This window comes from Xenopus laevis, chromosome 8L (assembly GCF_017654675.1).
Source record: "Xenopus laevis strain J_2021 chromosome 8L, Xenopus_laevis_v10.1, whole genome shotgun sequence".
In the NCBI taxonomy this organism is placed as follows: Eukaryota; Metazoa; Chordata; class Amphibia; order Anura; family Pipidae; genus Xenopus; species Xenopus laevis.
In genome coordinates this window covers 86,141,350-86,202,297 of record NC_054385.1, presented here as the reverse complement: position 1 = coordinate 86,202,297, position 60,948 = coordinate 86,141,350, and the positions used below count along the sequence as shown (strand labels likewise).

Here is a 60,948-nt window from a genome sequence, read left to right as displayed (position 1 = left end):
GCAAAATTGTGTCTTTTTCTTTAAGACATTTTATCACATCCATTGTGCACTGGTAAAGACAAACAATGGGCCAGTTTTTTTTCTACATTGACAATGACTATGTGTTTGCAAAACATTTATGAACTATGCGCAAATAAAAAAATTGGTTGCACAGAGGAAATACCTCCTCATCTGGCCTTCTGCAAAAGGTGCATCATTTCTAGACATTTCTTATTTGTCAGGCTGTAGTAATGTAGTTTATAGGTTCAGGTTCTGATATTAGAGAATTCTAGCAACTTAGTCGCAATAAGGGTAAGAATTTTTAAATTACGTATTGGCACCAGGCCACTCGATTACTATTAAATGTGGAACGTTACCATTAAAGTTGCTTAAACGAATACTATGTAAGTTACCCTAATTTTTGCTATATGAAAGTATTTTGTTTGTTTCGTGAACCTAGGTAGGCACTTTGATGTGCAGTACCCAGGCGCTATATCAGTGAATTTTATTTTATCCACAGGTGGAAAGGGAGATATGGCAATGGACTGAATATGCCATGGATCAAAGTCTAGCAAAAAAATTTCTTTGTATTGGACTATATGTTGAATTATATTTTGCTTGCTATATAGCTTAAACATCAAAATTATATATACACTTTCACAAATGCTTTGCAAAAAGAATATGTCTTTGGAGAGAGTTTATTAACAAAAAATCCTTTTTAAAAAAATTCTTTTTTAAAAAATTACTGTATTGTATATGATTGATAATTTATTCCACATGTCGTTGTATTTATATATTTATATTTTTAACACTGTTAATTGGCACTAGATCACGAAGTATGGAAGGGATGAACTTTAACCCTGAGATCAAGGGGTGGGATTTCAACAGGATATTGTCTTAAAAGGTCACTATGTTTCCATTTTTTGTTACACTTGATAAAGGGCGTTTGAGGCCCGAAACATGTTATGTGTTTGTAGCAGCTAATAAATCACATTGTTGCAGATCTTCTGCCCTGGGTCGCTCTCCTCACTATTCTACTTGGATTTATGTCGTAGACTTGCGGTAATGTCTATGAGGAAAGAAGCACCGCTGCATATACTACTGGGCTGTGCGCTGAAGTAATCCTGGTTGAGCGAGTAGTTTATAGGAAGCAGCTGTCACTTTAAATAAATGCTTTAGGGCAGGGGTGTCCAAACTTTTTGCAACGAGGGCCGGATTTGGTCCCCAAATTTGAAAATGGCCGTAATTGGCCCCCAGGCCTGACTTTGGACATGACTGCTTTAGCGTTTAATTCTATTCACTTGTGACTGGTTGTGTTAAATTCATTCTGTTTTTACTTACAACAAAACCACAAGTTCAGCCACCATAGACTGACAAAGGTCAAGGAAAAAACTCTGTTGTGTTCAAGAAACATCCAAATGTTTTATTCAACAATGCTATTTAGGCTCTGTAGGAGTGCTTCATTTATGGGCACTTCCTTATGTACACAGGGGTATGTATCCTGTGCACCCATTATCTCAGATGTATTTAGAGCAGTGATATGACAGGCACAAAGATGCTTCAAAGATAAACTTTGCAGCCCACTTATTTTTTACTTTTTATTTCCTAAGAATTGAAATAGCTGGTTGATTGAGTTAACCAATGGACTGCCAGTGGGTACCAGGGCCCAAGCCTTGTGTGCCAGCCTTGCCTAGAGTACTCATTAAATATGAATATGATACCTTGGTCCAGCTTTGGAAGCAACCCTTGATTCAGTTTAGTAGGTTTAACTTTTTCACTTTTTAAGACGAGAGTGCAGACATTGTTGTTTGATTATTCTATATTTTATGACTGCACCCAGGCACTTTGATTTTTTTGTAACATGAGTGCCGGCTATTCACTAGAGAAATAAGACATTGGAGTCTATGGAGAGAAGAGCACAGTGCTTCTGGATTCTCTAACTGGCCAGGGCTATGGAGAGACTAACAGCTGCCTGTCTGGCTGGCACCTCAGGCTACAAATCCAGAGCCTTATAAAAGCCAGGGATATTTTACATGTGTTTTATTACAGCAATGTGTTATTTAATGGAAGAATTATTTTTAAGCATTCTTGCTTCTTTGAACAAAATTGTGTATGAGGATTGTGTCTCCTATGCTGGCACGACCTTTCAGTTCCCTTTACTGGGCACTTGGCATCACAGACCCTTCAGTGACTGGCAGGGCAGCCATCGGCGGGTACGAGTGGCACAATGTTACGGAGCTCTGACATGGCTTGGGCCTGAAACAATTGTATTTCCTATGTTACTAGGGTCCCCTTATATGAGGCCACAGAACAAAAGTGGGGTTCTGATTTTGACCCTGACTGACCACCATAATAAGCATATATGGATATTTCCAAATGACCGAGCAATTGCTACCATCACTGTTACTCATAGCTCCATGTCTGAAAATAGCCCGCATAACACTTTGTAATTTGGGTACAGAAAAAACAGAAACATCTGATGGAAAAATATTTGTAATAAACTACATTTCGGTTAAAGGTATGTCCTCTCTCCAGATCCAAAACACTAGACTGACAGATCTTGTGGTGTACAAATGACTAATGGGGAAGTCATTAAATAAAGACAAAATGGATTTTGTGGCTTTGGAGACAATGTAACAAGAGCAGATGGGAGGATGATTTAAGGCCTTTTCATACCCCATTTATGATTCAGAAAACGTGTGTCATGGCAAGAAAAATGATATTCATCTGTATTCGGTGCTTAGGCTGCCCTTTTAAAGGATGGATGAGAATTCCCCAAACCAAAGTGCAGAGGAATTCCAGTTACACCAATAGATATGTTAACATTTAATATAAGTGATGGTCGAATCTATCATGTTTCGCTGAAAAATTAGTGAAAAAGCAGAAAAGTCCACAAAACAGTGGAAAATTTGTGAAACGCATTGAAGTCAATGGGTGTCAAAATCATTTTGATGCACAACAATTTTGACGCACGCAATAATTTTTTTTGTCACACCGAATATTCCTGCTGCAAATTTTAGCTACAGTTTTGCAAAAACATTTGCGGGCGGTGAAACACAGAAATTTGCCGCAAATTCATGCCTGCCAAATTTATTCACCCATCTATTTACTAATTAATATATTATTAATTAATTAATCAATCCTTTGCTTACATTTATCTCATGCACCACTGGTGATTTACCAGCAAGGGTGAATCTCACATATGCGGGTGAGTGCACAGCCCCTCATAGACTTATAATTACTAATTAATATATATATGATTAAAGAGCACCCTTTAATGCCTTTACAAATGATGAAAATGGCTTTCTACTAAGAGTATTGTACTTTCACCAAACCAGAAGCAGCTTGTGTATAATAAACAATAAGTAAGTCCCAAAGTTGCAACAAAACACAGAGGTGAAAGCAAAAAAAAGTTTATTGTATATATACAGTATGTATATATATATATATATATATATATACACACACACTAAATTGGTAAAATGACTGGGTGTCACAAATGTGATGTAAATGAATGCTGGTATTGGTACTTACAAAGGAAATAGAAAGCTGCATTTTGTCTATTTCCGCATTACAGAAAATAAAACATTTGTAGGACAGAAACAACACAAATAGATACAAAAATATTATTGTGCCCATAGCTGTTTGAAGGGGTTGAAATAGGGGTCACTGCCCAACAGAGCACCAGTTGTAGGTACAGCTATGGGACCTATTATCCAGAATCCTTGGGACCTTGGGTTTTCCGGATAACGTATCTTTCTGTAATTTGGATCCTTATACCTTAAGTCTACTAGAAAATCATGTAAACATGAAATAAGCTGATTTTGCTTCCAATAAGAATGACTTATAACTTAGCTGGGATCAAATACAAGCTATTGTTTTATTACTACAGCGAAAAAGGAAATCATTTTTAAAAATTTGGATTAAATGGAGTCTATGGGAGATGGCCTTTTCGTAATTCGGAGCTTTTTGGATAATGGGTTTCCTGATAACAGATCCCATATCTGTAGAAAGAACTAAAGGTTAGCCGGCAACTAAAGGATAGTAGGCAAAATAGAGACAAAAACACTTTATATGTGTTGCCCATCCTATAACCCTTATATTGTTACTGAATTACAACAGCCATAGGCTGGATTTATAGCTCAACAACAGCTGAAGTGCTATCAGTCAGATAATACTAATTTTATATAGATAGTCCCACAACTATATTTTGCCACTTCTACAGCCATTGCTGTTAAAAGAAGGGAGGCTCAGAGCAGTGCAATTGTGAGTTTCTACAGATTTTCTATATTCTTTAGAAATATTTATCATGATTTTAAATACCCAGGCTTTTGAATACCCAGTTTTCTTATCCTTGTCAGACTGGCCTGAGAGAGGTGCTGCTGACCATACCGGCAAATAAATAGTTACTCGCCACAGGCAGCAGGAATGCATTTTGTGTAATATGAATCCAGGCCTTCAGCTGGGAAAACTTCCTTTCAAACCTTCCTTCTCTCTTCGCATTTATTTTCTGCGATGAATGAAGGCCTTTATGTAAAGTGCATTTACTGGTTTAACCAATTACAGAGTAATATATATATATATATATATATATATATATATATATATATATATATATATATATATATATATATATATATATATATATTATATACACACACACACATATATTTATATTTTAGTAGTCAGAGGTGTTTTACAGTTGTAAACAGCAGCATAAGCAGATGATAAAAAATAAACATTTTTACTTCTACACAGCAGAAAATAGCTGAAAAACACCATTTATCTCTTTCAACCAGTTGTTGCTGCTGCCATAAAATCAAATGAGTTGTGCAACATCGATTTCCCCATGATTTTATCATCGCTTATTTAGTAGCGCCTTGTCATTATATCCTATTATGTCCCATTAACCTGGAATACTGTAGTAGACTGTACCTGCACAGTACAGATTATGTAGGTATTAAAAAGACACGCAGGATTGATCTGAAAATGGGCTTCCCTTAGAATGGCACCTTGCTTCTATGATCTCTTATCGGAAGTACCTCTCAGAACCCAAACCACTGAGACGCAGAAATATATATTCATATATATGTGTAAGAAAGCAATAGGCCTTCAGTGAAATAATCTGCTCTCTAGCAGGTACACAAGGGAAAGCCCTGTCAGGATGTGAGAGAATGTGTGGGAGGATTCAGTATGGTTGTGGGAAATCTCAGTTTCAGGTTCTCCAAAAAAAAAAAATGAAAGAAAGGAAGGAAGAAAAAAGGAGCTTAGTATTTGGAAGAAGGATAGGCATTCCAGCTGTTGCAGAACACTCAACATCCCCCCACCCAGCAGCATGGCTAGGAGAAGGACACTACAAAATATATTCTGCAGCAGCTGAAGTACTGCAGGTTGACAGTTCCCAAATGAGGCATCCTATCAAACTGCATTAATAAATGGTGTGGGGGGGGTATAAACTATTTTCCAAAAAGAACAAACCATATGCCAGAATTTCAGAGGTTCCCTAACAGTGGTTCAGAACACCCAGGGGGAGTTATGGAGAAATGTATGGGGGTGGAGGAATCACACATTTCTTGGCTACCAAGTTGCTGCAGTCATCAAACCTTTAGGAGAGGATGTGTTTTTCCGGTTAACTACCACATAGATAATATTATAGGCATTATAGATGGTCACACAGCTGAACCCCACCATAATGAAAAAACGGCTGCGGCATAGCACTCGCAGAGCTTCGTTTTCTGAAGTCGCCCGAAGTTGCCTCACGAGGAAACTTCGGGCCTTGCTAAGACACTACATGTGTTTTAGCAGAGGCCATTCTCAGTATTGTCTATTGCAGGGCATTTTGTAGCCACAACAATTAGCTGCTACTAGTAGCTCCGGAGCTACTAGTAGCAGCTGATTGTTGTAGCTACGAAATGCCAAAAAATACCCTGCCATAGACAATTTTTAGATTGCCTCTGATAAAACACGTAGTTTCTTAGCAAAGCCAATTATCACTATTGTTAATTTTGTAGCCATGACCAGTAGCTGCTACTGGTCACAGCATCTTCATCCTAAGGGTAAGGGCAAACCTGGAGATTCGGGGCGACTAATCTCCCGAACGGCTTCTCCATGTCTTCCGTCTGCTTCAATGAAAAAACGCCTGCGCCAATGCACTCGTGTTGCTTCGATTTCCCGAAGTCGCTCAAAGTTTACTAGTTTTCTGAAGTCCCCCGAAGTTTCCTCGTCAGGCTTGTGTGCCCTGACCCTAAGGGTGGTGGCAGAAGGGGAAATTAGTCGCCCTTCGACAAATCTTCTACTTTGCGGGCAACTAATCTCCCCGAAATGCCTTTCCACCAGCAAAAATACGAAGTTGCCTCACGAGGAAACTTCGGAAGTCCAAAGCAATTTGTATGCCATCCCGCCTGCGATTCGTATTCTTGCCAACAGAAAGGCATTTCTGGGAGATTAGTCGCCCGCAGTAGAGAAGATTTGTTGCTAGGCAACTAATCTCCCCATCTGCCACCACCCTTGAAAGCTATACTGTCCAGGCAGACAGTTTATCATCATAATCATCATGTATTGTATTTACGGTATTTATATAGCACTAGCAAGTTACGTGGTGCTTTACAACAAGGATCTAACAATACATTAACAAAGCAGTTTTACAGAATAAAAATTCTGATAGATGGCCCTGCTCACAAGAGCTTACAATCTAATGAGAATTTAACAATCTAAACTGGAGGAAATGCATATTATATTAGTAGTCAACCGATGCAGTGACAAGGGCTTTAAGCATATTATACCTGGCACAGTAGTACTACTGGGCAATGAATTTTATGCATGTATCAGCTGAAACCTCTGAAATATACATCTTTTGTTATAATAAAACAGTAATACTTTATACTAATAGCATTGAGAATACTTCATATTCATTCAGCTCTTGATCTTTAACATTATGTTTTTTTCGAGCTTTTCCTGTTCAATATATAGAACAAATAAGTACCTTGGATTCCTGCATGCATTTTCTAGCCATATAACTAAACATGAATGCAAAATCTTTCCTTGGTCAAATGCAGAGAATACTAGGATGTAGGGTGCGTCCAGAAGAAAACTGATTTCTCGCTAATAATTTATTATCCTTCAACTTTTAAGCTGGGCACAGACAGGCAGCTTGGCAATAACTTCAACAAAGAGCTGTTCAACCATTGGGACAGTGATCATACATGAGAACTGACAAGATGGTCATCCAAATGGATTGGAGTATAAACATTTGAATCAATTATTGGATGCAAGTGATCCAACGTAATTGCTGTTTTCTGGATCAATTGTATAAACCAATAATTCTTGGTAGAAAGGACTCCCACCAATTTTTGAAGCCCACCAATGAATTTCTCATTACCAGTTCCTTTAGTGAAAAATTCTATAACGTGTCAGCCCTAATTATATGGAAATCCTTCTGCTGCTGATTCTATATCTCCCTTTACTCAAATCTCAGGGCATGTTTATGAGCAAGCTGAGTTATCCTATGTAGAAGTTTAATTGGGCAAATGATGCTATTGACCTTTTGTATAATGTTGATCACATTTACCCTGAGGTACTTTTGTTAGAAGAACAATGTCATTTTGTTTGGCCTTTCTCTCTTAATTCATGCCCCATACTAAACCAAAGATTTATACTTAGGCAATTACTTTTCTACTGTTATTTCTAATTCCTTTTACACTACTGTAGTGTCTAAAGTAATAGGTCACTGTTTCAAACTATAACAAACACACAAACCTTCTCTCCTATTATAAGTTCCGTTATTGTATGAACAAATCTGACATACTGAGCTCTATCTAATGCTTACAAAAACATCAGGCTTTTACTGCTCCAGTTTGCTATTTATGTTTTCAGAGAAATTAGTATATATTTTTTTATTTTCGAATCCTTTCTTTATGTAGTGCTCACATGGTGTGTTACAGAGACTGGTCAGTCATTGCTGCAGTGGAGCTTACAATCTAAGGTCCCATCCAGCTCCATGACATTGTGTGGTTCTTACCAAAGTCAGGCTTATTGAAGAAAATGAGTTGATGAAACCACACCAAGCATGTTCTGACATTTATTGCCCTTTTGTAAATACTGAAGAAAATGTATATTAAAAATGCCATCTTTTAGTGTGTCCCCATTTATCATTCTGGCTAAGTGACCTTTCAGCGGCTCCATTCTTTCTTTTTTTAAATTTTAATCTTCTATGTGTGTGTTTAGGGTCAGCTTCTAGTTATGAGAACAATAGCATTGGTATTTTTCTTACCAAAATGCTGCATAGTGTCTTAATTTGCTTCCCACCACAGTTAATGGGAATTTCTGGGTTTATTGCACGCCATCGTTTGAAAAAAAAAAAAAGAAAATCACAACTACAAAACAGTGCTGGTATGTTTGATGGCTTCAGCTCCACTTCCTTGATTGGTTTTACATGTCATCTTTTGCACTCAGATTCTAAAACTTTCACACAACCCAGTATTCCAAACCAGTCAATTTCCAAAAGTTGGGTGTCAGGGCATAATTTAAGTTTAAATACTACTACAGTCAAGTACCAGGGACAATGATCAAATCATATATGGGGGCTTATGGATATCCACGGAGAGAGGACTGTTTTCCCATAATCAAACTACTGCAGAAAAGAACCAGGGACAATAATTAAATCATATAGAGGGGCCTATGGAGACCCATGGGGAGAGGACTGTTTTCTCATAATCAATGTTGTCATTCAACAGCAGGACTTTCCACTCTTACCGCCCGATATTTGACCAAGGACAATTGCATATGGATCAGTAATTATGTAATTTTGGCCCAACAGAGAGTTGGTGTACCAACACTGCAGCTGCGGATGGAATAAAGGAGAGTATGCCCAGTGTAGACCTGGAAAGAACAAATATTACAACACAATGTTTCATTGCACTCCAGGCCTGTGTCCAGAGATTAACTATGTCTGAAGTTGGAGTTATTCCCCTGGCCCCATATACAGGTGCATGCACTTGAGCGTTAGTCAAAAGTAGCCAGTTTACAAGCCAATATCTGACTGTGTATGGTCAACTGAAAGTTTAGAATAAAAATGCCCAAGTTATATACATTGGGATGCTTCTTGACATTTACAAACGCAGCTGCAAGTGTGAGTGCTTAAATGGACATGGTATGTTTGTGTGCACTGTGAATCTTACGATCCCAGGGGCGGCCCTTATTTTTTAAAATGGCAGTTTTCTATTTAGGATGATGATTTATTTACATGAAGCAGGGTTTTACATATGAGCTGTTTTACGCAATATCTTTTTATAGAGACCTACAAGATTCGGGGGTATAGTTTTCCTTTAACGGCAAGTGCCAGAAATCATGCAATCCCAATGATGAAAATGCTAGTCGTGACTTGTACTCTATTTGTAAAGCTGCGCCTGTGACTTAATATAGCAGGAAATGTTTTATAGAGAAGCAGATATTATGTTTGGTATATAGTACACGTAGACAATAAAGAGATAAATAGACTAGACGGGCCAGTGGGTTTCAATGATTAATTGCCCTTTATAGCTTCAGTTGGCTGGCTATAGATAATTTTTCTATACTGCCATGGCCTATTTTTTTTTTTTTTTTTAACTTGGAGCATAGAACATGCACCATGACAAATACTTGTGTTTGCGCAGCATTTTGTTTATATGCTGCTTGATGCTGATAATTAATAACTGAAGGATGTGAACTGCCAGGAAATTACTACTTTGCAATTGGTTTACTTTTTAATTTGCATAATAATACAGGCTGGTAAATGGAAGGCTTTAATGGCACATGCTGCAGCTAGATGAAATTTTATATTACTTGCTCTTGACTCCATCTAGTGGTCATTGTCAAGTATAATTAATTGTTGCAGTGTGAGGGTTTATCTCTAGAGGACCAATTTTAGCAGAGGGGATATCTATCATTTTATGGGCTATAACACATATTTATATTGTATGGGATCCCATTTTCCAGCAAAACTGTGAATTAGGGGAAGGCCCATAAACTCAATTTTAATCAAATAAGTAAAATTTTTCTCTGTAATAATAAAACAGCACCTTGTATTTGATCTAAGCCAATATATAATTAATCCTTATTTATTAACAATCTGTTTATGTCTCTATCACAAATATATATGAACATTATGGCTTGGGGAAAGAAACACAATAGAAGCAGTATAATAAAAGTAATTAAAGTACTAAAAATAGTTCTGCTTCTGAATTGATCTTTGTATGTTCTCAATACTCATATTCTTTATCACTTTCTAACAGACAGGCTTCAGCTATACAATAGGTAGGGCATGGACAGCACTTGCACAAATGTGTTGGCTAAGTTGGGGTTGAGTCCATTAATGGCATCTTTGCCTTTGGTCATTTCCCTGTGTTGCTCCCATATTTCTCGATATTTGAACAATTAGAATATTTTAGCAGACTGGCTTTATTTGACAACATGGCTGAATCATCGTAAAGGAAAGTTGGATGACAAACTGATGATTAAAGGAAAACTAGACCAGGACAAGAAAAAATCAGCGCAAGCAGTTGGGGAGATCAAGCAAGTGAAAGGAGAAGTGAAGGACATGGGGGGGGGGTATGAGGAGAATTACAAGTTTGTGAGATAAAGATATAAAGAAGAATCTTTATAAAGATGTGAAATTAGCATGAGTCAAAATAAAGGCAAGGGGAAAGCAGAAGAGAAAATGGTGGGATGAGTAAAATGCAAAATAGAAATAAATGGAGCTTATAATAAAAATTGGAGAGAAACTAGAGTGTTAAAACGTGTTTTTTTTTATTAAAGTGTTCATAGCTGTTGAAAGCTCGTTTAAAAATATCAGCTGTCAATCAAATATTGCCTGCCCCTCCTCTATGCCTTAGGCATAGCGGCGGTGCAAGTAATTAATTTTACTTTCCATTCAGCACTTCCTAGTTGTCAGTGCTCTCCACACATTCCCCCGTCCTCTTCACCATTTAATTGTGTAACCAGGGCATGGGGATGGACATCAGGTCCCCATTTTGGTGCACAAACAAGATTCTGAGATGATGGAAGGCTTGTCTTAATAACAGTGTCCACAAAATGGCATTTATACAGTGTAAGTAAAGTTCATTTTGCTTGACTAATATGATAAAAATAGGATTTGGAATATTTGGAAGAAAATGAAGAGAGAAAAAGAGGAAGAAAGATGACAGAATAGGGATGGAAGGGGGAAAAAGTTAAGAAGCTGGAAGGACAGTACTTGAAAAGGGAAAAAAACTGGGTGCTAATGAATAGAATTTTAGACGAGGGGTTAAAATAGGAGAAAGACTAATAAAGAGAAAATTACAGTGATGCTGCCAATTCTAAGCAACTTTTCAATTGGTCCTCATTTATTTTTTTTATAGTTTTTTTTTAATTATTTGCCTTTTTCTTATGACTCTTTCCAGATTTCAAATGGGGGGGGGGGGGGTCACTGACCCAATCCAAAAATGAATGCTCTGTAAGGTTACACATTTATTGTTATTGCTACTTTTGATTACTCATCTTTCTATTCAGGCCTCTCTTATTCGTTTTCCAGTCTCTTATTCAAATCAGTGCATGGTTGTTAGGGTAATTTGGACCCTAGCAACCAGATTGCTGAAATTACAAACTCGAGAGCTGCTGAATAAAAAAAGCAAAAAAAACACAAAAAATAGAAAATGAAAACCAGTTGAATATTGTCTCATAATATTACTCTCTCTGTCATAATAAAAATGAACACTAAGGATCTTATTTCACATGGTCAAACTATGGCCCTCCATTGACAGCACAGAGCTTCGGCATTACACAGTCAGGTGGGGAGTCTTGTGTTATCATTAAATTTAAACATTCTGCAGTGAAGTGAGGAGCTATTTTAATGTCCATCTAATTTATATCCCCCTTTCGTCCCAAAGTTTCAGGTTTCACCTCATAAATCCCCTCAAGAATAAGCAGAGGTGGCAGGAGTCTGCTAACTCCAATTTGGATAAAACCACAAGCAGCCTCTACTCATCTCTTTACTTCAAAGTTACGTCATATGAATTCTCATGGAGGAAAGAAAGAGGGACAGGTCGATGTTCAATGAAGACAAACACTGGTCTATATGGGGTCTATATGTTATAATAGCTATTGCAAGACCACCACAAGCAATAATATAATGCCATTTCCTATTTAAATAACTGACAAGATGGCCCTTTTTGTCTCATTCTTTTTTTTCTGCATTGCCTGTACTAGGGTTCGCCTATATTAAATAGCTAAAAAATTAAAAGAGAGAAGCTTTCAAAATAGTTATCAAGTCTAAGAAAAGACTGTATTTTTCCCCCCAAATATATGTCATGAAAAAGGATTCCGCTGTTGCAAACACACAGCTGTTCAGTTTCTGGAGGTGGCACAAGTGTGAACATTTGCCACAGGCACGTGCTAACACGGCAGAATAAAGGTCTCTATTCATGGATGTGGTTCATTCCGGGATTAGGAAGTCAAATAAGTCCTAAACGCAACACAGCTTTTATCCAAACTGCTCTCTGTGATCTGCACAGTTTATAAGAAATCGTCAGACCTTTTTTCTCCTGGGCAGGAAAAGTAAAAGCCCAACCCCAAAACCTGTGACCATGTCAAAAATAATAAACTGGGATAGTTTATCAAAGGAGTCTCCACGTCTTATGGCTATTATAACATATAGGGGCATAACATTAGGTGCAGGAGACCCAGATGGGGGTAAAAAGAGTACAGAGTACAGCCCCATGGTGCTCCTGATTCCCAACGTTTGGGGGGTGAGTGTGCCCTAAATAGAATTGACTATGGGTAACAGTAACCTCTACTAACGGCAATGAGCTGATTGCTGGGAATCTGTACCAGCTATGGAAAATCTGAATAATTGCCTACTGCCTGCCGTATTGCCAGGCATTCCGATAGATACACAGTACTAATAAAGCACATTTTCTCCCAGTGTGACTATTTGCAACAATGATTTTGTTTGTTTACCACAAAGGCAGTGACATTTTTAGGAAGAAATCATAACATTAATTTATTGAAGCTTTGTACTCCTAATTGTTGCTCCAAGCTCACTATCCACAGTAAATGGTGCAATGATCCTGCAGAAAACCATAATCACTAGCAACATAAAAATCCTCTCCACAACAGTAGTATCGTGGTTTTTTGTTTTTAAAGTAGGTCATTGGCGGGAAATACTCAGAAAATCTAAGGAAATGTTCTGTACATTAGTTTCAACACTTCAGTCCAACATAACATGTGACATAACAGGGACCAAAAGTTGACAATAAGGGGCAGATTTATCAAAGATCGAGGTGAATTTTCAAATGAAAAAAACTTGAATTTCAAGCTATTTTTTGTGTACTTCAACTAGGGAATAGTCCAAATTAGATTCGAATTTGAAAAAAATATGAAAATTTGAATATCAAAATTTATCATGTACTGTCTCTTTAATAATTCGATTCCAACCATTCACCATCTAAAACCTGCCAAATTGCTGTTTTAGCCAATGGGGGACTTTTTTTTTGGGAAAAACTTTGAATCGAATTCCATCGAAAGCGCTATTACTTCGATTCGAATTAGATCAAAAACGGACCTATTCGACCAAAAATAAACTTCGACTTAATTTCAGTTGGTCTTTTTGAATTCGAATTTTGAAGTTTTTTCAATTGAAATATGCCCCTAAATGTTCTACTTTTTTCATGAAAATATGAAGTCCAGGAGTGAGTTCATTAATCCAATATATATTTATACATTATGGGACAGCACCTTGGCATGAACAGATTTTTTTCACCTGATCATTGTCCTTAGGTCCAATTATTGGACCAGAGAATTGTTAAGACAAAAACATCATTAACTTGGCAATGCGGTCCATGTCTACCAAGATTTTTGATCCTGCCAGATACATATTTGGCTGATTTCAGGTCAGATATTGGTTAGGTAGACCCTGCTAAGGGACGTCAAGCTGTCAACTCTAACTAGAGGGGCTTAGTGGTCAGTTATTATCAGCATGTTTTTATCACAGGTTGTGTTTGGGGGGCCACATTTGCTGTAAATTGGTTATAACATTAAAGGATGGAATAAGTAGTAATTTGTCTTCTTCATGGCCTAAAATAAAAGCAAAGAGCATAATACCTTTACAGAAAATTGGGATACAAACCGGTGAAAAATTAATACATTATAATATACATCTTTTTTTTACAATTCCATTAGACAAACAGAAAGATCTTTAAAATGTTCAGTTACACTTTAATACCCAATGCCCCAAACTGTCCAAACTTTCTTCAATTTAATTTTGCAGTGAAATTGTCTCCTAGGAGGAGATGAGCAGGAACCTTGATTCTGGGATGGCAGTGGATGTGCTTTATTTAGACATTGCTAAAGTATTTGATACAGTGCCACACAGAAGGTTACTGGTTAAATTAAGTAAAATTGGCCTACAACATAGTATTTGTACCTGGATAGAGAACTGGCTAAAAGATAGACTACAAAGAGTGGTGGTAAATGGAACATTTTCTAATTGGACCAGTGTTGTTAGTGGAGTACCACATGGGTCTTTCCTTGGTCCTATGCTTCTTAACTTGTTTATTAATGACCTGGAAGTGGGCTTTGTAAAGCGGTTTCTGTTTTTGCTGATGATACTAAATTGTTACGTAGTTACATATTTACATAGTTAAATTGGGTTGAAAAAAGACAAAGTCCATCAAGTTCAACCCCTCCTAATGAAAACCCAGCATCCATACACACACCCCTTCATATTTTTACATACATTATATATACACCCATATCTATACTTACTTTAGAGTTTAGTATCACAATAGCCTTTGATTGTGCAAAACTATAAGTTACATGAGTGCTGAACTGAAGAAGCCACTCGTATGAGTGGTGAAAAGTTTTCAAGAAAAACGCTAAGGGGCAGATTTATCACGGGTCAAATTGAAAATTCGAATTAGAAATTCGACTAGGGAGTTATTCAAATTCAATTTGAGTTTTTAACAAAATTCGAATTCGATTTTCGAGATGTATCATACTATGGACCTTTTAGAACTCGAATTCGGCTATTCACCACCTAAAACCTGCCAAATTGCTGTTTAAGTCAATTGGAGACATCCAGGGATCGATTTTGAGTTTTTTTTTTTATTTGCAGCCTTCCTGACATTCTAGTTTTTGAAATTTGAATCAAATATGATTTTAATTCAATTCGAGTTTTCGGGTCAATATATTTCATCCGAGTTTGAAAAAAAATTAGATTTCTTTTTCATGAATTTTGGTTGGTGAAATTTATGGGAGTTTAGGAGAGTTTATAAAAACTCAAATGAATTCGAATTTCGACTTTTGATAAATCTGCCTCTAAATGTCCAGTTTGAGAGCTCTACTAGATACATGCAGGATGGTGCCACTTTGCAAAGTTATTTGATCAAATTGGAAAACTAGTCAGCAAACTGGAAAATGAAGTTCAATGATGATAAATACAAGTTTATGCACTTCGTTAGAAATAATATAAATGCAAATTATACACTAAATGTTAGTATGTTGATGGTTTCCTTAATTGAAAAGGATTTGGGGATATGTGTAGCTAACAAGCTGTGTAACTTTAGGTAATGTCATTTTGTGGCTACTAAAGATAATAAAGTATTGTTTTGCATAAAAAAGGGCATTAACTCGAGAAATGAAAACATAATTTTGTCTCTCGCAAGGATTCTGGTAAGGCCTCATCTTGATTATGCAGTGTAGTTTTGGTCTCCAGTCCTTAAGAAGGATATAAATAAGCTGGAGAGAGTGCAGAGACATGCATCTAAACTGGTAAATAGGATAGAAGATTTAGATTATGACGGTAGACTGTGTAGGTTGGGGTTGTTTTCTCTGTTGAAAATGTGCTTGTGAGGGGACATAAGAGGATGTTATAGAGAGATAACTGGACTTTTTTTCTGTAGAAAAGATCAATGCACCAGAAGCCATCCTATGAGCAATTGAACTTTCATTTTAACTTTCAAATTCAAGTGTAGGTGGTTCTTCACAGCAGTGAAGGTTGTGGAATGCCCAGCGAGTTGATGTTTTGATGGCAGATTCTATTAATGCCTTTTAGAGGGACTTGGTAATTTCTTTAGCAAGAATAATATCCAAGGCTATTATGGTCTTAAGATCAACATTTAGTTTAGTATAGATAGTTATATATAGTTATACATATGTGAATGTATATATGATAGGTATGAGTGTGTGTATATATGTGCACTGGGGTTTATTTGAAAGGCTTGAACTTGATGGACGTTGGTCTTTTTTAAACTCAAATCTTCTATGTAACTATGTATAGCAGTGAGCCACATCTGATAAATGCCATATATTAGTTCATTGCCATTAAGTGATCTTTAAATTCTAAAAAGATCAAGCCAGTCAAAATGTTTTGAATAAACTATTTTCTTTTACAATTAAATAACTATATTACTATGTTATCTGTTATTTATTTAAAACAAAACAATATGATAATGAGCTGTGAACCACAATAACCACCAAACTAATAGCTCTTGTCACTCGATTCCAGATGTTACCGGCCATTTATAAGTAAAGGAATAGACGTTGTCTTCCATTTTAGCAATATGTAAGGGGGGTTAGGGTTTTTTTTTTTATCAAAATCCTAATTTATCTAATTTTTTTATGAAATATACTCTTATTTATCAATACATTTTCCAGAAAAATTTGAATCAAGAAAAAACTTGAAAAAATTGTGAAAATCATATGAAAATTCGAATTGTCCTCAGGGTTCAATAAAATCTGGATTCTATAGTAAAAAAAAACAGGAACTTTTCAAGTTTTGGGCATTCGGACTTTAATAAATAACCCCCTTAGTAACTTATACTGGCCATTGATCAATCTGCTCAGACTGAATCATCTGACCACAGAAGAACTGCTGCCATTTGTGCGTGTACTTTGGCCAATGGGTTTTGATTGTTTAAAATAATTGATAGAAAACACAGAGACTGCACTGTATGATCACGTGTGTGGCCAATTGATATGGTGGGAAAACTGGTTTTTCTAAAAGGCTTTAGATTTTTTTTTGCTTGCACAGGGTGTCGGCTATTTTGTGACAGTCTGTAAAGGCCATAATTAACTAGAAATCTAGGGGAGATAATTGTTAAATTAATTAAGTTGGTCTGCATTAAAATAAGGGGGGCAGGTTTCAGGCACTGTGTCCCTTTAGCCTTTCCAAAACCACAGTCAGTTTTATCTAGCACAAGTCCAATGCACAAAGGGTTACACATTGTTTTCAGGCGCATAAAAAAATTCCATCTAACTCTGATGTATGAGTTCGGAGGGGGTTGGGTCGGCTGAATAAACATAAACATACGGCTACAGCCCTCCACTAGGTGGAGTATATTGTAGGTACATAAATCACACTCCATAAGCAATGAAGCAATGAACAAATTAATAAATATTTTTCTATTGCTGGTTTATCATGATAAAAAATAGCTAATTTAAATAATAATGTTCCAATGTGGGGGGGGGGTGGTAAAAACAAATTAAAAGTAACTTGCATTATAAAGTGCGTGGCAAATTATGCAAAAATATAATTGCAAAGGCAATACATGGGTTATTATGTAAGTGTAAAATTTTGCAAATTATGTTACTGAAGTTAAAAGTAAAGCAACTGTGGAAAGAGACGGGTAGTTGCAGTTCATCAAAAACAGTGTCACCACATGCTTACTTTATCACTCTGCCGGTGGATCATTGCTGTGTGACTCAACCTTAGATAACAGTTCCAGGACAGATTCCTGTATTACCAAAACATGGGACTGGCTAGTCTTCTTGAATGGGAGAACTGCTATCACTTGTTGGTGAAGATTGGCTAAATAATGGGAATGACTCCTGAACAAACTGTCTGCATATTGGACAATGTTGGAAGAATCTTAGACATCCATCACACAGGCATACATGCCTACAGGGCAGAAGTACCCAGTTCACTTTGCCATTCTGACACACAACACAGTCTTTGGCAGTGTCCTCCTGCACTTCCTCCTCGGAGAGTCCAAATTTTTCCAGCAGGTCTTTATCTGCAGTACTGTCATGTGAGAATGAAGCACTTGTAGATTGTAATTGGCTGTCATTTGCAGACATGAACAGTTGCTAAAGGTGGGAAAAAAAAACATTGAAATTTGATCATCTTTCCAGCATATCTGAATTCATTAAATCATTCGCAATAAATACTGTTCATAAATACAATTTTCGTTCTTATAAGCAGTAAAAACAGTCTAAAAAATTATATTAAATTAATTTTCTTTAGAAATTCATGGAGGCAAGTCTAAGATGGAGTTCATCTCACTCGCTCCTATATGCTCACGGGTCTCTTCATTCATGTTACCAATGATTCCAGATGATGAACAGATTTACCAGCCTCGACCAGTCTTTGGTCAACATGCCATCCCAGTCCAATACCATACTCCCATAAATACCCCACCCTACAAAAGGTTCCACAAAGGTCCATCTGACGCCCTTACAGAACCCTGGATTAAGTACAACATTATCATCGTTATCAGCATCATAAGCTATACAATATCTTTCTTTTCATTTAGCAAGCTCAAATAACAGTCTCAAAATCTCCTGCTAATAAGAGAAAGGTTATTAAGAATGTCCAGGTATTTTTTGTATTTACTAAGGTTAGGAATGCATTACAAAAAAACATTTAAACAACCCCATCTAAATTAAAGGAGAACTAAAGTTTAAATCTTTGGGGGAATGACAAAGGTTAGGCACCCCCCAGTGATTATAATCACTTACCTCCAGAGCAGGTGCTACAGTTAGCAGAAAACTGCATAAGGCATGTGCCCTCTTGTGTGTAGGTGCCTGCCTGGAACAAAAAATGCCAAAGAAGATAGAGAAGAGGATCTTCTACAGAAATATTTGGGGTTAGTGCAGTTTTTGGCGTTCAGGAACACTGGCCTGGGGTATCAGGTAGTGCATCATAATCACTGGGGGGGTGCTTAACATTTTGGAACCCCCGCACTAATTTAAAATTTATTTTTCCTTTAATATCATCAGGTCATAAAGCCTTTGACACCACAAATCTAAATGATGCCTATGACAGGCATCAATATTAAATGCCTATTGGAATTTACCTGTATGTGGATACCCAAATGTCTGCCCAAACAATTTTCCAAATAGTCTTGCCAGAACTACATAGTATTTCATTTAATACTTTACCTTAAGGTCATAAAACTGTCCTTGCGCAGTCAGCAGGTATTGGTACATTATTCTACAGGATAGTCTGTAACTTCTGTCAGGTACATGAACCACAGCCAGCATTGATACCTGTAATGAAAGGAATTTGTAATGTGTTATTTGGTGATTAGATCTATAGCACTATTTAATGGAGAAAATGAACACAAAACAGAAAAGTTGTAACCTAGTTTCCAGACAAAGTCCCTGGTTTTGTCTCTCTCTCATACTTTTTTAAACTGATCAAGTATTTCAAATATCATAAGGTCAGCAAACCATTTTAATGTTTCCCTCTGCAGAAATGCATGCAAGGTATACCATACAAATACAAGTAAAATTATTTTTACAGTCTAAATCAGAGGAAGGGATACAGAAGTTACAATATGCAGCTTGGGCATGTATTTCCAGAAGTAGTGGCATGAATCAGAATGACTGAAGAGTAGCAATTTGTAAATGAATGGCCAGAATTATCTTCCATACACAGGTCCCAAACTAGTCATGTATTTTCCAGCTATTGTATATATATATATATATATATATATATATATATATATATATATATATATATATATATATATATATATATATATATATATATATATGTATATATATATATATATATATATATATATATATGTATATATATATATATATATATATATATATACATACATATATTTTACACACACACGTATTTACTAAATAAAAGGATATGATGAAGAGTCTAGCTATCCTAACTTTTAGGCTCAATAGTCTGAGATCCTGTCTGAAAGGCACGAAGGGTGCAGAAAAATGAAATATTTCATATTTCCGTTATTACAAAAAAAAAACTACCTAATTTCATAGAACTATCCTGATTTCAGCAAAGTAACTATTATTTAAATGGAGGCTAATATGCACATATCAGTCTAAAAAATAAGAGTAGCACACAGATAGCATCCATTTAAAAATAAAAGAAATGGAAATCCAAGTTATGAATGGGGTGTGTATATATATATATATATATATATATATATATATATATATATATATATATATATATATATATTCAATAATTATTTTTTTTCGTTTACAGATTTTGTCTCCATTTCAATAAAAAGGAATGATGTATCTTCGTATATATAAAAATGATTCTGTCAGTATTTAAATTTTTATATAGGAGAAAAGAAAGAAAGTATCCCCGTCTTTTTGATCAGAAAAAACACACAAAATTTTGTCTGCATATAATATACCATACATTAAAACTTGGCTGGAAAGTACACACCCATTTTATTTTATGAGCTAAATATAAAGTGTAAGGTTCAGGTAAGGACTACATATAAGTCATGTTATGACTGCTTTGGTAAAAGAACAAAGTACTCTGTGAATGCTGCATGTAGGACTCGAGGGAATGATACAGTAGTATCTGGCTTACATACATTTCAGCTGCTCCAGCTCCTAATGGCACTGCTTTGTCAGATATGCAGATAATGCTGCTCAGGGAAACAGAAGCGTTTCTGGTCATTAAATATAAGTTTACTTACTGGAACAGTATCATGTCTGATGAAGACTGGCAAGTAACTAGAAGGCTTGGAACAAACTAGACATACTGGAAACCACCTCAATATTGTTTAATTTGATAATTTTCCAACTCTCCTGCTGTGATTAACTTTTAAGGAATGTTTTAATCAGCAGAATGCCAAGCTTTGTGGATATATAATATATCTCATGTTTCATGGCCCATAACAGCCAAGCTGGGAGACAAACAGTCCAGCATTAGATCAGAGACAACCTGCAACCTGCTCCCAAATCAAGCAAAAGCTTGAATTGTTTCAAATGCTGAGGCACCTGTATTTATTTCATTTTAAAGAATGAAAAATATTATTCAGAATAAAGTTGTTTTTGGAAAAAATCCAAACATTTTAGTAAATTTTGTTCTATCAGTTGGGATTGCAATCTGCTGCTTGTAGACTTTGGGAAACACCATAAAATATCTGAAAAGAAGGGCAGCCAGTATTTTTTCAGGAGGCATCCCTTTTAATGTTCAAGCCTAGTTGTGCCAAGTTAAAAAGAATCATGCCACCAATTCACCCTAAATGCCATCATCTCCAAAACCTTCTACTTGTTCTTCTCAGTTAATATGGCTGGCCCACCTCAGTAGGGATAGTTGGGAGGTAAGCATCAAGAGTCCACCAACTGTTACAATTTTTCACTAAAATTCGAACCCATACTAACTTAACTTGCAACCCCCAAAGAAACCAGTGGAAGAAGTGAAAGATTGGCAGATGGTGAAGCATGAACCCACTGCTCCTGAATCCAGTGCCATTGATCATTATACAATACCAGCTGATGCTTGGCATTGGGCATGATGATGTTAAGCTTGTGACTTATACTCGTCCATAAAAGAAAAAGAAAAAAAACCAACTCCTGATAAAAGTTCTGCCAACATTGTTGCAACTGAGCATATGCTATTTTGCCGTGCACTTTTACCTTTTCAACATTTCACTTTTACTTTTTCATCCTCATTCACAGAGTGACTTTCTACCAAAATATAAAAGGTCCATAGTCATCCTTCAAGATATCTTTCTTTCCTGATTGAAATAAATCTTATCTTGCTGGTTCCACCACCTCCTCACTCCCTCTCTTCTGTTAGTGTTCCCCAAGGTTGTGTTTCAGGTCCCCAGTTCTTCTTATTCACATTTTTAAGGATATTGATTGCAGTACCACCATTGTGCAGATGACACCCAGATCCTTACGTGTTCATTCCACTCCAATTTTCTTTTTGTACTATCCTGAGTTATAACTTTTCCAAAACCAAATTTGTTTTATTATAGTTATCCTCTTTACCACTTTTCTGATTTAATTTGATTTAACAGTCACTTTTCATTTCACCAAAAACATTTGTTGGCTAGGAGTAATTTTTCCTCTGATCTTCCTTCTATAACCTGCATTGAAACACTTGCTAAATCCATTTGACTTCATCTGAGCAACACTGCCCGAATACATCTGTACTTTATCTTAGATCAGTGATCCCCAACCAGTAGCTCGTGAGCAACATGTTGCTCTCCAACCCCTTGGATGTTGCTACAAGTGACCTCAAAGCAGGTGCTTATTTTTGAATTCCAGGCTTGGAGGCAAGTTTTGGTTGTATAAAAACCAGGTGTACTGCCAAACAGAGCGTCAATCTAGGTTGACAGTCCACATAGGGGGTACCAAATGGGCAATCACAGCACTTATTTGGCATCCCAAGAACATTTTTAATGCTAATGTTGCTCCCCGACTCTTTTTACTTCTGAATGTTGCTCACAGGTTCAAAAGGTTGGGGAACCCTGTCTTAGATACAGCCATAAATGTATTCCTTACATTTATATGAAATTGCCCTATCAATGTAATCTCTACCTGCATATTTCTGTAAACAGTCAAAAAAGTCAATTTAATGTTCAGTTGCCCTTTAAACTAAAAATTAAAGCATGGCTTACAAAACTGCTGTGTGTGGCAGCAGGGAGTGCAGGGGCTTTTTTTGCATTCTCAGGGTAGGATGATATATGCCAGACACAGATCATTGAGGGTGGGGAATTTCCAAAAATATCCTGTTAAGGAAATGTGATAAGAGGAGGAATGAAAATATCATGTCCTCGCAATTACAGTGTTTGCAGAAAAAAGGCAGAAAATGTAAGCCAACTGCACAATCTACATATGTATATCTACATTTAGAATGGGCCAATGTCGGTTTTAGGGCAAGACAAAAAATTGCTTCTGTCCTTAGTGCCAAAGGTCAAATTATATTGAAAAAGCACTTTTTCATGTTTTCGCTTTATGCCCAGCCAGGGAACTATCTGCAAGGAGTTTTTAGGAGTAACCTGCAATGCAGAATGCAATGTGCATAGTGCAAAAAGCCATTTGTTTGTACTTTGCACAAACAGCAGACCACAGCTTACCCTGAGGCACAAGAGCTTGTTAAGTGAGCACTAAAGAGCGCCCCTTAACACTCTAAGTTTACTTCTGATTTATGTATTGCCCCAATTCCCTGACATGCATGTGTATGCATGTCCTTGTTCTTCTCTAATTATAGCAAAAACTGACTTACAATATCATATGACTCCCTGTCTTCTTCATCAGACAGTGTTAGAAATGCCACAAGTGGGTAACGTGTCCGTGGCAAGGGGCCAAAATCCTTTAACTGGCTGTCAGGTGGCAACTGGGTAAATATTTCTTCTTTGTCATGTTTCTGGACGCTATTTATGTTAAGGAAACCCTTCATTTTGGATTGAAAGGCAAGTAAAGAATGTGCAATAGGGTAAAGAAAAGCTGACCTAGAATGACGGACATGTTGGCATTAGCAGCTACACAGGGAAGAGTAAATGATGGAAAAGTGGTCCAACTGAGTGGCTTTATGCAAAAATGTTAAGTGTGATTTTATTGTATTTATGGTTAGATTTTAAAGGTGTAGTGATGTTGTAAAATAGTTAGCAGTTGGTTTTCACTTTTTACTTATGATGCTTTTTTTAATTATTTAGAATTTTGTTCAGCCGCTGTCCAGTTTGGAATTTCAGCAGCGATCTGGTTGCAGAGATTTGAATTAGAGACTAGAATATGAATAGGGCCTGAATAGAAATATAAGAAATAAAAAAAATGTAGCATCACTGAGTTTGGCTCCCGAGTCCAGTGACTCACACGTGAAAGCTGGAGAGGCAGAAGAGGAAGAAAGATAATTTAAAAATTATAACAAATAAAGTGGCTACGAGGAAACTATATAACATGGTTAAAGTTAACTTAAATGTGAACTACCCCTTTAATCCTTTACAAAGTATCGGCATGCTGTAGTTCAGTAAACGTTTCACCACTGTGTAGCCTTCTAGGTGTGGTGAAACTACATTTCCAGCACCTCCAAAAATAGCATTTGGAAGATGATATGATTTGTAGTTCAGAAAAAGACAGAATTACATTATGCACAGTACATGAACCTCCAGCATCCCAGTTGCTGAACAACAATTTACATAATCCCTCTAGCCAGAAGAGTTGGAGGTTGTGTGTATAGTTATACAATATATACACATACATACATGCGCATCATATTAAAAACAGATTATTTTAGGCTAGGAAACTACCCGCTGCGTTGCAGGCAGACGTTTGCGGATTTCGGCCCTGAAACGTGACATTTTGCATTTCCCACCAAAATCCATATTGCCTGCAAAAGAAAAGGGGAGCAGTCGGCCAGTAGATTCTCTACCTGCAGAGAATCGATATTATGTGGCCCTAGTCTTAAACTGCAATATTGTTATTAGAGTTATTTCCCTTATTTTCCCGTACATTTTCTGTTCACTCCTACCAATAACCTGCTGCGTTCAAAATAGCCTTACAAAAGTAAGCAAGGATCATTGCTATGCAGAACAAAAAATCATAATGCAAAACAGTTTCACCTAAAAATATCCCCTTGAAAAAGAAACAGTGCATGTAGTTTATCACTGACACTTTGGAAAATCAAATTTTAAGACAAACTTTCATATAAAAGCAATTCTCATTGGAACCCCCAAAACAGAGTGTAAATATGAAGTGTAGTTGGAAAAGTGAAGGATACACATGCTGCTCTTTATGTAGATATTCCCCAAAGAGGGCATTTTCCAGTGCTGTCGGAGTTTTGATTATAAAGCAATACAAGTGATGCTGCAAAGCTTCTTGGAGCTTTTGAACACTACAACCCCAGTAATAGGTCAGGACACAGTTCTCCAGGCAGTTTGGGGTTAATGATATGCCACCTACACACAAAATAGAAAAAAAAGTAAATTATTAGTTATAGTAATCATAAATAATCAAGTGCAACAATTCAAAATCACAATGCTGACATTCCTTGTGTTTGTCACTCATGTCCTACCAAGTGCCCTCCAGATATGGGTGGTAACAGTAACAGCTACAGTCCTATTTACCTTCCTTCACTCTGAGAAACCACTGGGGTGTACTAAGGATACAACAATAGTTTTCTGGCAAATTGGAGATTTACAGTGCAATAATAATTAGGGTATTAGTTGCGGGATATGTTCATATCTATCGATATGTGTGTGTGTATCGTAGAAATAGACGCACTCCTGGACTTCATAATGTAGTGAACAATAAAGTGATATTTATTGTCAATGTTTTGGTCCCCAAGTTTAAATGCAAGGAATGGTGCCTAAATTCACAGTATGACATCATCATGACGTCAATAAATATTATTTTCTTGTTCACGGCATTATGAAGTCACAGAGTGCATCTGTTTCTGGCATACCTATTATGGTACATGGGACACAAGTGTGCAAGCCTACCTTGGCAGGAACTGACTTTTTACTGGAGTGCACCATGCATGTGGACTATATATATATATATACACACACTGTGGTATAGGTTGAATTATTATGGTGTGCTGAAAACCCATCACACTGACTGTGGAAAAGCAGACTCCATAACCAGTCAACAATACCTGCATAGCTTTAAGCAACTCACTTGTTACTGAAGCTACATCTGGATTTGTGATTTCCAAGCCAAAAGGATTCTTCACTTGCCTCATCTGCTTTTTGGAAACAAAGCTTGTAGAATATGCTTCTTCTGAGTTTCTCAGAATAACGGGAACATCCAAACGAAACCTAGGACAAGTAAACACACTTTAAAAAATAATAATTCTTCCAGTTGATAGACACCTAACTAGTACACTGCATAACACAGAGATTTCATTTGTACCCAAGCACAGTTTCCTATATAAGAGAACTGAATTATAGCATAAGATGCAGATGTTGTGGATTCAGTTGAGTGTATAAGCGTTCCTCTAGTAGAATATATTGGTACTGGGCATGCCTCCAGGAAAACCAAAATGCAAAGAATGGCACACAAACTGGGTAAACTCTTTCACCAGAAAATATTGTGTATATATAAGGAGCAATAGTGTATATTTGCATTATATTGTTCTAGTTTAAATATATTGTTCTAGTTTAAAAAAAAATCTTCCCATCCTGGGAGTAAAATCATAATCCTACTGACCATGAGCTGACTGGTCTACATTAAGTCTAAAAAATGTGTTCTATAGAGGTAAGTAGAGTACATCCTTCCCTGCCCATGCACCTGGGACAGACATACTTACTAAAATATAAGTAAACAAGCACAGATAACAGTAACACAGCAAGATAAAAAAAAATTGTGAGCCAATACAGTATTTGATGCTATACGCACCATGAGACAGTTTGTGTGAGGACTAGAATACATTGTTGCAGTTTTAGGATAATGGGATTCTGCAGGAGTAATCCACAGGCACCTGCTTCAGAAGCAAAATATTCCTTTATATTAGATATATAAATAGATATATTTACATCATTTTTCTGTGTCATCCCAAGACTCTTTGATTATTTACAGTTTTTAGTAATCCAGCGTTTACCAGATACATTGTTTACAACCTTCAAAATGGCTATCACCCCCCCCCCCCCCAAAAGCCTCCAATGGTTAAAGTAATGGGAAGCAGAATGGTACCTCTGTAACATAAAGATAACAGATCATTTATCCCCCTGTACGAATCAGTAACTGACCAAAGAGGTTATTCCTTAGGCTGACATAATGGAGAATAATATATAGAGGCATTGCTGCCCCCCGTGGCATACGATGTCGCATCTCTATACATTATGATAGCTATAGAGGTATGACAGCTGCAAGCCTTGCCCCTCCCTCAACACTCACCATCCCAGAACGAAGCCAGAAGTAACCACAAAGCAGACAAACACCACGGTGATGTAGAACAGCGGGGAATATTCGTATAATGTGGCCAGCAATAAAGTCGGCATAGCACCTACTATCTATTTTCCCACAAAGAAGCCGCAAAACAATTTAGCATCATTTGGTCTATACGAGTTACCGTAGCCAGGAAACGTCACCGCAGCGGAACGCAACTGTAAGGAAGCGACCAATAACAGGCAACCATATTTGATGTGGGCGTTAAAAAAAACCCACAAAATTCTTCTTCGCGAATGGATAATAACGTGTGGTTAGGCAAAAACAGATATAAAGGCTTGCGCGGACTATTATGTGTTACAAGAAGAATACCGATTGTATTACACACAGGGTATTATGGACGAAAGTATGTTTTTGTTCATCAGAGTTAACACTGTTATCAACTGGTTTCCACTACTATGCCATTTGACACATCATAAACTATACTACGGCTGAACTCAACTTTAATCAATGTTGCCATTACCAAATATGGCCACAGAGCGCGGCTCTTTTCGGGTGACGTTACTGGCTCCGACTTACCGCCCGTATGACATAATATAGACTGCTGATTGGCTGGCGTGTTGCTCATGTGACATTCTGCGGCTCTGAATCGGGCGGTGGTGCATTGGCATTAGCGCGGCCAGTCCGAGGTTACAAGGCAAAACTAGCAGTGCGGACATGGTGAGTTAGTAAGTGCCACTAGCTGAGCAGCTACTTGTAGTCGTCATAAGGGTGGGCGCCTTCTCTTTCCCAGCGCCGCCAGATTCCTGATAGGAATAAGAAATATAGCCGGAGGGTTGGAAAGTCCCAGTTTGTCTGGCTGTGGGTTGGGATCAGCAACATCAGCGCCCTGCTTGCAATTAACAGAGAAAGTCACGTCCCACGCCTTGATACAAGTATTCACGCTTTATAGTGACGGTGTCATCTATTATTAATAAAAGCAAGCCTGCAATCAATTGCTAAATAGCATCATGGCTTATAGACTATCCCCACACGTAAATGCCTGGTTAAATGCTTAGCAATTGGATTGCTACCTCTACCTCTGAACCAGGGTTTCAAAACAGCCAAAGTCAGCAAAAAAAAAAAACAGCCTAAAACTAGCCAAGAGTCACTTTAAAAGTAGCCCAAAAATAGCACAATACGTGCAAAAAAAAGTCGAAAAAATAAATGAATATATGTGGAAATACCCCTTTTTCAAATTATTCATGATGCAAAATGGGACAGATTCGCCCGTCACAAGGGCATAACTACAAAGGGGGTTATAGGGGTCCCATAAGGCCCTAATACATATACAATTTCAATAAATATTGGTAAAACAGGTTAGCCTGTGGCCAGTCTGGTAATTCCTGACTTGTACACTAGTCAGTCCCTTTGCATGCTGGGTATTGTAGTCTTTCATTAAACTTGGCAGTTGGCAAATTGTTACACAAAAACTACATTACCCAACCTGCATTGGGAGACACAGGCTTGGCACATTAGGGCAAGGAAAACACTTTGGCTGGTTTCCAAAGTACAAACCAGCCAAAGGCCCAAAAGTAGGCCAAATCCATACCTTGGCTAGTTTGTACTTTCAAAACCCGTCTGGGCTTTAAATTAGTAACCCACTTGGCTGGATAAAACGCCAACCTGGCAACCCTGCGCTGGACACATTTCCCCCAGTTTGGTAACCCATACCAATCATACGTGAGCTGTGATCAGTCTATGAAGGTAGAACAATAACTGCTTTGAGGGAGACTTTGCCTGTTAATAGTAAATGACCCTTTTTGTGTGCCAAGGCTAATATTAAAAATATAACAGTGAGGTTTCTGTCTCTAAGCTTTCAGGCTGGATGAATATAGAAAAACACATATTTAAAATATCCTTTAAAACTTTAAAGGAGACCTATAATGAAAAAAAACAAGATTGTACCAGTGCATTAAATTCTTTTAGATATAGAAGGAATGTGCTTTGAAAAGTTGTGTTTATTGATTTCTGTGTAGGTTGTATGGGGGAACTGCATCCACCAAATTAGCTTTGAAGTTCAGGTTCTCACACCTAGTATTTCTATGCATTGGATAGCAACGCCCACAATTCAGCAGGAAGATTTTTATGTTCAGATGTCATAGAGTTACGCTTAGTCATAATTTCCAAAAACCGTGTATTTCCTTGGGTTGCAGAGTACTTGATTAACATGTGATCCCTGGAAGGACAAAAGATGGAGGGACACAGTGGGTCTAATTTTTTTTTTTTTTAATTTGTTTAAAGGAGAGATATATAGCCATCTGCATTGGTTTTTTTTACTGAGACTCCTTGCAAAGGGGAACTAAAGCACCCTTAATAGTGTGACGTTTATTTCCCCTTTAAACAATGCTTTCACAGCCTTACTGCACTATAGATTTACACTTTAGCAGTAAACCTAACTGAACCATTTGTAAGGGTGAGGTCAAATGTGGTGTTTTTTAAAACAAGCGTAAATACACCAATGAAACCACACACGCAGGATAATATGCAATTTTCAGCTTGTAGTTTTCTTTTCCCAACATGCATTTCTGTTTCTTCTCATTACCCACAATTCCACTCGGAAGAATTTTAGTAAACTTTTGTGAAAAAATTAGCCCCACTGATCCTCATTATGCAACGTAATTACGTCACCAGCATACAAATGTATTTGTGCAATCCATCTCGCGAGTGTATGGCCGCCATATTGAAAATATGCATAATATTTCAGCGAAGTATATCTTCAAACCTGCAGATCCCATAGACTTCTCATGGGTTTTCTTGCCATATTGGTGTTTCTGTTGAAAAATGCAAATACTGGCGTTGCATGGTGGATGTTGGCTCGCAGGCACCCCATGGGATTAGCTATAGGACATATTCCATTATTTTCAATAGGACTTATTTACAATTGGCTGCATGTTTTTAAAGACACAACGTAAAAATGCCACATGTGACCTCACCATAAGAAAATGGTTACCAGCTACTTGCAGCTTCTATCATTTTCAACTTCTGTCGGGTAATATTTTGCCCAATAAATTGGGAGATTTGAGTGGCTCTAAATGTCGTGTGTGCCATAGCCCTTATCCTATAGCAAAACACAGGTCTATGGGAAACAGCTTCTCCCTGCCACCACCAAGTGTTGGTAGTGGAAATCACTCAAAATGAGAGCACCAATGATTTTTGTTTAATTCCTGGTATTTATATAGTGCCGAAACATTTACACAGTGCTTTTAGGGATTCTCGCTTGAAAATGCCCATGGCTTTGTGAAGATCTGTCAGTACAAATTGGGACTGACTTCTGAAACTTTCTATTGTGTCTCATAGCACATCCATTTGAGTAAGAGAATCTTGCCCATACTGTCATAATAATGCCAGAACTGAAACATTTGAGCTGTAGAACTTGAAACATACTTTCACTTCATTAGTTCTTCCTCTTCCTACATTTACAGAGTGAGTCTCTGGTTGTTTGTGATGTGGATGCAGAACTTGTGGAGAAGTTAAAAAAGTTTCGCTTTCGAAAAGAAACCAACAATGCTGCTATTATTAGTAAGATCATCTTCTTTTCCATTAAACATATACTGTATTGATGTCTACACAAAAGCCAGTTATGATATGCCAGTCCACTGATAACCACCACATTTTATGCCAAGGTACTAAAAGTGAACCTATTAAAGGGTTAGTTTTAATTCCCATTTCACTGTACCTGAAAACAATGGGGTAAACAAAATTTGCATATACAAATACAGCTCCAGTCATTGCAGGTACCTTTAACACACACAAATAGTTCATGATGTCTCATGTACAAATGTACAGTCATGTGAAAAAGTATACCCCCATGTAAAATATATTCACATTGCCAGTATAAACAGCTTTATATTTGACATTTCTGGTTCCAAGGCCCCATTAACTAATCGAATAAATATGGTATGTTTTCATGCAGTGAAAATAGACAAAGATCGGCGATTAGTGGTTCTGGAGGAGGAACATGAGGTATGTTAATATTATTTTAGTTTATTGTTTAAAAATTTATTTCTGTAAAGCATGTTCATAATTTAAATGAATTATAATGAAAAAAGACAAAATATCTCATTGCATATTTATACACACCTCTCAAGACTGTATTTAGTAGATGTACCTTGCTCAAACTCTTGTCAGATTGTATGGGAATAGTGAGCTAGCAGCTTTTTTCCAGCTACAAATTCTCTATTGGATCAAGATCTGGCATGGCTATTTCAGGACATTAATGTTGTGTAGTTTTGGCTATATGCTTGGGCTCATTGTTTTGCTGGAACACATTTCACTGTGTATTGCTGCATTATTTTACACTTTACCCTCAGTGCCTGCTGCAGGAAGTATCTCTACAAATGATACTTCCATCACTATACTTCACATTGAGGATGGTGTGTTTCTGATGATATGCAGTGTTTGTCAGGGACAAACCCAAAGATGGGTTTTTAATTTCATTTGGGCCTCATATTACTTGCTGTCAGGCACCAGAAGCTGAAACTTCCTGATATTTCTGTATTTTACCACAGGCGTTTGAAACCGCTTCATTACACACAGGTGATTTATATGTAAATAAACAGAATTGCTTTCATCAGTGATGATTTAAATGTAATGTTAAAGGGGATGTATACTTCTTTTGGATTCTGGGTCTTAAACTCTGTTTTCTCTGGTGTTGTCTGGAATTGGTTGTTGTCTGGAATGCAGGAATACTTCGAGTTCTCAAATCCATCATTTCACAATGGAATATGATGAGGCAGGGGGTGATGATTCTTGAGTTTAAGGGGTGTGGGGAAATAGCTCCTACATGTCAGAGACAGACTATTATACTTTCCTGTATACATTTTTTTTATTATTTTTTTAGTTTTTACAACTGAATAAGCTTTACACAGAATGTGCATTACACCGAATATTTCAGTGCCAGAATAATTCAGTGCCATCATTATGATTTATGAAGATTGGAGGAGCAGGTTACTTGAAGACTGGATAAGGTTCCTGCATTGTATAAATTAAAATGAGCTCAAAATATTAGCATTTCTAAAAATACTCCTATGCCCCATCTAGTGGTACATATGACTAATACCACCCAAGCAGGAGAAAGAACCATGACTCCTCCAGATAATATTAAATAGGAGAAATGATAGCTATCTCAAAGGAGTTCCACTGTGCAGTGCAGGCTCTTTCTGAAAGCATTAAAATTATGACAATCCCTTTAAAACAGGGACTGCAATCGGGTATGCATATAAAAGTAATCACTCCAATCAGCAGGTACATGACTGAGAAGTACCCAGCCTCGCACCAAGTAATCCACACCAACAGCACTGAAGGACCATAAAAGCAAGTAAACAATAATTCTAGAAAGCCCAGAAGGCCAGTACTTATGGCCGGATTTATTTGTACTTGTACTAGTACTAGCCTCTGTATTACTTCCCCTGTGAGTCCAGCCTTTTGCTAGCATACAACTACCAAAAAATCTGTGTGGTTTCTGTAAATTGGCAAATCTGCACATAAAAGTAAGACTGTTTTCTCACTTTGTCACTCTCACATGGTGCTTGTCAGGGTAGCCATTACTTTACTTTTAGTGCAACAGAAAACTGTTTTTAAATTGTTATTCTTTCTTCTAGGATATATCCCCCGATGAGCTGAAAGATGAACTTCCCGAGAGGCAACCAAGATATCCTTTGGTTTTGCTAACCTGTACATGACACAATTAAAGGGCACCTGTTGGGCAGAAATGTTATCCCCAACCAAGCTAATACAGCATTCCCGCATTGGGGATAACCGTCGTTTTTTTAAAGAAAAATGCCCCCCTCCAGCGCTACGCTACCCGAACCGGGAGGAAGCTCTAATGCGCATAATGAAAATGTGCCACAAATTGCTTGTTATGCGCAGGCACATGACGTCACATGCGCGTCATGCGCAAGCGAGTGACACAACATGGCTGCTTGCACCGAGAACTCCCTCCCGGTGCAAGTAGCATAGTGCTGGGGGGGGGCATTTAAAAAAAAAAACAAACAAACAAAAAACGATTTCTCCCCAAACGGAATGGCTGCACCTTTGGTTTGGAGATAACATTTTTTTTTAAGTAAGAGATAATGCTTTCAACTGCAGTTAATTTGAAACAGAACTTTAAAATAGGCTTTTTTTTTATTTCTGTGTGTTGGAAAGGTGCATTCTTCCAAAATAGAAGATTAATTTGATTGTCAGCTTAAGTTTCAAAAATAGCAGGGAATATGACAGCTTTGGGTGTTTGTTTTTTTTTTTTTTTTTTGCTTATTTCATTGTTTTCTCTTAATACTGTTCTGTGGCAGCAATGCAAAGAGTGTGATTACTGGCATTACATAGGCACTACCACTATGATGAACAGTTTGGAGTCATAATAGAAGATTAATTGCCTTAACTGGGTTAACATTTATAGTATACAGTTACAAGTACCAACATGATGATGGCAGAGTTTCTTATCCATTGTGCTTTATCTTCTCCAGCCCCTTAGGTAAGCATGTATTATTTTCTGTGAAGTTGTCTTCTACTTAGTCATTGGTTATTTATTACTGATCAAAGAACGTTATGCTATTAGTTGTCAGCTAACTTATTTTTGGTTTGTCAACACAGGATGTAAACCAGAACAGCAGATGATGTATGCAGGAAGCAAAAATAAGCTAGTTCAGACGGCTGAACTCACAAAGGTGATTTTTTTTCATTATAGATAATCTTTTTTTTAATTCACTGGTAAAATTGTATAATGAACAGGGCTTTTACTAAACATATGCTTTGCCTATTTTAATCATGAACATCTATGCGTTTTTGCCATTTCTTGCACTAAGCAGGGAAAGTGAAACTACTCTATGTTAGGTCCTTGCTAGGTAGAAATTTAGATTACAAGTTGAAGATAAACTTCCTGCATAATGGATTCCAGTCTGAAGGTTAGGACAGTCACAACATCTGTTGTGATCTGTTCATATGTAAAAATAAGCTAGCAGTAACTAGATGTTACTGGGCCCCCACAGCAAATTCAGCTTTAGGCCCCAAAAGTTGACCAGTTCTTCCCAGATATATTGGTTACCCATTACTAGGCCCCCCTGAAACCGCAGGGTCTGCTTTCTCTGTAGTTTTGCCCTTGCTAGCGGTTTCAGTTCATACCCTATATTATTTATTTGCGTGTATGGCTTGAAGTTCTTTACTACAGCCACACAATAATGCTCTTTATATGGCAACACAACCCATTTATGCTACTGATTTGTTCAAGAAATTTGTTTTGTTGTTCTCTGTAGACGTGCCTGCATGATGGGGGAGAGAAGCATCCATCAACTACATCCTAATAAATTTAAGGATGACATTACGGAGTGATGAATAAAACTATAGCTTTATATTTAGAGAAGACATTTTGTGTAAAAAAAAAAAAAAATAAATAAATAAATAAAAAGAATGTACCAGTGCATAATACTCCTTTAGATATAGAAGAATTGTGCTTAAAAAAGTAGTGTTCTAGAAAGATTTATTGAATATTTCTGCAAAAACCCTAACAATCACTCCCTTCCACTTCCTGCTCTGTAGGACCAGGAACCAATCAGCGGCTAACAGGACCTGATAGGGAACTGAAGCCTGTCTGTGTTTGTGTGATTGCAGGGCTGTGATTGGCTGTCCCCCTCCTACTATGCTTCTGGCAGGCACTGTTAGGACACACCCATCCCTTATTTGGGACAGGGACCAGTGAACATCTATAGGGATCTCCAATAAAGGGGCTATTTTTAAGGACAATATTTTTAGCACTAAAGTAACACCATATATTGGTGTAAAAATAACACCATATATTACTCATAATTGCCTACAAAATTAGAATTAGAGTTTTTTCATTTATCCAATATGTCGCCTTTAAAATTAAATGTTTTTGTAAATAGTGTTAGTGATTTAGTAACTGTGCCTATGTATATTTTTAACTTTATTAAATTCTGGATTTTTAGGTTTTTGAAATCAGAAACACTGAAGACCTCACTGAAGAATGGCTAACTGAGAAACTTGGCTTCTTCCATTAACTTGTATTTTCTATGTTAAAGAGCTTGAAGTGTTCACTTTGTACTTTCAGTTCACTTTTACACAAGATATCTGCATTCCAGGAGAATTTACTTTGACCAAAATTAAGATGGTAAAATTATGACACATGAAACCCACTGGTTTTCAAAATAAGACCTAAATATCACTCATGGGGATTAATACCTTTAGCTATTTGTACTGTGCGCTGCAGCTTCTCTAGCAGCAGTGCACTATATTGTATTAATATGTATACCTGAAATCACTGGAACATGTTTACTGCTTTACTAAAACTATTCTATTCAAAAATGTATTTCATTCTATAAACACTAATGTTTTGTAATGCTGTATTCTCAGAATATTGGACATTGCCGTTTGTAATTTTTCATCTTATTTTTAGTGGATTATTTCGTAGGGAACAATCTTAATGACTTTGTGATGTCTATTTTTTGTGCTGTATGCAAAATGTACATAATCTTATAGCACTTTCCCAGCATATATGGCGGTTGCAAATGGATTAAAGGACAAGCAAAGATAAATTCCCTGGGTAGTGTCAAGTTGTTAGGCATTCCCAGTGATTCTAGTTGCTTACCTTTTACCCGTGGCTGGTGCTCATCTTAAAAAAACAAACAAAAAAAAAAAAATAACACCAGCCTCTGGCACCTCATCGCAATCACCTCATCGCAATCATCCTCTGCTCCTCTTGGCATGCTCTGTCAGTTGATGTGTGCATGCAGTTTACAGAACTTTTCCCAAGATTTCCCCAAGTCAGAAGATGGTGACTTGCCGCTCTACAAGCAGCCCTCCTCGCCTGGTCCACGTTTTAAAGAAGAGAAGCGCCAACCCTGGGGTAAGCAACTAGAAATTCTGGGGGAGTGCTTTAAGGCAAGGCTTTATTAATATTTGTGCCCATTAGATAGACAACACTTTGTTGTACTTAATGGCTGTTTATATTTTAGAAAAGTGCATCCTTCGCTTAAATTCAGCTGAATAATAAACATCTATTCAAGTCCTTTTCACGCTGCCATGATTCATCTGGCAAAGTACTCAAGATGGCGGAGCCATTGCGTGTGTGCACGGGTAGAGATTGCACCCTCCTCTAGTGTAGTGGTTATGTATAACTGTAATGTAGTGTTACTGACCCAAACCTCTGATCTGTGCTGGAGAAAATGAACAGATTGCTTGCAGACCACTGAATTTGTGCATTAAATTGGCGCATCACCTTGGTAACCGGATGTGAAGGCTGCTTTTAGCAGAAGGCTGGCATTCCAGGAGGTCAGAAAAGAAATTACCCTAGCACACCCTGGCCTTCCCAATCAAATCGAATCCCAGGTGCTCAGTGAAGGAGGCGTTTGGCTACCTCAAGATCCACATGAAAGGTAAGAAAACACTGGCACAGCATGGGTTGCTTCTAGCAGGGAAATCCCTTGCTCATTTATTGCGGATGCAACGTTTCGGGGCGTAACCCCTTTGTCAAGCATCAACCCCTTTGTCAAGCTTGACAAAGGGGTTACACCCCGAAACGTTGCATCCGCAATAAATGAGCAAGGGATTTCCCTGCTAGAAGCAACCCATGCTGTGCCAGTGTTTTCTTACATTCCAGGAGGTCACTCATGGTGTCTTTGCTACTCAGTTTATACTGCCCATGTTCCCCTTACCAAGGGGACACCATTGCGTAGAATCACGGTCTTGTCTCAGACGGCAGCCTCATGGGAGATTCGGAGCAGACAAGTCAGCATTTTTTTTCCTAAGCAAGACAGTACAGCATGAAAATGACTTGAAGGGGATTACAGAGCATCACTAAAGGTATTAAAGCAAGTCTTTCAATCTATGAATACAAGTTCAGTGGCCCTTTCTTGTCCTTTAAAATCTTGGCAGCTCCCAGTGATTTCTCCTTACATTTGCCTTTAAATCCATTTGGTGTTTTACTGTTGGTCTTATGATATAGAAATACTGTGATAGATAAAACAATTTACAGTTGTTAAAACATCTACAGCTTGCACTTTTTTCCTGACATTATTCACATTTGCTCTTAGTGCAACTGAAATGATTCCTGGTCTTGAGTAAAACACCATCCCATCTAATGGCTAGCATGGGTCAATAGGATTCTGCTGTGCTGTGAGAGTAAAAAAAAAAAACAAGAGTCAAATCTAATGCTTTAATGGCTGTCTCCATGGCTACGCAGCATAAAAATATAAGTGTTTCTGAAGCAAGCACACAATTTTAACCAATGTAGGGCAACAGTACATTATATTTTAATAACTTTTATTTTTTTGGGTTATAGGCCATTTATTAAAATGCGTAGTTTACCAAGAATAGATAGTAGGGCAATTATTGATTCTACCACACCTGATGACTCCACTTTGTCATTTGAGGGCTGTAGTCCTGGGCTTTTATTCGAAACTTGCACTTTGGCCTAATGTGAATCATTTAGGTTTCTATTGTGAAAAAGCTGTAGAAATGCTGCTGGCTTCCATAAGTTACATTCTGTTCAAACTGATCAAAGGGTATCATTGATGACGGACCCTAAATGCTGTAGATTTTTCTTACATTTATTCTGGGGTACAGGAGGTACTCCAGTCGGGCCCTGTGGCCGGTCCCAAGAGACCAAGTGATTCACAGGTTGTAAAATGGGCATCATGGATAGGATTCTGGCATAATTGTGATCTGAGCTTATCAGGGTTGTGGGCATTTTTTACCCAACGTGTTCCCATTCTAATTCTTGGCAAGGGCCAACTTCCATGAAGCCTAGTTGACAGGTGTCCTTATAATTGGGGGTCTCCTGTGGGAGCGTAGTAATGGGGCCACATTATTACTGCAGGCCTCCCTCCCTGCTTTTATTACTTTATAACAGAGTTTGGATCCTCTATTCTGAAGGGCTTCTGAAAGGCCTGTTTTTGATTCCATTTAAGTTTGTGAATGTTAGAACCGGTATTACATTATATATGCTCTTATTAAAGACTCTTGGGGATTACATGTTATGGACATGCTTGCATCATTTCTCCAAGATCGTTGTGACATTTATTCAATGAGATGTTGATAATGGGGATGATTAGTATTCCTGAATGTTGTTTACTATGTATTGGCAGCATTTTCTGTTTCAAGTGCTGCTTGTTGTGCTATATCCTTGACTTTTATGCTGTTATTTACTATGTCTATGGCTCTTTTGCAACAGAATTGCGTCTAACTCTTATGCATTTGGCTCCTGATTAACCACTGGCAGATGGTAGTCAATCCATATAGCTGCTATTCTGATGCTTCATATATGCTTGTGTAATTTATGTCTTACAGGTTCACAGGATAAATGCCACATTTATTCATTCATTTTTACATTACTTCAATATGTTTAACTGCTATGGAGCATTTAAAATGTATTTTTTAAAGTTGGTGTTGATAAGACAGCATTGGGGATGAAGATATCTATATATAAGAAATATAGATACAATTATGAAAAGAGCAACTTCTGTTTGCTGGCCTGAGCATGTCCTCTAGAAAGGCTTGTTTGGAAACAAAGTATAAACATGACGTATGAACCAGAGCCAGCCACCAAGAGTGTGGCCATAGATGAAAACCATGAGAAAGCTGGAAATTTGTTCATCTCAACTACTTTAATAATTGGTTGTTTGTTATTGCATGTTGGCAATTCTGATATGTTGTTTCACACATTCCTAATGTAGCTTTTGTGTTGTGCAAATGTGCATCAGTGTATCAATTTGCTGTTCACTCCAGCAGCTAAGCAGTATGTCGACCTATAGCCTAGCCTCTTGTCAAAGTGATCAAATCATGGTACTGAGGGGTGTAGCTGTTGGCACATACAGGATTGAGCGATACTTTCTGGGTGTTCCCAGCAATGAGGTTAATTGAGGGCATTTCACTTGTTTAATTCCAGAAATTAGAAACATTTGCATGCTATAATTTAAGACTTATGTAGCCTGGTGTAAGTTTACTTGCTGTGTAAATCTGTCAGCAGAAAGAAAGCTGATCTTTTATTGCAATAAATGTTTTTGTTTTGCTTAAAGTATAAAAAACAGTTACAACATGTAACGTGGAAATTTAAAGGTTAAAATAAGTTGGGAACTTTTGTTACAGGTAACTTGCAATTTGAGATAAAAGTATGGGAACATTCCCATTGTGTTCCCTCTCACCCAAATATCATATCAAGGAATGCAGGAGGGATCTCTATTGAGGAAAAATTGGCCTCCCCTAACAGGTAACTCAGATAATTATAGTAACAGAAGGCGCATTGAGGCCTGCTCCTGCTGCAGCCAATTTGACAAGCTTTCTGCTCCTAAATGCCACTTGCTATGAATATATGCAGCGTCTGTGACAAATTTGGTGCTTAATAAGAAATGCAAAATGCCCAATTCACTACATATATATTTATCCTTGATAAATGCAGACTATAATTTTCCTTTTAGGTTGGACACATTCATAATGCTCTTATGCCGTTATTGAATTAATTTGTGAAATACCTATGCCTTTTGTTTGCAAATAAAGCTTCTGTATGAAAGCACACTATTAAATTGCCAATCCATCCATGTTCACCTGTTTCTGTTTGTTTGCGAGTAAAGGATTAGGGGCACTTAAATGTGTTCTCACCTATAAAGGGGGGGGGGGGGGTTTGTAGGATACTGGGTAGGGGTTTTTATTAGACATAAAAATGTCTGGTGTGTAAGGTCCATTATACATATTTTATACAGGGTCAGATTATGAAAGATTGAGATGGAAAAACAAATTAAATCTCAATTGAAAACTGATTTCCTTGCACATACTGAGTATTCCTAACAATTTTATGTTTGGCTGAACCTGCCAAGATCCATTCAAACCAAGGCCATCAGCTCATGTTTAGATTAAAATCATTCCTTCATTCCACAATTCACTTATGAAGAAGGTGTAACCCTTTCGACACCCCTTTGTCTGTTACACTCCACGTGTGGCGCTTACCTGATGACACGGGACAAACCTGAGCTACTCCGTAGTGGTATTGGGAGAGACTGGGTACCTGGTACTTACTAGCGCAGTGCCTCCACCTAGTGGGATCCAGGAATGACCTACGGTTGGCCCCACTAGGAATACAGTAATAACACACACACACACACTATTGGTTAAACTAAATAGTTTATATAAAATAAATGGGCACCTAATAACATGCAGCACTCCTAACTGGTGGCAATAGGGCTAACTAAGAAAAAAAGGTAAACTCCTTTAATATCCTTTAATACACAGTCTGTTTGTCTTCAGCGTTCTTTAGGGTACTGTCCCTTTAAACAGGATACTCAAAAAATCCTCTTTGGATACTTCAGAGCTCTCTTTAGGTGAATCCAGCACATTCAGGCACACAGTGCGATTACTAACCCCTTTGGATGCTCAGATAGAAATCTCCTACTGTTTGTTCCTCCAGTCTAGATTCCTCTCACACTCTCTGTCTCTCCAGGCACAGTACTGTTTGTGGCTTCCCTGTGCCAACCTGATCCAAATGAATGCCTTTGGTGCAGCCTCTCAGCTCTCTGGTCCCACCAGCAGCTCTCTGGCCTCTTTCACTGTTCACCATGCGGCTCTCTATGCCAGGCTTTCTTCTTTTGCCAGTCTCTGTGACTTCCTTTTCCTGCCAGCCACTCCTTAGCTGCTGTGTCACTTCCTACTGCACTGAATAGCTGGTTGCTAGGTAACAGCTTACAGCACACAGACACAGGTTCTCTGCCCTTACAGGGATAAGTGCAATGATTTAGCACAGATTCCCTACAAAGGTTTTCACAATGGAGAAAATGTGAGTGACAATTCTCAAAAGTGAGATTTGTCTCTTATGGGTACAAGTATGGGATCCTTTTAGGGTTGCCAACTTTTCTGAAAGAAAAATACCGGCCTTCCTATATTTTTATGGATTCTCCCTATAAATAATATTGGCATCAAGCAACATTTTTACCGGTAAAATACCAGCCAGGTGGCAACCTTAGGTCCGTTATCTGGAAACCCGTTATCCAGAAAGTTCCAAATTACAGGAATCCCATCTCCCATAGATTCAATTTTAATAAAATAATTCAACATTTTTAAAAGTATTTCCTTTTTTTCTGTAATAATAAAACAGTACCTTGTACTTGAGCCAAACTAATATGTAATTAATCCTTATTGGAAACAAAACAACCCTATCGTGTTTTTTTCAATAGACTTAAGGCATGGAGATCCAAATTACGGAAGAAGAAACGCTATCCGGAAACCCCAGGTCCGAGAATTCTGTATAACAGGTCCCATACCAGTGCTAGTGCTACCAGGATATGGAATCTACAGTTCCTGCACTTAGCTGCACCCAAACCCACAGAACACACTCATGTATGGCCACATATGAATTTGATGTGCATTCAATACATTTTAAAACATAACTGAATGCTGAACTCACAAAATTAGGTTTTAGGACACTAGCGACGAAATGATAACGTTACAGAGGGATAACAGCAGTGGATGATGTGAGCGTCAATTGCTTCCAACTACACGGGCGTGCGCGTTCTCTGAGTGCAACGTGCTACATACCCACAATACAATTCAGGAAGTGGGGCGCGCTCCCGCCTCTTAGGCCGAGTAACCGGTGAATGATTTTTCCCATCAGTCTCCGCTTCGGACGAATAATACTCTTCTTCTCTGGCTGACCATGGCGTTCACGTTCGCGGCCTTTTGTTATATGCTGGCTTTGCTTCTGACGGCGGCGCTCATCTTTTTTGCTATCTGGCACGTAAGTATGGCACCGCCTGCGGCTGCTGGAGGGCACCCGCCTCTGTCTTAGATGGCTACTTGCGGTGCAAGGTTCAAACAAGGCTTGGCGTCTGGCTGGGAACTTTGTTCGGCAAATCCCAATGTACTGCTGCAAGTTCTACTTTATCATGAGCGAGGAGCCATTGGCACAATGGCAGGGTGCAATAGGGCGATTGTACTGCTGAAAGGGAGTAAGGCTAGAGAAGTGTAAGAAGGCTAGAGAACAGGATAAGAAGGCAAGAGAACAGGGTAAGAAGGCTAGAGAACAGGTTCAGAAGGCTAGAGAGGGGTAAGATGGCAAGAGAACAGGGTAAGAAGGCTAGAGAACAGGTTCAGAAGGCTAGAGAGGGGTAAGATGGCAAGAGGAGAACAGGGTAAGAAGGCTAGACAACAGGGTAAGAAGGCTAGACAACAGGTTAAGAAGGCTAGAGAACAGGTTAAGAAGGCTAGAGAACAGGTTAAGAAGGCTAGAGAACAGGTTCAGAAGGCTAGAGAGGGGTAAGATGGCAAGAGGAGAACAGGGTAAGAAGGCTAGACAACAGGTTAAGAAGGCTAGAGAACAGGTTACGAAGGCTAGAGAACAGGTTAAGAAGGCTAGAGAGGGGTAAGATGGCAAGAGGAGAACAGGGTAAGAAGGCTAGACAACAGGTTAAGAAGGCTAGAGAAGAGGTTAACAGGTTAAGAAGGCTAGAGAACATGGTAAGGAGGCTAGAGAACAGGTTAAGAAGGCTAGAGAGGGGTAAGATGGCAAGAGGAGAACAGGGTAAGAAGGCTAGACAACAGGTTAAGAAGGCTAGAGAAGAGGTTAACAGGTTAAGAAGGCTAGAGAAGAGGTTAACAGGTTAAGAAGGCTAGAGAACAGGTTAAGAAGGCTAGAGAACAGGTTAAGAAGGCTAGAGAACAGGTTAAGAAGGCTAGAGAAGAGGTTAAGAAGGCTAGAGAAGAGGTTAAGAAGGCTAGAGAAGAGGTTAAGAAGGCTAGAGAAGAGGTTAAGAAGGCTAGAGAAGAGGTTAAGAAGGCTAGAGAAGAGGTTAAGAAGGCTAGAGAAGAGGTTAAGAAGGCTAGAGAAGAGGTTAAGAAGGCTAGAGAAGAGGTTAAGAAGGCTAGAGAAGAGGTTAAGAAGGCTAGAGAACAGGTTAAGAAGGCTAGAGAACATGGTAAGAAGGCCAGAGAGGGGCAAGATGGCAAGAGAACAGGAAAAGAAGGCTAGAGAACAGGGTATGATGGCTAGAGAACAACATGTTTTGTAGGGCACAGTGGGAACCGTGGGCTTTAATCCATTAGGCACACGCGGATACCTGTCAAACCACGGGAAGGGATTTGCTATTGTATCTTGCATTATATTTTCATTCCATGTATTCATGTTGACCTGGGCAGTACGACCTCTCTCTTACCAACGTTATATACTGGATTTGGACCTTGCAAGCACTGGTTTCACTGTAACACAAATTGATTTTTGGAGCGACAACTGTTCTAACTGTAAAATTGTTTGGTTAATTTTTTTTTTCTTAATGGTCCGTCTTGTTGCTCCAACAATCAATGCAACTGCATCGGGCCTGTACCAGTCATAATTCTCATGTGACCAGTCAGGAGATGTCCCACAGTGGCAAACCTCTATGGACTGACATAAAAAACAAAACAAAGACGTATCTGATAATGCTGGATCCATGTACATTGCTGCTAGCACATCTGCTACTTGTAGCACAACAGTCTCCATCTAACTGACTGTCTATCTGGGCATATATAGCAACTCAGGGCCTGGTGGATTATCTGTCCTGAAGTAAAGTTTCACACCGTTTTTATCCACCATAAGTAAAAAAAAAATTATGTCGGTACAGTGAACGCACTCCTCCCGGATATAATTCTGTCGATGGTGGTGCGTTGGTCAAAGTTTGATAATATAATCCAGTAAATGGACCCGCACTCGTTCATATTAGTGAAATAAATGTGTCTTTATTCACAGGTTCATTTCCAACATTTCGGTCCTCTCTGGGACCTTTTTCAAGCATCCTTGAAAAAGGTCCCAGAGAGGACCGAAACGTTAGAAATGAACCTGTGAATAAAGACCCATTTATTTCACTAATATGAACGAGTGCGGGTCCATTTACTGGATTATATATATATATATATATATATATATATATATATATATATATATATATATAAATATTTGTTGTTTTTTTTTTTTTTTTCTAATCATTTGGCTAATCCCTGTACTATACTATAATGTGTGTGTGTATACAGAAATATATATGTCCACAGGATTTTAAAAAAAAAATTGTTTATTTAGAACCCAACTTTTGATCTCTTTCCATTAGGGGGACACGCTGCTCTTTAAATATGGTACTGATTTTTTTTTCCTCCTTTTTTTTCCTCTTACTTTCAGGAGCAGTTTGCTCCTCTCCCCCCCCCCCCCACCCCTTTCTCTGCTGTAATCTGAGCCCAGAGCTATAAGTGAGCAGGCAGAGACTCAGGCAAAAAGTGATGTCACACCAAGCTAATAATGCAGCTGCTATCCTAAACAAACAGAGAGCTTCTAGAGCTTTTTACTCTGGTATGGCAAAACATTCTATAGAATAAATATAGCATTCTAGCTTGCACTATTGCAGATAATCTATTGGCAATATAATGCCTCCGTAGCTTTCCTTCTCCTTTAAACCTATAACAATATTTATACCTTAGTTTGACTATCCCTTCAGTTGCTAATAGTGTTGCATTTACAATATAGGGATGTATAATTAGGAATTAAGTGAATGTTCTTAGTATACAAACTTGTATTGTCATTATATTCATTTTTGAGCACAATTTAATTCACTTAAATGGGGGTAAGGATTCTGTGCAGACACTGTTTGCTTACTTTCCTTTGAGAAAGGTCAAAGGTAGTGAACAAAATGTCAGATTTCTTAGTATATTAATCAGTTTTTCAAAGACATGTGGATTGCCTATGTATGAACATTTTGGGTGCTAGTCAGGCCTGGAATAGGCCCTGACTTTTCAGTTACACAGAGGCCCATCAGCCCACGAAATAGTTAATGTCTATGGCATCTTACAGCAACCCCACTGGCATTTGCCAGAATCCATAGATTGTCTGAGCTTGTGCTAGTAACAAGTTGTATTATAACTGTGTCAGTTACTTGGTAAAATGAAACCCTTGAAGTTCAAACAGGCTACTCTGTAAAAAAAAAAAAAAATAGTAAAAAGAGGGCGTTTAAACATTCTATGAAACCTATATTAAAAAGTCAATCGTATTTGCCTAATAAGTTTTTAAGGTATATTTTAGTGAGGCTAACATGGCACTGATGTGGGAAAACAATGATAGCTCTATTTTCTTTTGAATATTTCAGTCACAAAATCAGTGGCAGAGAATTTATAGAAAGTTGCATGTCCCATCCAGTTTTCAAATGATGTCTTTTATTGAGTTCACCTATTATTTTTAACACGTAATTGGTTTGTCTTTCAGATTATTGCTTTCGATGAATTGAAAACCGACTACAAAAATCCTATAGACCAATGTAACACCCTCAACCCTGTAAGTATAAATGTGTTAATCCAATCACAGTCCTTTTTTTTTTTTTTTTTTAACCTGCTATGTAAGCGGCAATTGCAAGAAATTGATTGCACCAGCATTGGCTTTGCAATTCTGATTTGTAAAATTAAAGCTGCAGTCCCACTGGGTATGGAGTTAAAGCCCAGTAATCAACACAATTTGTTTAATTTATAAGATGTAGTGTCCTGTAATCAATATCTGCAAACTGTGGCCTTTGCCTGAAACACAGAAAGGAAAAGATGGCACTGATTTAGCAGAACTATTTAAATTTCAGCATATTGTTGGCATCTTCTGTACAGTTTTTTCAATTCCTCATCCTTTTTAAACAAAGAGATGAGCATAGACTTTTTAAGTGGGCCTGTATCTTTAAAATATTCTTGTGTTAAGTCCTGTATGTATGCAGCCTCTGTTTTTTGTCTTTAGGATTAGAGCTATAATTGTTTTTGGCTGTTAATCTCTTTGTGGTCTTGCCAGCTGTCACACTAACATTCTTTCAATCTGCTCTTTACATTGTTGCCACAAAGACATTTGAAAAGCTCAAAAAGATTAAAAGAGTCAAAATTGCACTCAAGGTGTGTACTGGTTTACGGTTTAATGTTTAAATGCTACATCAATTTATTATTTTTTATTTAGGAACATCTGTTTTTTCCCAGTTCTTTCACTCTCTGACACATGCCTGTCTCATCCCCCTTTTTTCATCAGTAGCAAATCTGTAAAAATCTAAATGCAAATTTAGCAATGTCTTGCTTGTCTTTTGAGACAAGGGGAACTGTTACATGCTGTTTCCAAAATCTTTGTGCAAAAGTCAATTTTTTTTTCTTGCTATTGGTTGGAACACTTCTGGCAGTGAATTGTTGCAGATTTGAGACAGAATGCATTTAACAGTTTCTTGTAAATCAGTTTTGTGATCATACCTACTGTGTGAGTAAGGCATATCTTCATAAATACATACATACATCACAATAATTTCCCTGTACATCTATTAATATGCATGGTACATTAATGTGCTTGTTTATTGTCACTCAGGAATATGCATGGTTTCTTTAACTGCTTGAAATGGAGTGCGATGTCTCTTATACTGAAGGGCCACAAAACCTCCCATGGAATTGTACTTATCTTTCTGTTGAGGACTAAGATCAGTCTAAGGGAGTTTCTTAGGCTGGATTTTCTGTTATACGGTACAATCAGCTTTGCAAGTTTAACTCCTATGCTCCTTTTGCACAGACTTTGCAAACTTCTTAGAAGTGTTTCATCACATTTCTGGTTTGATGTTTGCTCACAGAGCTATTAATCTCCTGGGCAACAAAATGCCCGTAATCCTGCCATAGCCTAGAGCAGGGATCCCCAACCTTTTGAACCTGTGAACAACAATCAGAAGTAAAAGGAGTTGGGGAGCAACACCAGCAAGAAAAATGTTCTTGGGGTGCCAAATAAGTGCTGTTTTATACAACCAAAACTTGCTTCCAAGCCTGGAATTCAAAAACAAGCTCCTGCTTGGAGGCCACTGGGAGCAACATGCTGTAGAGCAACATGTTGCTCGCAAGCTACTGATTGGGGATCACTGACCTAGAGTTACAGGTTCCCAGCTATATGGCAATGTGACAATAAAACTTCATACACTAGTGCCTTTGGACTGGATGCACAAAATTGCCACAGGCATACGAACACCCAGTTGAGTTACAGTTTTGCACATGCTAAGGCAGAGGTCCCCAAACTTTTTTGTACCCGTGAGCCACATTGAAATGTAAAAAGAGTTGGGGAGCAACACAAGCATGAAAAAAAGTCCCAGGTGATGCCAAATAAGGGCTATGATTGGCTATTTGGTAGCCTGGCAGCCTACCGGATGCTTTGTTTGGCAATACACCTGTTTTCTATGCAACCAAAACTTGTCTACAAGCCAGGAATTCAAAAATAAGGCCACTGAGAGCAATATGTTACTCACAAGCCACTGGTTGGGGATCAATGTACTAAGGAAATAAAAAACAAAAAAACTTTGTATACAGTTTTCTTGACACTATGAGGGTAATGTAATAATTACTACTTTTCTAGTAACAATAACCACCAACCAGCAGGTAGCAAGCATCTGCTGGTCAGCTGTTTGAAAACAAACATATACATTTCCCCTTCTGTACATGTATGGGATCCATAATCCAGCAACCCGTTATCTGTAAAGCTCGGAATTTACGGGAAGGCCATCTTCCATAGACTTAATTTTAATCAAATAATTCACATTTTTAAAAATGTCCTATTTCTCTGTAATAATAAAACCGTGCCTTGTACTTGAGCCCAACTAAGATATAATCAATCCTTATGAAGTCAAAACCAGCCTATTGGGTTTAATTAATGTTTAAATGATTTTTAGCTGTGTTCCAAATTACAGAAATACTTCTTATCCAGAAAAACCCATGTTGTGAGCATGCTGGATAACAGGTCCCATACCTGTATTGTAAATAGTAGTACTAATGCACCCACACTAATAGATTAGTTAACAAGGAACCAAAGTTCATTGTATATAATCTATATGGTAATTAGGCATGTTTGTTATTTTAATCTTTTTTTCATAGAGCAAAGTGTCTTGCAGCTCTCTTGGTATAAGCAGATGGCTGTGAGCTGCTGTAACTGCAGATCGTCACTTTGTGTTTGGGCATGCTTTAAACATTTAAAGCAGTCACTCACACAAACATCCATAACGTGTAAATACCCCACCAATACACACAAAGTGGGGCACACAGACCACATGCATGCTTGCACAAAAGTGCCCACTCACAAACAAGCAGATGTTTAATTAACATACTTGGACATATAGCCACTTATAGTGCTCTGCGTGTTACTAGGGTTGCCACCTGGCCGGTATTTTACTAGTAAAACTGGTATTAAAAATTTACCGGCCAGTAATCTGTAATACCCTTCAAAAAAGCCCTTGGCCTGCCCCCAATTTGCTCAGAACTTACCGTTTTTTTCAGGCTTCTGGTCATCATGCGTGTTGCTCCGCCCCTTTTGTGGCACGGTGCATGGCCCCACCCATTTTGCATCATGGGCCGCCCCCTTTTGTTCCTGCCCCCCCACTGGCCGGTAATTTTTTTTTAGAAAAGGTGGCAACCCTACGTGTTAAGCTCCCCATAGATGCGACGATTCTTGTTGCCGAACGACCGATTTTAGGGAAGTCCGACCAATCCTTCGAAATTATCGTGCGGTTAGTGGGATTCGAACGATCGTACATCTTACGATTTTTCGGCCGTCATCTGTCAGGAAATTGATCGTTTACTTTGTCATGCTAGATCTACAGGGGATTTCAAGGATCTCTAGCGCCAGGAATTGAAGAAAGCCTTATAATACTTTACACAGAGGGGGTTATTTGTCAAAGGTAACATTTTAGAGGTTTTTTTTTATACCTTGAATGAACTCAACTCGAATGGTTTCTAATTTAAGAAAAAACTAATGTAAAAAAACTTGAATCAGCGAGTTTGAGGTCCTGCATGACCTTGACAGGTTTTAGATGCTGTATTATCCGATTCAAGCTATTTCTAGGGTCAGGGTATAATAAATCTCGAAATATTCAAGTTTTTTTTTTTACCCGAAAAATTATTTTTGACCAAAAATAAAACCTTAACAACTTGATCCTTAATAAATCTGCCCCATAGTCTTCACTTCGGGTCATATTAATGACTTGCTGAGCATTTGGCTTGGAATAATCGCTCATGGTGTTTTTACCCAGACTGCGCCAGGTAATGGCAACCTGATATGTTATAACTTGTCTGTTATTAGTCTATATTACTAAAGAATCATATCACTGTTTATCCAGCAAGCACCGTTTGTGAGCCTGGGCATGGCTGAATGTGATCATTGATGACAGGTGCCGCTTATCCTCTGCTCTTGAAAAATTCCTTGTGGCATTCTTTTACTGTGCAATGTCTAGATGATTCTTAGTAAAATAAAACGGGTATTTAAGGGTATGCCTACCCAAAAAATGAAAAAATGTTTTTATGCATAATGAAAAAATGTTTCTGAGCAATGTTACCTTTAAAATGTTAAGTGATTTTAAAGTTTTATGTAAATATAGTTGAAAGCAGTTTGTATAATGTCAATTTGCCAAGATTACAAAGAGTGTATCAGAGATCCGCTCTTCCCACATTGCTTTCTATATGTTATGTGATCAACTGATCTGAGAGGATGGAGATGAATAAGCCTGCAAGGCACTGTGGGAATTGAAGTCTAGGTTGGAGGGGAACTGACTACACATGTAATCTTTCAATGAGAAGCAAAAATGAGATCAATCAAAAGTTTAAAATAACTATCATTATAATGTATGTATAGTGGGTAGTTGCTTGGAATTTCATTTACTTCTGTTATGCAAACCCCCCCCCCCCCAAAAAAAACTGTAACCTTTTCCTTCTTTGGGTAGATGTTCCCTTGATGATTTGCCACCACTTAGATATTCTTCATTTAGGGTAGCGATGCACCAAATCCATGATTCGGTTTGGGATTTGGCCAGGATTTCAGCAGGATTCTGATTCGGCCAAATCCTTCTCCCCGTACGAACCGAATCAGAATCCTAATTTACATATGCAAATTAGGGGTGTGGAGGGAAATTGCATGACATTTTGTCACAAAACAAGGACATCAAAAATATTTTCCCCTTCCCACCCCTAATTTGCATATGCAAATTAGGATTCGGTTCGGTATTTGGCCGAATCTTTAGTGAAGGATTTGGAGGTTCGGCCGAATCCAAAATAGTGGATTCGGTGCATCCCTAATTTAGGGGATGATAAATTTTGTGTATAATTATACTGAAACCTTTATATTAGATGTCTGATTAAAGGAGAACTAAACCCTAAAAATTAATGGCTAAAAATGCCATGTTTTATATACTGAACTTATTGCACCAGCCTAAAGTTTCTGTTTCTTAATTACAGCAATGATCCAGGACTTAAAACTTGTCACAGAGGGTCACCATCTTGGAAAGTGTCTGTGATACTCATGCTCAGTGGGCTCTGAGCAGCTGTTCAGAAGCTAAGCTTAGGGGTTGTTACAAATTATCAAGCAAATTATGCTACAGGGTTGATTATTAAATTTGTGTAAAATCTGTGCTGCCATGTAGTAATTATATGTGTTAATTACTACTCATCCTTATATTGTTACATTTCTATTCTATGTGTACTGTATATTGTGAGTGTGTTCCTAAGCTCAGTAAGTGACAGCAGCACAGAGCATGTGCAGTGAATCAACAGAAAAGAAGATGGGGAGCTACTGGGGCATCTTTGGAGACACCAAACTTTACTGCTAAAGGGCTGTGGTTGCCTTGGGCTGGTACAGAAGCCCAAAATATAATGTATAACATTTCTAGCCTACTTCTTTAATTAAGCTTTAGTTCTTCTTTAAACTTTTCATGCAGTTAGGCATATGTATAGCAATAACTACACTTTTTTTTGTTTTTAAATTGCAGCTTGTGCTTCCTGAGTATCTGATTCATGCTTTCTTCTGTATCATGTTTCTGTGTGCTGCGGAGTGGCTAACCTTGGGTTTAAACATGCCTCTTTTGGCTTACCATATTTGGAGGTAATGTGTAAAAACATTCACAGATTTTTCTGCATTATACATGGAAATCTATATTCCGTCAATTTCATAATTTTGTTTTCTCTCATAGGTATACGAGTAGGCCGGTCATGAGTGGACCAGGACTGTATGATCCAACAACAATCATGAATGCTGATATACTAGCCTACTGTCAAAAGGAAGGGTGGTGCAAGTTAGCTTTTTACCTTCTGTCATTTTTTTACTACCTGTATGGGTAAGTTGTGCTTCTGTGGAGGTACTATATTTCATAGGAAAAATGCTATGCAAAATTCTTAGAGCTGTTTCTGGAGGATGTAAATTCAATTTCATTGTTGCTTGCATCTTATTATCAACCTTAAGCAGGTAGCATCTACTGGTCACCTGGTTAAAAGCAAACATCTTATTAGTTGCTATGAGTTATTGCCCCTGGGCAAATTTAGTGCTTTTTATTACATATGGGGGTTACTGCTTAATTTTTTACATACATTTTAGTAGTGTTCTCTGCATGTAGATATATCGTCGCCCAATACAAGGTTTCTTATGAATATCAGAGTTTTTGAGTGACTCTTACAATAGAAATAGCATAGTCTTTGCAATTGAGGCCCTTATATAAAGATTAATGGGATTTTTGTGGCATGTTGTTTGGATATAAACATTCTACGTTCCTGCAAGTGCTGGTTCTTAAAGATAGTTTTATGTTATAATTGGGCAAGTGCCCTTTTCCACATTCGGAGTGTACTATTCCTGTGATATTTATATATAGTGACCAATTTTAATTATAACCATATAATGCAGTCAAATGACCTGAAGATAGTTTATCTATGGCAAAGGTCCTGCCAATCTTTATCAATGTAATCTGGAGAGAATGTACTCAACATGTGTACTGATAATCTGATTGCAAAATCTTATATTTGCTCCACGCTTATAGGGGAATATACCCCCCTTTGTGACACAAGCTTATTCAGTTGGACTCAAGTAGATAAGGTCCATACATACTTCCATAAAATAAATATGAATTACATTTTTTTTACACAGACATACATGATTCCACATACGTGATAGTTCATCTCTGTTCACATAGACTAGTTCCCCTATTTCCCTTAAAGAGCACCTGTAACCCAAAAATGTTTCATCCCTGCAGAGCAGCGGGCTAATTGATACCACACTCTGGTTGGGTGAAACAATACTTTATTATTACATTTCTTTAAGAAAAAGCCCTCTGCCAGCATTTTACTGCTTGCACCGTGGAGCACCATGTTTTTTTTAAAGTTTTTTTATTTAAATTTTAAACATAATACAATTAGAAGAGAAGTAAAGGTATAGTAAAGAATAAAGATGAGAGAGAGGGGGGGCAAGGTACAAAATGACATATCCATTACATTAGTACATCGGCAATCAACTAGAGTGCACAGTTAGCCAGGTACCCCAGATCGCGTCAAATTTTCCAGGGCAGCCTCTGGAAAGATAGGTTAGTTTCTGGTTCGAGAGAGAGTCATTGATCAGTTTTTGCCAATATTGTAGTGTGGGAGGGTTGAGCGACTTCCAGTGCATCAATATGGCTTTTTTGGCATAATACAGGAGCTGTAGGTAGCATATTTTTGCATATGAGTGTAGCTGCAATCCCTCTATTATTCCCAACAAACAGGTTTCTGGCGAACGAATACTTGGCAGTGCAAGCTTTTCATTCAAGTATTGGAGTACTGCACCAAGTATTGGAGTACTGCACCAAGTATTGGAGTACTGCACTCCAAAAGCTCTGAATTACCGGACATGACCAGAATATATGAAACATGGTACCAGGTTCCACTCTGCACTTAGGGCATGTGGAGCACCATGTTTAAGGGTACACTTGGACATAAGCAGACTTGTGCATACATGGTATGTTATGGGTTAAAGCTGTGGAACTCTCTCAGTGCCACAACATTGCCACCTGCATCTGAAGCTCCCTCCCGATGTGGGTGAACTAGTGCCTAGAAGGGTAGATTCTCTGTAAAGCAGAGGGACTTCAAGTCCCAGAATCCATCAAGTCACAATGGAACAAGGTTTTATATTACTCCAAAAACAACTCCCCATAGCTAATGGACTTGTCTGTACTTTTCACTCTATACAGTTTGCTTACGGTAATTACATTTTGTGCTTTTATTTTCTAGAATGATCTATGTGCTGGTGAGCTCCTAAAGACACAGATTTCTGAAGATCGTGGTTCCAGTTCCATGCATGCAAAAGTTTAACACTATAGGCATTTGGTTTGGAAACAACTGATTATGTGCCAGATTGAGTCCCTGGATTGCGTTTCCTAAATGGAAAAGTCTGCCTCCCAAATTTTAAACCCAGTTTGCATATAGTGTGCTGCAGGGAAGATTTTGGATATTTTATGAAGACTGGAAAATGTTTTATTTTATCAAGTAAAGAGCTGGTCAGGGTTTTTTAAATTATATCCTTTAACCCCTTTATTTACAGTGTATCTATCACAATATAACTTTCCTTTATATAATGACCCCTGTTTAGTTAATTTTTCAGGTATGATTTTGACATAATACCAAATAGCCATAGACTGGCTGCAGATACACACATGCTTTAAAATTCTCAGTCTGCAGTAGAAAGGTTTACAATGCAACTGAGTAGCTGTTTACCCTGTTAAATATTTTGCACTCCATTAAAAAAACAAAAAACAAACTGATGTTCGTAAATTGGTCTGGTACATTCATAACTAGCAGCAATCTCCTGTTTAAACTCATATTACCTTCAGTAGTGATCCTAAAATTGCTTGCACATATAAATATTTCATATACTGCCCCAAAACCCAGAATTGGGTGTTGCAATGCAGTGTTAACCGACCAGTGATTCCGTAAGTGAACTTTCACAAGGCTGTGGGCACTGGCTTTCCGCAATATCGCTGCTTGTTGATTCATGAAGATGAATTAGAGTTTGGCCAACAAGTTTTTCTTTTGCACTATGTCCTCTGACGATATTCATCACTTCCAAGAAATGTTTTTAATTGGAAAGGCATTAAAATTAAATAATAAAATGAAACGTTCAAATTTCGACTTGTGCTTATCTGTATGCTTGGAATTGCACCTCTGTGCCCCTTTACATCTCTAAATACATTGGATTACACCTTGCTACACTGTTATCTGGAAACCCGTTATCCAGAAAGCTCCAAATTACGTAAAGGCTGTCTCCCATAGACCACTATTATCAAAATAATCCAAATTCTTAAAAATGATTTCCTTTTTCTCTGTAATAATAAAAGAGTACCTTGTACTTGATCCAAACTAAGATATAATTAATCCTTGTTGGAAGCAAAACCAGACTATTGGGTTTACTTAATGTTTACCGGATTTTCTAGTAGACTTAAGATGGCCATAGACGCAAAGATCTGATCGTACGAATCGAGGATTCGTGCGATTTTCGGACCACGTGTGGAGAGTCCCGCCATTTTTCGTCAGTCGTTTGGTCAATCGGACAGGTTATCTCTGCATGTATTTCAGAGGGAGACTGTCACTAGCTTTTATCGGACATAACTTTCGTACGGTTGCTATCGGGCAGAACATCGGCTGATCTGTTCTTTTGAACTTTATTTGATCGGAATGGTTAGTGGCCGGTCAGGAGATGGGAAAGTCCGATCGTATGATGATTCGTACGATCGGATCTTTGCGGCTATGGCCAGCTTTAAGATATGAAGATCCAAGTTACAGAATTCTGGATAAAAGGTCCCATACCTGTACTAAATAATTGCACTACTATTCTTGATTTTTAGACCTCAAAGGTTTTGTTATCCAGATAACACAACAGAATAAGTGAAATGCAACGTAATTTCCTCCAGGACAATTAGCTGCATAAAACTAGTGCACCAAAAAGATTTAGCTGTATACAATGCCTATTAAAACTATTCACCCTCTTGAAAGTTGTTATGCTTTATTGCCATAGAACTTGAAGTCACAGTGGATTTTTTGTTTAATTGACACTGCTCAACAGAAATAGACGTTCATGTCAAGGTAATAAAAAAAAAAAAGATCTCTGCAAAAGCAATTTAATTGAATACATCCAAATTTAGTAGCTGCACCTTTGGCACAATGTCTCGAGCCTGTTTGGATAAGTCTTTTATCAGTCTTTGCACATCTTTTCCCACCAAAACATTTCTCAAATTTTGTTAGGTTGAATGGGAACTATAGTGAAATGCCTTTTCTTTAATTCCATAAACTTTATTATCTTGGATTGAGATCTGGACTCTGACAAGGCTGTCCAGGGCATAAATGTTGTGATCTTTTTTGGCTTTACGTTTGGGCTCATTGTCTTGCTGGAAGACAAATATCCCAGGGTTCTGTACTATTTTGGTGGACTGGAGGATTTCACTTTATTTTGCCTTCATTCTAACCTTTCAAACCTTCTGGGGCCTGTTGCAGTGAAGCATCCCCTATGGTATGGTACTGTGTCCCCCTTTGTGTATATGATGACTTTCAGTGTTTGGGCTTACACCAAACATGGTGTTTAGTATTATGGCCAAAAAGCCCAATTTGGTTTCATCACACCATAGAACCTTCTTCCTGCTGATTTCATTGAGTCTCCCATTTGCCATCTGGGAAACCGTAGGGGGAGATGTGTGTGGCTTTTTGCCCCCTCTTCTTCCATAAAACTGTAACTGGCGAAACACCTGGGCCACAGTTGTGTGTAATCTCCTTATTCTCAGCCACTGAGTTGTCATAAGTCTCTTGGTGGACAAATTTCTCTCAGTTGGACCTTCCAGATACACCAGTATTTATAGTACAAACACTTGGAACCCATTCACTAAGCACAGTTGATCTCCAGTTAACTAATGTGACTCTGGGAAAGAATTGATTGCACTAGGGATGTATTAGGTGTGTCACATTGTTTTAAATTGTGTAGAAAAATCTGTATAGGCAGAAATCATCCACAGAATCGTGTCCCCCCTTAAAGGAAAACTATACCTAGGGTTGCCACCTGGCCTGTATTTTATCGGCTTGGCCGGTAAAAAATGATGCTTGGTGCCAATGTTATCAATAGGAAAAAATGTCACAAATATAGGAAGGCCGGTACTTTTTTCCAGAAAAGGTGACAACCCTAACTATACCCCCAAAATGAATACTTGAGCAACAGATAGTTTATATCAAATTAAGTGACATAATAAAGAATCTTACCAAACTAGTATATATATATTTAAAGGGGAACTCCGGCTTCCAAAACAAAATTTGATAAAGAGGCCCACATAACACAGAAACCCCTAATATACCCATCATAGTTACCAGATTCTTCAAAACGTATGAATAAATGCCATTTTCTATGCTGAAATCCAGATGTTTAATAGTTCTTCTCTTTCTGCATCATTTGAAATCCTGGCAGGAAAGGAGGGACTAAACACTGATGTTACAAATGGTAACAACTTCTCCACAGCTTACAGACAGCATACAGGAACTACATAACCCACAATGCATTGCACTGAAATGTTCCATTCTTTATTGAAATCATGTGTGCAGGGAATTGTGGGATTTGGAAGATGCAGGCTGAGGACAGATGGTTGCTGATACAAAGTAACAGTAGTCAGCCAGCTCGGCAACGTAGTTGGGCTTAGGGAACTGTTCCAAACCATTAAAAATCATGCATATTGTTTAATTGATGTATATTGCAAAGTTGCTTGAAATTATGTTTACTTTTCAAAAAGCTTAATTTATGTTTGTGGAGTTCCCCTTTAAGTTAACTTTTAGTATGTTACAGACTCGCTCTAAGCAACTTTTCAATTGGCCTTCAGTTTTTCTTCTCAAGTCAAGTGGATTTTATTGTCATTTCAGCCATATACAGTAAATAAAGTACATAGTAGAAACGAAATGATGTTCCTCCAGAACCCCTCGGTGCTATACAACAACTCTAGTACACGGTCATGCTGGGCAAAGTGGACATGTCAGTTCCTTATGAATATATTCAGTCCAGTCCTTGGGAGTTGAGATACCTGATGGCTTGTGGAAATAGACTGTTTCGCATTTTGGAAGTCAGCGCTCGAATACTGTGGAATCTTTTACAGGATGGCAAGAGGGTAAAGAGATCATGTGCAGGGTGGGTGCTATCCCTGACAATGCTGGTAGCCTTCTGGAGACAGCGGGTGTGGTAAATATACATATTGGCAGGAAGTGAGACCCCAATGATCTTTTCTGCTGTCCTCACCACCCGCTGCGATCTGATACAGAGCAGTCTCCATACCAGGTAGTGATGCAGCTGCATGAAATGCTTTCAATAGACCCTCTGTAAAAGATAGTGAGAATGGGTGGTGGAAGGTGGGCTTTTTTCAGCTTTCGCAGAAAGTAGAGACGCTGCACTATAGAGCTGGTGTTAAGGGACCAGGAGAGGTTCTCTGCGAGATGTACCCCAAGGAATTTGGTGCTCTTGACAATTTCCACCGGAGATCCGTCAATGTACAATGGAGAATGATCCCTACATGTTCTCCTGAAGTCAACAAGTATTTGTTTTGTTTTGTTTGGATTCATAGACAGATTATTGACTTTGCACCAGTCCGTTAGCCATTTCACCTCTTGTCTATGTGCTGACTCGTTGTTCTTGCTGATGAGACCTACTACGGTTGTATCATGAGCGAACTTGATGATGTGATTGGATCCATGACTTGCCACACAGTCATAAGTAAGCAGTGTGAAGAGCAGTGGACTAAGCACACAACCTTGGGGAGCTCCCGTGCTTAGTGTGATGGTACTGGAGGTGTTTTTTCCCATTCGGACTACCTGAGGTCTCTTGGTCAGGAAGTCCAGGATCCAGTTGCAGATAGAGATGTTCAGGCCCAGCATGCTCAGCTTAATATTCAAGTGCTGAGGAATGATTGTTTTGAATGCTGAGCTGAAGTCTATGAACAACATACGTACATATGTGTCTTTATTGTCTAGGTGGCTAAGTGACAAGTGCAGGGTAGTGGCGATGGCATCATCCGTTGACCGATTGGAACGGTAGGCGAATTGCAGTGGATCCAGAGATGGCGAGAGCAGGCCTTTTATGTGTCTCATGACCAGCCTCTCAAAGCACTTTAAGGCAGGACACGTGGGACTTCTTTGGCACAGGAATGATGATGGACTCCTTGAACACCTCGGAACAACAGTGGTGCTCAGGGAGATGTTGAAGATGTTGGTGAGAACATCTGCCAGCTGGTCTGCACATTCTCTGAGCACTCTTCCAGGGATATTGTCTGGTCCAGAAGCCTTACGTGGGTTGACTCTGCGGAGAGTGTTCCACACATCAGACTTGGTTAGACATAGCACCTGGTCGTTGTGTGGGGGTATGGTCTTCGACACCTTTGTGTTGTTCATTTCGTTGAACCGGGCGTAAAATTTATTTAGCATATCTGGAAGGGAGGCATCATCACAGACTGGTGGTGTCATCCTGTAGTTGGTGATAGCCTGAATGCCTTGCCACATGCGCCTGGTGTTCCCGCTGTCTTGAAATTGGCTATGTATCCTATGACTATATGCACGTTTGGCTGCCTTGATGGCCTTGGACAGTTTTACTTTATTTTGAGTTTGTTTATTTTGAATGATGCTTTCCTTCAGACAATCTATATCAATCTGTATTTTGTTCAGGTACTCAGTCAGTGCTTCACCTGTTAGCGTGGATCTGATTTCACTTTTAGGTTTATGAACTTCTTGGGCTGTCGTCTGGATCTCACCCTGTAGTGCTTGTATAGTTAGGGTCATTAGATCAAGGCTGCATTTATCAAGTACCTGGTGCCACTTATCCCTGAACACCATATTACTTTTACAGAGAATGGGCTCCAGGTTCATTCGCAGTCCCCTTGGTAACCTTGCAGACTTCACATATTCAATCGGTGTGGACAGGTACAAGGTAAGGTTTACTTCCTTCTTGCTGTTAAATTCAAAGTGCTTTTGGAGGTTTTTTGTTCTGGCTGTTGAGAAGTAAGGATTTACTGTACTGTTTCCAGAATCTTTCTCCTTTCTTCTTCAGAGAAGCTTAATGGTGTAGCACATTTGGTGGTGGTTTGGCTTATATCATGGAAAGAGTGCAGGCTGGTAGAAGTAGCACGAGGATAGCTTGTTCAGAATGTGTAGGTGCCGCACTTCTCATCTCTCTTACGATTCCCTTGCTTTAGTGATGCTGATCTCCCTAGACCAAAAGTAAAAAGAGAAGGTGCACACCCTTTAAAATGAATTATAGGGTGCTAATCCATAGGTGACTCCCCATAAGGGTCTCCATGTAATCTATAACTACTGCAAGGAATGGATAGCACACCCAATTTGAGAAAACCAAAATTAATTTATTATAAAAAAGAAGAAAAAAATCTAATAGAAAAAAATTTACAAAACAAAAGCATAATGAGCCCAACGCGTTTCGACCTTAAGGGTCTTCATCAGGGGCACAAAAAATTAACAAAAATCAAAAAGGCAGTGTCGTTCTGTGGCTACTAAAGCAAATAAAGTTCTGTCTTGCATAAAAAAGGCATTAACTCAAGGGATGAAAACATAATTATGCCTCTTTATAGGTCCCTGGTGAGGCCTCATCTGGAGTATGCAGTGCAGTTTTGGACTCCAGTCCTTAAGATGGATATAAATGAGCTGGAGAGCGTGCAGAGACGTGCAACTAAATTAGTTAGAGGGATGGAAGACTTAAATTATGAGGGTAGATTGTCAAGGTTGGGTTTGTTTTCTCTGGAAAAAAGGCGCTTGCGAGGGGACATGATTACACTTTACAAGTACATTAGAGGACATTATAGACAAATAGCACGGGACCTTTTTACCCATAAAGTGGATCACCCTACCAGCGGCCTCCCCTTTAGACTAGAAGAAAAGAACTTTCATTTGAAGCAACGTAGGGGGTTCTTCACAGTCAGGACAGTGAGGTTGTGGAATGCACTGCTGGGTGATGATGTGATGGCTGATTCAGGATGATTTTTTGGACTGAAAGAATATCAAAGGCTATTGTGATACTAAACTCTATAGTTAGTATAGATATGGGTATATAGAATTTATGTGAAAGTAGGGAGGGGTGTGTGTGGATGCTGGGTTTTCATTTGGAGGGGTTGAACTTGATGGACTTTGTCTTTTTTCAACCCAGTTTAACTATGTAACTATGTAATAATTTTAAGATGGGGTATACTTAAGAGCCAATTATGGACATGGCCCCTTTAAGAGTAGGGTATATAAAGTGAGTTAAGGTACCGCTTCCTGTTTGCAACTGCTTGATAAAGCCTCATATAGGTGAAACGCTTCGCAGGATCTAGGTGGTGTGTCACTCCTAAGGTTGAAATTACATATTTGGTGAATTTACCCCAAAATCGTGAAAATCTGTAAATTGCCGATATTCTGTGTAAATTTGGTGTTTTGCACTCCGCAGTGGAACGCACGCACTGAGATACATCAGGAGCCATCTTGGATTTTCGCAAAGAGTTATTTGTAAAGCGGAGACATCATGAAAAGGATATTGGATCCAGAGCTAAGTGACCTGTCACCAAGTGACCGTGCCCAACTGTACCCTTGAGGAAAGACCCGAACTCAGGACCTGGTGAGATTAGTCCATTATTGGGGGGGCACGTGTAGCTGGAAAGAGAGGGGGTATGGGGGATGCCTCATTTAACCCCTTTTATAAGCTTCTCTACAAATATCTCCACATAATAAGCCTGGCAACCCAGTTGGGAAAATTACTCTTGCTTGATTATCAAATTGGAGAACTATAACTCCGTAATACTCCCAAGTTGGAGAACTGTAACACACACAAATTTTTGCTCTACATAATTGTTGTAGCAAGACTGGGGGAATCATTCAATACAACCTAGGAGATTTGGAAAATTTCCATTACTGTGATTTTAAGTGACCACCTACCTGAATCATTTTTAAAAATCTTTTTATGTATTTGTATTATTATATGTTTGGTTCCTGGCCGGCCAGGTTTTAGATGGAAAATTTTTAAAGTAAAATAAAATTCTTATACATTCAGATTAATTTGGTCTCCAAATACACCTTTAATCAATTTATTATAGTAGTAGCACAAATGTTTGTATCCTGACGAAGGGAGGGTTAAACCCCCCTGAAACACTGATGCACAGGTGTTTACAATAAAAGGGGTAAGCTCCCCACCTGCAACAATATGGACTCTGTTAATAGAAAAACATTAAACCCCGTGTGATTCCATGTTCTGGAAGTCAAACATTAAAACTTCCAATGGGGTGAATAGTTTTTTATGGGCACTGTAAATATAGTGATTTT

At 38.2% G+C, this 60,948-nt stretch overlaps 3 protein-coding genes across 6 annotated transcripts; 2 read left to right on the top strand and 1 right to left on the bottom strand.

Annotated features, from left to right (window-relative positions):
- Positions 1-15,721: 15,721 nt before the first annotated feature.
- cgrrf1.L (cell growth regulator with ring finger domain 1 L homeolog) lies at positions 15,722-27,548 on the bottom strand. 3 transcript variants are annotated; one of them, XM_018229024.2, is made up of 6 exons: positions 27,409-27,548; positions 25,621-25,760; positions 24,722-24,899; positions 23,231-23,378; positions 19,150-19,257; positions 15,722-18,075 (listed from the first exon to the last, which is right to left on the bottom strand). In XM_018229024.2, exons 1-6 carry the CDS (start codon positions 27,546-27,548, stop codon positions 17,749-17,751), a joined length of 1,041 nt encoding a protein of 346 aa, XP_018084513.1. In that variant the 3' UTR covers positions 15,722-17,748.
- Positions 27,511-35,505, top strand: gmfb.L (glia maturation factor, beta L homeolog). Its single transcript, NM_001095025.2, is given in 7 exon segments — positions 27,511-27,549; positions 30,294-30,390; positions 30,785-30,834; positions 32,472-32,521; positions 33,258-33,340; positions 33,460-33,533; positions 34,809-35,505. Coding segments are annotated over 7 exon segments (429 nt in total). The 5' UTR covers positions 27,511-27,546; the 3' UTR covers positions 34,881-35,505.
- A 5,871-nt stretch (positions 35,506-41,376) lies between these two features.
- On the top strand, positions 41,377-53,766 carry cnih1.L (cornichon family AMPA receptor auxiliary protein 1 L homeolog). 2 transcript variants are annotated; one of them, XM_041572069.1, is made up of 6 exons: positions 41,377-41,599; positions 45,080-45,148; positions 45,691-45,738; positions 50,610-50,722; positions 50,811-50,954; positions 52,870-53,763. In XM_041572069.1, exons 1-6 carry the CDS (start codon positions 41,519-41,521, stop codon positions 52,895-52,897), a joined length of 483 nt encoding a protein of 160 aa, XP_041428003.1. In that variant the 5' UTR covers positions 41,377-41,518; the 3' UTR covers positions 52,898-53,763.
- Positions 53,767-60,948: the final 7,182 nt, after the last annotated feature.

Excerpts from the sequence above, each read along its gene's own strand:
- cnih1.L (XM_041572069.1), top strand. The coding sequence starts at position 41,519 with ATGGCGTTCACGTTCGCGGCCTTTTGTTATATGCTGGCTTTGCTTCTG. Across the intron at positions 45,149-45,690 it reads AATGTAACACCCTCAACCCT|ACATTTGAAAAGCTCAAAAA; the intron begins GTAAGTATAAAT and ends GTTGCCACAAAG. Across the intron at positions 50,955-52,869 it reads TTTTTTTACTACCTGTATGG|AATGATCTATGTGCTGGTGA; the intron begins GTAAGTTGTGCT and ends TTTATTTTCTAG.
- cgrrf1.L (XM_018229024.2), bottom strand. The coding sequence starts at position 27,548 with ATGTCCGCACTGCTAGTTTTGCCTTGTAACCTCGGACTGGCCGCGCTA. Across the intron at positions 25,761-27,408 it reads TATATTATGTCATACGGGCG|GTTTCGTTTGGATGTTCCCG; the intron begins GTAAGTCGGAGC and ends TACTTGTCCTAG. Across the intron at positions 19,258-23,230 it reads ACAGGGAGTCATATGATATT|GTATCAATGCTGGCTGTGGT; the intron begins GTAAGTCAGTTT and ends CTTTCATTACAG.